We start from the raw sequence: 60,639 nt of genomic DNA on the forward strand, positions 1-60,639 counted from the left end.
TCTTGTTTGGCCCAGGTAGGAGCGAGACTCCATGGAGCAGAAAGAATCTCAGCAGTAGTAAATATATTCGGGAGGGAGGAAGAAGAATGGGAGAAAAGAAGCTAAACTCCTCATTTGCTGCTGTAAATGAGAACAAATGTCCCTCTGAAGGAATCTGGACAAGAGTAATGATTTTAACCCTCTGTGTGGAGGATAACAGTAACTAGTGATGCCTGTCTTCCACAAAACCAGAGCCCATGTAACTGTCTCAAGAGAACTTAACATAGAGTAGAACATTCCAAAAATGGTAGCTTGTTTAAAACTATGTTCTGCTGTGACAGTTCTGTTTACAGGCACGCACCGTCTTCATCACCACCCTCAGGCTCACATGGGTAAGTGATGACGGCGAGCACTTTCCCGGAGCCGATCCCCGGCCCTAGCTGTGATTCTCAATGTTAACTAAGCACACGACACATGTTTTCTTCCTCCTTAGAAAATTGTTAAGACTTGTTCCTACCAATGTTGATCAGCAGATATGAGAAACCAGGCCTGTCTGTGTCTATAGCTAAAGGAACAGACAAATGAACAGAAAAAAGATTACTTGTGTTCTTACCAATAACTTTTTATTTTTATGAGACAGGGTCAGATGTAATTAAGTGGCTCTGAACTTAGTGCTGTAGCCAAGCATGGCCCTGAAGGCCTCTTTTGACTCCACGCACACCAGGTAGGCGGTGTCAGTTGAGATGAGCCCCAGCTCACACATCACTTTGTTAGATGCTGACTGCAGTCACTACCGACACAGACACCCCACCTGCCTTCCCTCCACTTCACTACTCACTTTGTCCACAGGAAAAACTACACACAAGATCCCAAGACCTAAATTTATCAATCACAATTAGTTAGCTTTATCACAATTGCTTAATGGCATGAAATGAAAACTTTAAAAGGTGAAATCTTCATTATAAAAATAAGATTTATTTACATACAGAAACATGCAGAATAAAGACGCATTCACTAACTCCTTAAAATTCCGCTTTCCAGCGGGAAAGCTGAAAACACAGTGTAGAGTAGGAAGAGCGGCTAAAGTCGCCACTGTATTTTGACCCTCAGTCTCACGTGGCTTCCCTCTACAGCGGGGTCAGTCTTAGAATCATTCATACATTACAGCGTTTATTTTTATTATTATTTTCCAAGAAACAGTCCATCTAGCAGTTTTTTTTTTTCTTTCAATCTGAGATTCAGGAACACTTAACAAAGTACCTTTAAACTCTGTCAACACTTTATCCCATATATCCGACTTCCCCGGTCTTTCGTACTCTGGTAGTGAGTGACCTGGAACTGGAAACAAGACACACAACTACTGTAAGAATCCAACTTCCTTTGCTGGATATTTGAACACTGCCCTATGGGATAGCAGTAGCTATGAGAAAAGGTGCCACATATAAATGGAATCAATATTTCTTTCAAAGAAATACATGTTCACACTTTATATTTAAGAACTGTGTGACTCCTAGCACTTGGGAGGCAGAGGCAGGCCTGAGGGGCAAGGCCAGTCTGGTCTAGAGTAAGTACCAGGGTAGTCAAGACTACAAAGAGAAACCCTATCTCAACAAACAAAACTGTGCAGGCCGAGATGCAGCTCTGGGGTATGCACCTGCTTAGCATCGCAGTACGAGGCTCTGGTTTCAATGCACAGCACAGAGAATAAATACATCAATAACTGTCCTCAGAGGTGATGTCTCAGTAGTGTGCTCTGGATGCCTGAAGGACAGACCACACTGTCTGCTCCAACAGTACCAGCCCCTGTCAACACACCTGGTACACAGCAGTTTAGTAGTTATTAAGTAGAACAATAGTAATGTTCAGTCACAACTGACTTAAGCCAATATTGTCCATTTCAGCGTTGGGAGTCATTTTATTGTAGATATATACATTCTCACAGAAATAGTAACTCTGCACATATTCCAGAGATCGAAGATGTGTTTCGATTTTTCAAAAGCTTGAATCTGGGGCCTTGTACATATGAGGCAAGCAGGTGGAGCTACACCCCCTGCTTCAGAGCAGTTGTGATAACAAGAACAACGAGGTCTCCACAGAAGACACTATCCACACATCGGCTTATAAGTCACAGGGCTTATATGACACAGTAGGTATACAAAAGCTTTTGAGCCATTGCAGTGTTCCCACTGCTCTGATAAATAAGAGACATGTTGTAGGCTATATCTCTTCGTAAATCTAACTGGTCAGCTTCCATGCCCTAGAAGGAAACAAAAACAAAACAACAACAACAACAAAACAAAAAAAAAAACAGATTTTATTTCCATTAGTCAACCATGTCAATATTATGACAAACTTCTATAATTTCCCAAAATGATTTCAATTCATGTACTACTAAAAACATACCTTGGACCTAATTATTATAATCGGAACTTCATCAAATGTCTAACCAAGAGGTTATAGAAAAGTCTCATCAGCCAGAGCAGAACAGACTTAATTCTGGCTCTTTGTGCAGCACTGGAAAGCAGTTGGTGACCTCCAGTGAAGGCTCAACTTGACAACTGTTCCTTAGGAGGACTCTCAGCACTTGGGAGTTCTCTTGTGATACTCACTTTTACAGATGGGGCAAAACAGATGCTGTTACTCAGAGTTGGCTTCAGAAATTAAAGTGCCAATCAAATGTTAGAAATTACATTAATACTGTCCCCTGTCTATATAAGGAACCTGGGAAGATAGCTGAATGTGTACAGTACTTGCTGGATCTCCAGGACTCAAGTATAAGCTGGACAACAGCACATCACGTCTGCACATCCAACAGTGGGATGGGATGTGAGTCGAGCCCCAGCAGTGATCAAGAAAGCCTGTCTCAAGGTGAAAGGCAAGGACCAACACTGAAGTTGTCCTAGGAACTACACATGTAGTGTGTGATATACACTTAAAATCACATGAACAACGCCCCCACAAACATTCAAAGTTTGGTTTTTGTCTTTTGATAAAACATGTTATTGTTGAATTGGGAAATAAACAGTATGCATTACTAGGGAAGCCCAGGACCTCCCTTTGTATAACTAAAAGAAGGTGAAAGCCACATGTGCACAGATTCAAATGGTTTTACTACAATATCTATATATTTGAGACAAGATCTTTCTGTAGCTTGAGCTCCTCCTAGGAGTCCCATGAGATTATTGACGTGTCACTACACCAGGACCCAGAAAATTTTAAGTTATATTTACTTCACTGACTATACCATAATACACAGCAGACCATACTTATCTACAGCTAAAAGGAAATGACATCTAAGTTTCTAAAGTTACCTCTACCACAAGCGGAGGAAGCGCCAGAGCCTTCTGGTAATAGTGGATCGCAAGGTGCGTCAGCCCCAGCTGATGAAGGCCACGGCCCAGATTGTAGAAAGATTCCTGGCAAGGACCACGGATGCTGAGGTATCGATTAAGGAAGGAAAAACCCTACCGAGGAGAAAAGAATGGTTGAGTATCTCACTGACTCTAAAATGCTCCCCAACCACCAAAGACAGCACACTGGAGAAGGTGGCCACACACGTTATAAATCTGGCTACATCTGTGTTGAATGTAGTAAATCACACTGACAAGATTTATAATCTGCTTTTTGACCTCTTAAGAATGTATAAGAAATCAGTGTCAGATGCCTTGAGCATCTCTCGCCATCCTGAATAGTACACTTCTGGCTGAGTTTATATCATATCAGGATAAACTATTTTTTTAAAACATAGTTTTGCATTTTTATAAGAACTAACAAAGTTTCTCTCCTGCTTGCTTCTCACACACACACACTCTCTCTCTGTCAGTTAGAGATATTCATGAAACTAATGTTCTTGCAAAAAACTAATTTTAAATGAATCAAAGACCTAAATCTGAAACTTCTAGGAAAACCTAGGCAGTGCCCATACAGTACAGGTGAAAGGGCTTCCAGAGTAGGACCCTGTCTGCGTAAGAATTAAGGACAACACTTGACATGTGGGTCTTAATAAAACTGAAAAGCTTCTTCACAGTTAAACTGAGTGAAGAGAACATTTACCAGCTATCCAATGACAGGATTAACTCCAGACTGCACAGAGATTCAAAAAACATCACCCATTTGAAAAAAAAAAAATGGGTCTTGGGACTTTAAAGAAAAAGCCAAGAAATATCTCAAAAAAATATTTACTATCCCTAGAAATTATGGAAATGCAACAACATTGAGATTTTCATCTTACTCGTGTCAAAATGGCAAAGATCAATAAAAACAACTGACTAAAAATTAAGGGTACAGGAAGAGAGAGAGAACCCTCCCTCACTATTGGTGGTGTGGTAGGATTGCTCACTGGTCCAGCCACTATGGGAATCAATATGGAGACTTCTCAATCTAAAAATAAATCTACCGTATTCAGGCACTAGGATAGCTCCTACCCCCAGCGATGGCACCACCCACAGGTGACAGGGACGTGGTAAATCCATTGCCATGGAAACAGCCAAGCATTCCCAGGGTACACCAGTTCACACACACACCCACCCCTAGGAGCAAGTGAGGTCACTACGCCCATAAAAGACCAAACCTCCTCCCCTTTTCTCTCTCAGCCCCAACCCCTGTTCGTTCTATTAAACCTCTTTACGTGGAACCATGTTGGTTTGGCATGGTTTGTCCAGACTCAAGTGGAGAAATTTATCCCCAACACTGGTGATAGATTTCCTAGAGACTGGCCCGGCACTGTGCACCCTGCCTGGGCACCATGTGCTGGCAGTGACCACCCGACAGCTGTTGCCACCTCCAGCTTCCCTTCACCACCGCTACCACTGAGTCTTCCTGGAACCTTAGAGACCACATTTCTGCAATGTCTTCCAGGCAACCCATCACAGCCGCTTACGACCCTAAGGCCACCTGCCGGCAGCTGCGGGACTCACAGACGTCCACCACGTGCCAACAGCTCCTGCTACGTGGGGTCACTTAGGCTTTCATCATCCTCACGGTTTCACTTTTCCTGATAGCAGACCACAGCTAAAATTCTCACACAAACACTGGCAGATTGGTAGGTTTATCATTCCAGTTGGCAAGGAGGACCCCCAATTTCCCAGATAAGGTTTGGCCAGCCTTTATGGGGTAGGAGGGTTAGTCCTCCGCAGCCAAGGTCCAAAATAAGACTTTGACCATTGGGCGAAAGGTTCCTCGAAAGCCATTCCTCACTCCCCCACTCAGGGTTCGTACAGCCGAGCTCCTGCAGCAGATTGGAAATTCCCAGGCCTGGGTAGGAAAGCTTTCCTTCAGGTCAGGGGACCATCGAGTGATGACTCAGACCTCTGGGCTTTGGCAGACTTTCGCTATTGAATTACCCACTGGGACTGGATAAATCAATAGCTCCCCCATGGGTAATTTGATGTCTATGAGCAGACCACCAGGCTCCCCACTGGGATGTCTCCTGGAAATTTTCAAATCTCTAAAATTAACACCTCACCAGAGGACATCAAAACTGATACACCTTTGCAATACTGTTTGGACTCCGTATCCATTAGACAATGACTCAAGATGGCCACAAGATGGCCCCCTGGACTCGTTAATTACGAGCTCTGGTAATGGAAAGAGGTTTCCTATGTTCAAGCATTTATCTGTCTTCACTCTAACCCCTCTCTGTGCTCCTCTTAGCCATGGGACATACAGCAGGTGACACTATAACCCTTGACCCAGCTAAAAAATCGCCTCCTCTTCGTTGAAAAACCCAGACCACTGCCTCAATTTCTCCTTCCCACCAGGCTACTCTGAACTTTCCTGACCCCTCCCCTCCTCCACCACCAGACTCACACATGGGCGTGGGCACACCACCGGCCCTCATGCTGCTGGTGCCTGTCCCCGCTCCTCTCTCACCTCCACACACACCCCTGTGCCAGCTACAGGCCGCTCTACTTTTACCTCCCATCACCCACACCAAAGCTAAACCCCTGATCCTTCATTACCAGAGACGCCTGACCCAGCACTGGTCCTTCGAGAGGTGTGGATGGGCTGGTCCGTGTTCACGTTCCTTTTTCACTAAATGAACTCTCTTAAACAGAACAGACTGGGTTCCTACACCTCTAACTCATATGCCTCATTAAGGAGTTCTAATACATTACCCAGTCTGACAGTCTGACTTTCCATGACACACACCTGTCCTTACTAACCATTTACTTCCTGAGGGACGCCGTGAGTTTGGGAATAGGCAAGAATATGTGCAGAGAGACCCACCAAACCGATGGATCTGAGGCAGTACCTGACCGAGATCCCGATGAGACTAATTCCACAGGTAGCATTTTAGCCAGAAATAGATTCATAACCTGCTTTCTGGCCAGTCTTTGCAGAGCAGCCTTAAAACTGGTAAATTTTGAAAAACTCCAAGAGGTCATCCAGGATAGTTGGGAAAAACCCATCTCAATTTTTAGAGCACCTCACGAAGGCTTTATTACAATACACTAATTTGGACCCTGAAAACCCAGAAGGTAAACAACTTCTGATGACCTATTTCTTTTCCCAGAGCTACCCTCACTGGGTCCACCTGTCCCACCTCAAACCTTTTACCCTCCACCTAAACATTCTTCATACACGTCGACCCTAACAGGACCGTGCTCTGTTAAGCGCCAGAAGATGTCAAGACCACCTACCTTGTCCCCAGTTCCAGAAAATGAGACTCCACACAGTCAGCGGCGTTCAACACCACTGGACTAGACATGGGCTTCTCACCCTCCCCTTGCTGTTTGTTTCTATCTCGGTAGCCCTTATATCTGGAGATGAGGTTCAAGAAACATCCAGAGATAACAAGCAGTCTTTCCAAATAGGATCAGGAAACTGCTCCATGCTGGATGCCAGGAGCCCATCCAGATGGCCGTCACTCCCGTGTCGGTTCTCCCATCTAAACACTGATCTCTGACCAGTGCCCAGCAATCCAAAATACATCACTCTTGTGGCACACAGGCACACCAGCGTCTACCTGACAGCTGGTCGGGAGTTTGCACATTGGTTCTCCTCTTTCCTGAACTAGGGGTAATCCAGGGAAACGTGTCCCTGCCAATCCCAGCTGTAAATATGATGGCTCCCCAACATAAGAGGGCAGTTCAGGTCGTGCCGCTCCTGGTCACTGCAGGAATAGCCGTAGGTGCTGGCACTGGGATAACTACTTCCACACTCAACAACAGGTTTCAAAGAGTGTCTGAAACTTTGCTCACTATCCAGAAACAGATCGATTCCTTGGCAACCGAGGGGGGCTGGACATCCTGACAGCTAAAGAAGGTGGTCTTTGCCTGTCCCTCCAAGAAGGATGCTGTTTCCACATCAACCAATCCAGGACAGTGAGAAATAAAATCCAGAAGCTACAATCAGACTTACAGAATTCCAAGGAACGTGAGACCTCCAGTTCCTGGACTTCCGAAAGCCCTATATGGAGGTGGATACTCCCTTCGGAACCCCTCTTCTAGTCATCTTTCTGGCATCCGCTCCCTATAGATGAGGATCAATCTTGTCTCTACATTTCTTTAATGACAGATACAAAAAATGTCTAACCAAACTATTAATCAGTTCCTGTTACAGGATTACCAGCCACAGAGGAACCTGATGATGAAAGCCACCTACACGCCAAAATTGACAATGCCCCAAGACAGCAGGAAGTAGCCTAAGAGACACAGCGCCCCTATTTCCCTTTCACCAACGACCTCCCCCTTCCCTTTCCTTCTTTTTATGATAAGAAAGATGGAGGAATGCTGGCACTTGGACGGCTCCTATACCAGCAATGGCACAACCCACAAGTGACAGGGACCTGGTGCATCCATTGCCATGGAAACAACCAAGCATTCCCAGGGTACACCAGTACACACACACCTGGAAGCAAGTGACGTCACTACCCCCATAAAAGACTAAACCCCCTCCCGTTCTCTCCTCTCTCAACCCCAACCTCTGTCTCGTCTTTCTATTAAACCTCTCCACGTGGAACCATGTTGGTTTGGTGTGGTTTGTCCGGATGAGAGCAGAGAAATCTATCCCAACACCGTATGGGATACTTACAGGACATCCCCCTCCACAGATACTTGCTCAGATCACAAAAGCTAGGAAATGGAAACAACCTAACTGTCCTACAACTGACATATGGAGAGTGAAACTGATCTGCACTTACACAGTGCAGTCAGCTGTGAAGGAAAATGAAATTTGCAGTTAAATGTTTGGAGCTAGAGAAGCTTATGACCCAAAGACAAACATGGCCTGTTCTCCCTTACTAGAGGCTCCTGACTCCAAGTCTTAGATCTGAGTACACATGGCCTGTAGTAACTACAGAAAAAAGGGGACCACTGCCAGACCGAGAGATGGTGGTGAGACCCGGAGAAGGGGGACCAAGAAACTGGATCAGAGGAATGGGAAAAGAGATTCATATGCGAGGAGGGGGACATGGGACAAGGACTCTGCAGAGCTGAAAGGGAGGAAGGTAAATAACAAGCCTGTCTGGAAACGCCACAAGAAACATACTATTAACTATAGTTAATCTGCCTTTAAAAAATACAACACATGGAATTCTCTGTCCATCTCTAGTCTCTACATATACAGGCCAACGTGTATAGATGCACTTATACAGAAATGTGAACAGGTACACACAAAATTAATTAAATAAACCTTTAGACCTAAGACAGTTAGTTGGAGACACCCCAACCCCCAGCGTACACAAGGACCTAACGCAGACTCTGCAGACTCCACCTGTCTACCAGCTACGCTCTGACCACAGGCTTATGCTGCAATCAGCCGCAGTCTAACAACAGGAATGAGTACTGAATATTCTCAACATGTTTATCAGGCAGACGTTGCTTTTGAAACCAGCTTTTAAAAAGACATAACATATATTCACTCACTTCGTGAACACAACAAAGTTGGTAGAACCAAATGCATTACCTGCACAGTCAGAGCATGTCTCTTCAGCACATACTTCTGAGATGCCATGTGAATAAAGGTGAGGCCTATGCAGAGATTGTAGAGTGGCTCACTGGGATAGGCACGGAAGGCTTGGACATACTGTCCTGGAAGGTAAACAAGGCCAGACGATGTGGTAAGAATACCCTTCTTTCTTTCCTCACTGGCTTTAATATATAAAGCCCCTAGTATCAGGGCAGGAGAGATGGCTCTGATTAAGAGCACTGACTGACTGCTCTTCCAGGGGTCCCGAGTTCAATTCCCAGAAACCACATGGTGGCTCTCAACCATCTGTGCTGAGATCAGAAGCCCTCTTCTGGTGTGTCTGAAGATAACAGTGTACTCACACAGGTAGAGATAGACATTTCTGTATAGAATAATACTCTAAAATAATTCAGCAGTGTGATCATAATTTATTTTATGACCTTAAGTCTGCTTTCAAAGAGAAGGGAGGATGTCTGTGTGGTATATGTTGGTGTCCACGTGCACATGCAGTTCTAACCCTAAGCAGAAATAACTGCTGACCTTAACCCTCCTCAACCTCTAACACCACGTGACAAATGAAGCACTATTCTCACCATTGTCACTAGTACTTAGAACACTTACACACGGGCTGTTTTAAATACTGCTCCAGATTAACTCGTGCAATGTCAAAACAGCCTATGCTATAGGTCCCGATATCACCGCTGACGACGTGAAGCCCGGGCAGCTGTGCTCCGGAGCAGAAGCCAGCCCTGACCACTGCAGCAGTCAGGTGCCAGCACACTTACCAAGTGCATGTTTGAAACTGCCAGACACAAATGCATTGTGTCCATTTAAAACGCACAGAGCATGGTTTTCGGGGTTTTTCAGCATCAGACGGAGACAGAAGCGATGATGTCTTACATCTTGGGAGTGCATGGTTACTTGGTTGAAAATATTCCACAGCTGGGGCTTATTGACATTTTCCATTACCATCACCCTAAAACAGCAGAAAGTGTATGCAGGGAAATAAACTTCCTGATTTGTAACAATGAAACTCTTCGGTGCTATCTCCCATCAGAGGAAAAGCAAAACCTATTATACAATGAAAGATCTTTCCTAGAATATGCTGTTTAAGTTAGTATTTATTCTATGTTCTTGATTTTGAAAAACCAACACTTTAAACTAAAAAAAAGTATCAAAGCTGTTTTCCTGTCCCTCAGCTTACTACAGCTACAGAACCATAAACAATAAACAACGTATACAGTGTGCCAGGCACTGTTAAAAGGCTTCATATATAATAACATCATTTAACCCCAAGTATAAAAGTATGATGCCCTTTACAAATTCGATACTGAGAAAAAGGAGGTTAAGTAACTAGCCTGATGTCACAGAACCAGGCAGTGTCAGGTGAGGACCTGAGAGATGTAGCTGTAGAGTTTACCCCGTGAGACACTAAGACTCACGAGTGAGCCCATCAGCCAGAAGGGCAGTGAGAACAGCACAGCTCACTAACCCTCGACAGCGAGAGCCTAAGTCCAGTAAGTGTGCCACCAAAGAAAGTAATGAAGTTGACTGGGGGCTGGGGCAGCATTTGCAGATCCATTCCCTGCACCCACACGGTGGCTTACACCATGTGTAAGTCCAGTTCCAGAGGATGAGATGGGCTCCTCTGACCTACAGGGGCTCCTGTACAGCACACACATACATACACTCGGGCACAGATACACACACATATATATTTCCAAAATATGACTTCCTATTGAAAAGTCACCTGATATAGTCATATGCCTTTCTGAAATTTTTGTCCAGAATTGCAGCAGAAAGACCAAAGTATTCTAGTTCTTTGCGTTTTTGTCTGTCGTCATAAAATGAATAATATTCCAGGGACGAATCTACCAGCAATTCAGCTTCTTGAAATCGGGACAAATCACTCAAGGTATATATGGCCTTTAAGAGAAGGTTCCACCAATCATCTTTTGGCAAGACACTTGTGAGTACAGCAAATATCGCTAAAATGAGAAAATAAAACAGGACATTGTTGGTTCCAGATACAGCAATCTGGAAAAGTAAATGCACAGGATGCAGACACACGTGCAGTCAGCCTTTACGGTCTCTGCCCTAAGCTCTTGTTGACAACCTGACAAGGAGAGAATCTACAGTCTGTGTAGACTCCTTCAATCCTGTCTTCCCACTCTGGCATTCCAGCTAACCCGCACCCTGACTTGTCCCTACAAAGCCAAACAGATCCCACTGGCCTTTGCTGGTCTGCGCTCAGACACGTGCTGCTCTAACCAGCGTCCTCACACGGGTGAGCTCATGAACTTCTGCATGCATGCAGCCTTCTGACTTCCATGCTTTACAGATTTGGGGTTGTTTAGTCTTTTTCTAATCTCACTTTTCCTCTAACATCCTTTTCGTTTTTCCATAAGAAACCTCCTTTAAAAACTACATGAGAAGGTCGGGCACGGCAGTGAACACCTATAAATCTCAGTTCTCTGCATAAAGAAGTGGGAGTGTGCGAAGAGTTTAAGGCCAGGCTGGGCTACGTGGCCAGGTAGAGACAGGCCGAAGCAATTTAGAGGAAAAGGGAGAGAGGAGGAACGAGCAGGAAAGAGGGAAGGTAGACAGGAAAAGAAAACGAGGGAGGGAAGAGGAGGGGAGGAGAGTGGGGAAGAAGAGAGGGATAAACACTTGGGCTGCTGAGGGCTTTCTGTGGAGAGCAGCGGAGTGTGTGCCTACTGTGCGAGTTCCTCGGTTCAGTCTAACACTGAGAGAGAAATGGAGGGAGGGAGATAAAATGGAAGATAAGGAGAGAAAAAAAAGAAAGACAGAAAGATTTGTATTGTGTAAGCCACCAATTACTCTTCTGGTAATCTACTTTAAACAATCAGAACATGAACAGAGCTACAGTATGAATGATACGTACTCACAATGCTTACATTACTATTCACACACCAAAATATATAAAATAAAAAATATAAGGAAATAATAAATTATAATTGCTATGCAATGGAATATACATTCTTCAAATATAGCTATGAATAGAGAGACATAAAATGTTATGTGAAACTATCACAGTACAGAGGTCCATGTGGAATAGAGATCTACCTCCAGTTGGAAGACGGGTTTACACGTGCAAGGCCCTAGGGTTGAACCCAGCCCTACAAAGTTGCATGTAACATAAAGAAGCTTAGCTCATGCATCTAATCTGATACCATCTCCACTAAGATGAAATCAATAACTTTACCAACCTAAGAAAAACCAATAGACACCTAAAATGAGGAAGGGCGAGGGAAGGTTTTCTATGGAGAAAAATAATTTAGGGAAACATGGTGCAAACTGATGGCATAGAGGAGAAGCTGCTAGAATAAGTCCAGAATCCATGGGGAGCCAGGCTCGGAAGCCATGGGCAGCACACCACAGGCAGCTCAACTTTCCTGACTCAGTCTTCCTTGGACTCCAGGTCCTATCCTAACAATTTAATGAACGTTGTTCAATGAACAATAAAGTCATTTTGCCAGACTGATAGATATCTCTGGTCTCATTTCCAAAGGTCTTTCTCTGAGTAACAACCTCCTCAAATATCCCCAATGCCTTTTTAGCCCAAACTTGATGCCTTTTGAAGTCCTATGACTTTAGACTGGGTCACAGCAATTTCTTTTCAGAGAGTTTCTATAACTGCTATATTTGTCAAAGGGGGGGGGGAGAATTCTACAGAACAAAATCTATGCAATTGAAGTAACTGCACATACAATCTATAGTCATCTAATCTTCACAAATTAATTTTCTTCTTAAAAGGTCAAAATTGTTTTACTTTATACTTTTCAGAAAAAGATTCAATGAGTATTTCCGTCTTAATTTTTTAAAGAATTTACAGTTGAGCCTTTTAGGATTAAATGAGTCAGTTATACCTGACAGATTTAGATTGCAATTTTCATTTAATTTAGATTATTACCAGGTATTACTACATTAATTCTTTTCAATTCAGTTCATAAAGCAAATGAAGCAATTACCTTTTGCATCATAATTTGATGTTTCTTGCTCATTATTGTCTGATATTTTATCCCTTGACACTTTAATAAGGTAGAGATGCCTTTCTCCAGATTTGGAACTGGATATCAAACAAACTTGGGCTCTATTCATCGCAACCTGAATAAGAGACGGTAAGAAGCTTTAGCCCCTAACGTTTACAGTATGGCCTGTTGAGTAGCATGACCCAGACTGAGGACTCTTCAGCAGAGTTATCTATACTCTCAATGCCTACAAGTGCAATAACTGATTTACTTTTCTCATCAAAGGACGTGCAGTCACCACAGACACACAGTGGAACGTCACCCGTGCACATTTGTGTGGCATGCAGAGGACACAGTAAGTGAATCCTCAACATCCCCTTGCAAAACAGACTAGAAATGGATGTCAGACCTTTTTTTGCTCAACACTTCTGCAAAATGAACCATTTTAATATACACTGCTGTCTATATGGCTAATAACTGGTAATACTATTCTCATATTTCAAAATAAGTAGACTTAAGGTTTTCTTTACTTCTAAGTGATCAGGCTTATATCATCATGTAGAATGTCCATCTTAGGGCTGGGATAGAATTCAGTAGCAGAGCACCTGCCTAATGTGTTACACTGGAGTTGATCCTCCAGTGTTACAAAAGAATTCCAGTCATATATTTCTAACTTCTACATCTTCCGCATTTATCTGCCCTTCATTTGAACATATTTGAGTTTACACAGAGGAGCAATTACAAGTCCATTGTGGAGATAAGCAAGGCTAAGAAAGTCAGCACCACCTTTAAAAGCATGGCCAGCATGGTGAGCAAGGTGTCCAGGTAGCCGTACATCTTGCCTTGTGAGAACAACAGAGTGGAGCGATGGAGCAGTAGCTTCAGTTCCTGAAGAACAAGCACATGGCAGAGTAATAAAATGTCTTTGCTATAATGGTTTTATTTGTAGAAATCATTTTTTTTTAGAAACCAGACTCTACAAACATTTGCTTTAAAAGAATTAACACATTATAATAATAATTAAAATCTAACATTTTAAAAGCTAAAATTTGTATCTAATAAAAAGCGATTAAAACTTAAGACTAAATGGCTTTTCAAAGCCCTTCAATTTGGAGGCTCGGGAAATGATCTGCCATGTTAGAATAAAGATCTGAGTCTACAATCCTAGAACCCAGATAAAAGGCAAGGAAAGTGGGCTTATCCCAGGACAGCAGGGTCCCTGAAGCTCACTGCCCAGCCGAATAGATAAGCTTCAGTTTCATGAAAGACTGTCTCAATAAATAAATGTATATGGAAAGAAATCTAAGAAAGATACCCCATGTCTGCTCTGACATACAAACATGAAAACACTCATATTACCCACAGTAAACACATATCAAAAACAACCAAAATGCCACTAAATGTAATAAACTAGATCTAACAGCTCTGGCTGTAGCTGTAGAAACTTGAGGCAGACAGTCAAATGCTGTAGCAGATGAAGAGAAAGTTCTAACACTCTACCCAGAGAAGCTCCCATGCGCTGTGGCCTACCTGCTGCGCTGCATTCGCGTCTTGGGCTAAGGTGTCTGGGTCATACATGGGCTCTAGAGCTTCCAGAGCTTTCTCGGGACGGCCGAGCTGCTGCTGAAGGATGGAAAGTGAGATGCGTGCGTCCAGATGCAGTGGGGCCAGGTCCACCACTTTACTGTAGCTCTCAGCAGCACGCTCCATGTAGCCCAAGGCCTTTAAACATTCTAAGATGGTAAAAGAGGGTTAATTCTCAAGTTGTAAATTGGCCAAAACTATTCCTGTCCTAATTTAATTAGTAACTTATTTTATTTGACTGCATGACCCCCATCTCACTGATTTGCACAGTCTCCCAAGCCTGGGTGACCAGTTTATACGGCTTCGCCTGGCAGTGCGTTTCCCATTTTAAAGAGACATTGGAGCAATATAAGAAAATTAGAACAGCAAAGGAATGAATAGATACTGTTAGCACTTTAAAGCAATTATTCTATTCTCTATTAATTGATCGATCCAATTATCAATCTACTGATCTTTATCCCTAATGGTGCTAGAGATCAAACTCAGAGCCCTAGGCATGCAAGTAAAGCATTCAATGGGGTAAGCTAGATTCCAGTCCCGCCCCATCAGAATTCACCTGCTACAAGGCGATAAATCAGTGTCTATATTCAGTCTGGTGTGTCGCTGTTCACTTAGTACTATGTTTTAAGCATTCCCCATGTCTTCACTGGCATTTTTGAATGTTATATAATAATCAAAATAATCACTTAACCATACCAACACAAGGCCTGTTTCCAAATGTACACTCTGGTCATGCCACAGGAACCAACTTAATTTATCCAAAGTTTATGACTGGGAGACCCAACTTAATCCATAGACATGATTATTAAGGCACAGTGGTTATTCAAAGTATTAACTGTCTATGTTATTTTTAAATTAGTATTTTATAAAAGCTGGGGTACTGGCTTCTTCTGGTGTGGCAAGAGGGAACTAGTTCCCTCCTCCCATATGGCATCCTGAGCTCAGAGATTGACTCTTCAGTTTACCCTTCTCACTTTCACACATCTACTTCACTCACTGCTACTGGGCTCCCCAGTTTTCTATCTCCCCAATATCAAGTCACTCCCATTATCCCACTCCATGCCTCAAAATGAGCCTCAGAAATAAAATTGCTCCATTCCTCCATCAAGCAATGGTTTCTTCTTTGCATTCTAGTGGCCCCAACACCGACCTAGCTCTTCCCACATAGTCCTTTTCACTGCAATGAATACTTTCCCTCAGATTGTTTCCTCTCCTGTCTCCTGCATGTGTGGCTCAAACAGCACTGAAAAGCACATGAACCATTTTCTCCCAAAATAACATAAAACATGTATTCATAAAAGTGCTTTAAAAATAATTGTGCCCTATCTGATAATACAGTTCCATACTGATTGGCAGGACACATGAAAGACTGGCATTTAAGGGCATGGGCATTATCACCCCAGTTGTTTGCACAGGTCCACATCACTAGGTAAACACACTGCCCTCTAGAGAGCACTGTGGCTTTGATCTTTTTAATGTCACTGCGTCAGGAGAAGATCCGGGCACTCCTTAAGGGCCAGCACTCAGCAGTCTGGCAGGACAACGTAAGTATCAATCTTACACCAACACCAGAAGTACCTGCACCAATATTCTGATATGCTATAATGGCTACTGTGTCGGGAACATAAACTCTTGCCTGATTATATGATTAAAACTGTTTCTCTTCCACAACAAAAGTATTACCTGCGTGCCGAAGCCAAACTACCGCAAGGTTGTATCTTTCAGAGCAAACCAGGGCGCTGAGCAGGGGAAGGGCAGAGTTATATTCACCAACATCCAGAAAAGCTTCAGCAACATCAAGATAGAGGTCACCCATATCTTCAGGATTCTGTTCCACCAGCGTTGTCAAGAGAGGCTAAACTCCAAATAAAATCCAGAGGCCAAACATTCGTTACAAAGAATCACATCTGTTTATCAGCTACATGACATAAGCTGGGAGCAGCAGCTCAGATGGTTTTCTGCTCCTTTCTGTATTTCTGTTAAGATCCACACTTGCACCATGTGCATTCCACACATGCACTCACTCCTTCATCCACCACTGTGTGGGATCAAAAGGCCAGCAGCCACTCTGAGTGCCTTCCCTAACAGCCAGCCTGTACCTCTGGCGCCTTATGTTGACTGATGTCCTGAAAAGCTCATTTCTTACCCACGTGTCACATCCTCATGTGACTACCCTCCTAAAAACTTAGAGCTTTCTCCCTTCCCACATTATCTATTCCTTGTTTTTCATCAGAACACTTTTCACCAACCAATAACTTACATATTTTATGAATGTATTTAATCTCCCAGAGCCAAGGATCCATGAAAGGAGGGATTTATTTTACTCAATACCTTACACTAAGGTCAACAAAATAGATTCCCAATGTATTTTTTTTTTTTTTATTCAATAAAATACTTGTTCCAAAGTCAGGAAAAAAAGAGAGTAGCTATAGGAATTTTCATAGACGGCCTAAAGGCAAATTACAAATTCTCATGTTTGAATGGTTCTCATTCTAAAGGAAATCTCAAGTCCAATTCCAAACCATTTTGTTTTTATGAGCCGTTCCTATAAAAATAATGTGATGCTTACTGTGTCCTCCCCGTCACTAAGCCGTGTGGACTCTGAGGTCGGGTTATCATGTGCAGTCATGGGAAGGAGAGCGTGCACGTGCAGCTCCCCGTACTACTCACATTGAGAGGCTCAAGGATGTTGAGATGGACCAGGCAGACCATCAGCTTCACCGTGATATCTATTGGCACGCTATCAGGTATAGAGCAGGTAACAGTCTCCGCAGCTGGGGAAACAGCAGACAAGGTATTCGTATGCGTGAGCTCAGAATGGAAAGCAAGCTACAGCAACTCCAGCCTGTTCGCAAGGTCCCAGTCAGTGCTCACTCTGGTCAGGTCTATAGCAACTTCTCACCCCTCAGTCTGTCTTCTGTTTGAACATACGCTGCTTCTTCTCCTAAGATCAACATACACACAACTCTCTTACACAGGATTTAAATGATAAGCCTGAGCAGACATACAAAAGCTCTGTTTAAGTTCTTGCATTCCAAAGCTCCATTTTAGAGTTTACTATAGAGATTCTTCTAAAAGGGGTAAATATTTTTCTGCTTTCTACCCCTAAAACTTCATTACAGCAACATGACTCACATTAAATTACAAAACAGTTTGTTTCCATTTCATAAAACTGTATAGGATATTAGTGATGTGCCTTTGGCAATAGAATTAAATTTAAGTTACTTAAAATAATATTTAAAATAATATATTATGTAATGACAACACATGATATTATGCTTTACAGAATCTGCCATTGACAGTGTAAGTTTACCAAGCCACAGGAATATGGCTCGATTAGGAGACTGTTCAGTGAACTCCACAACAGGAACTGATAACACAATTCTCCTACCACGAAGTTTTGCTCACTCAAGACCTAAGCTCCCTGAAGACACACACTACTAAGTCTACCCGACTCAATATGTGCCTACAGCATATTCCTTCTGTGGGGTGTCTACAGTCACTCACCTACAAAGAACTAGCCAAGATGGTCATCGTAATGAGCTCTGTGACTTCTAAAGTGGGATTCTACTTAGATACGAGTTCTATATTCCAAATGCTAGCATTTTGATCTATTGTTTAACATGGTCTGAATGTTTATATTCATGTCCTTAGAAAGAGGCCTAAGGGAGCTCTGTGTCCTCACAGCAAAACAGTACCATATCAAATCTCTCATGCCTTAACTTTAGACTTACAAGCCTCGATATTTTCTCTTTGTAGATCATGAAGTCGAAAGTACTTTGATATAGCAGCCCAAATAACTATTTAACAAAACACACTTACTAAAGATATACTCGGTATAGATGTATAAACTAACAATCTTGGTTTCTACATCAAATTGCAAAGTAAAAGTCAACTTTCTGTTGACTATTAAGATGTTTGTCTCAAATCAAGAAACTCTAGACACGTGCAAATCATAGCTCTGCAGAGCCACAATCTTAATACTGGATAAGGCAGAATTTGGATCAGGTATATCTAAACGGTCAGCAGGAACTCAGGAAACCATGGGAACTTGTCAGTAGTAAAGTCACTAGATAACACCAAACTTAACATACGGCTTGTCTTGGCAGATATGGAGCTTATCCATTTTGGCCCAGCACTTCAGAGATAGAGGCAAAAACAGGATTTCTAATTCTAGTCTAGTCCGCGCTCCCAAACAGCGTACGTACCCTTAACAAACAAAAAACCCCTGGTATGGAATCGCATGCCTGTGGTCTCAGCACAGAGTGAGAGACAAGGTCAGGAGTTCCAGTTCATACTTGGCTGCCTTGGGTGTTTAAGGCCAGTATAGGCTACAAGAGACTGCACTTAGGGAAAACTACAGACACACTCACAGAAGGATGAGAGTGTAACTTAGTTGGCAGAGTGCTTGCCTAGCATGTAGAGCTGGGTTTGATCCCCAGCACCAAATAAAACCAGTAGTAGTGACAAAAGCCTGTAAAGCCAGGGACAAGAGTTATCCCTGTTCACACTATGGCCACGAAAATGATAAATTTTGTGATAACTCAGAAGTCACATGTGTTAACATTTTCACAGAATAGGTTAATGGGTGTGATGAAAAGATCATAGAAGAGCTGGAAGAGACCCTGCCAAGGCACAAACTTGCAGCTCTGTGATTTTGCATCCTGAGCTTTCAAAAGAGCAGGACAATCATACCAGTTTCTACCTTTGAAAACTCCTATGTTTAAAGCAGAATTTTCAGTAGTAGACCACTTAAATAAAGCCCTTGTAGGAACAGCTCAAGTTCTGATCTCTTCAGCAACTCACTGTCTTTCTTCTAAGAATAAGGAGCTGAGGACAAGGGATGCACACCTACAGTCCCAGCATTTGAAGGCTGAGGCAGGAAGACTGCCATGAGTTTCAAGCCAGCCTGGGTTTATACAGTAAGTTCCAGGTTACACTACAGAGTGAGATCTTGTCCCAAAAAGAAAGAAACAAAACAGAATAAAACAAACTAAGTGAATCAAACAGGGACCAAAGAGAAACAGGCATATCAAAACAAAAAACTCAAAACTATTTTCTATGATTGCTTATAAAACAAGGGCTAGTAATCTATCTCTGTGTAGAATGCTTGTCCTTCAGGCACAAGCTCCTGAATTTCAGTCCTAACAACACAAAAACAAAAGAAAAATTACTTAAAAGACAATATAAGAAGACTAGAATTCCACTGCAGACAATGCTCTGGGAACTTTACCAACTCAAGACCCCACAACATCTAACAAAAGAGGGTTATGCAGATGTTTCTGCATGAAGTTAACTACAACCTTTATTCTCCTCTGAGGTGCCTTCTTCCAAAGTTTCCTTTTCTAGGATAATTCCAGAAAAATCTGTAATTACCTAAAAAAAAAAAGAAAGAAAGAAAAAGAAAAGTTATATATAAAAAAACCTTTTTGTGAATATTTATTTCAAATAGTTTTTACAACATAAAATACTATTTAAAAATATAGTGTTCTGAAATAAGGAACTGTACCTGTGAAACGTTACCATTCTATTTTACTGACTAACAGGAATAGCTCGTGGGCCCTGCCGCCCTTGGGCTCTGCAGTGGCAACATCATTTATATTTATATTGCACACAGACTCTATTACCTCCTCAGAGAGTCTGATATAATTTAGTTTACAATTTAAATGATAAGACACTAATTTCTGAGCATTTAAACCTAAGACACACGAGCATTCCTACCTCCAAAGCTTTGTCATACTGCTTGTTGGAAATATATAGCTCAGCTGCTATGTTAACATCTTCCATGGAGACTAAGCCTTGATGCTTTGAGAAAGCTTCTTCAATTATGTTTATAGCTGAAGTGCTGTCATTGGCTTCATAGTAACTCCTAAGAAAAGGGAGTCGAAAATGAATGCATAGTTAATGCTGATTATAAAACTCTGTGTCTTGTTTAGGCCTTCTAACAATTCTAAATTCTCTGTATTCTAAAACATACAACATACTATACTTGTAATTTTCAAAACTGTCTGTGATAGGCTGGCACCAGGTGCGACCAAGAGAAAGAGGGAGGTTAATGCCAGTGGAGGAAAAAGATCCCTACAGTAAACATGGCAACAGTAAGGTCTTCACCTGAGTTCACTCAAAGCACAGTAATACTAATCCTCAAATTCAGAAATACACACCAACAACAACTAGGAAGAAGACTCACCTTGTGTTGTTACAAGGGTATTTGAGGAAAAGAAGTTAGCCCAAAGAACAGACTTGCATTCTTTTAGCAAGCTGTGTAGTGTTTAGTCAACACCAGAAAGTAAATCAGCATGTGTGTATATCCTCCATCAAATAACTCTAACCCTGACCCTGTCACCCCAGTAAACAGAGGGAAAGGTCTTCAGGATGACCTGACCCATCTACCTGCTCACTTCACCACCTCTAGGATGAGTCCTTGGTGTTGGTAAAAGAATCAACTAAGAAGTATGAATGGTCACTGGTTACAGATGATGAGTTCTCATTCTTTGCAGCAGGAAAGATGTACAGACTGTTAAACTGTCTGGATGTGACAAGCCAGCCTTCCACATGTATCAGAGTTTAAAAAGGCTTGGAAACCAGATTGTTCCTCAGTATTCACAATAACCTTTATGAACAAGGAAAACACTCAACCAAGGGTTGTGAATGGCTTAGGTCCAGGTCCTCCCTGAACAGATTTGCCTTCTGTGTTCAACTGGGCACATGTGCAGTAAGGCAAGTGTCCCTAAGGACATTTTAGGGAGAGTCCTAGATTTGCCATCTTAGCCTTATGTGTAATTGGGTGTGCATATGATTAAAGTCAGATACATTATGGGAAGGGATTATATATTATGCACAGTAAGAAAGTGAACAGATGACCTAATTACCAGTCAAAAATAGAGAACTGCCTTTAGCAACCAAACTCCTTCCCTCGACTCCCAAAAGGAATGACGGGCACTTGAACACTTTCTCACCCGTGTGGGCTGCAGGAATGACGGGCACTTGAACACTTTCTCACCCGTGTGGGCTGCAGGAATGACGGGCACTTGAACACTTTCTCACCCGTGTGGGCTGCAGGAATGATGGGCACTTGAACACTTTCTCACCCGTGTGGGCTGCAGGAATGACGGGCACTTGAACACTTTCTCACCCGTGTGGACTGCAGCTTCTTTCTGAAATGTGCTATTATGTACTGTTACTATCACTTTTCACTTTTGAATCACGTTCCCTTGCTACTGTGTAGACCGCTATTTTGAATTCTCTGGATCAGGAACTAAGAAGCTCCTGACCTTGCCCACCATTGCTAACATTACCATCTGGCTAAAGATGTCCAGGTAGCTAACCCTCATCACCAAGTGTCAACGCTGGTGCCATGACACCGGTCTACAATGATCCAGTGGATGACTAACTGTCTCACTGAAGTGCCTTCTTCAGGACATCTTGAATATCATCTCATCCTCGCACTGGACATTTCCAACTCCTGGCTGTCTCCTCTCTTTTCCCTCAGGTCTAAATGCTGGTATACCTTAGGAGTCAGCCCTTCCTTATAGCATCTTTCACCATCTTCTCTTCCTTTCCTCGCACATATTTGAGCATATATACAACCTGTACACACACATGTGCATGCATACATCAGTAGATCTTTAGATGAACTTTTAAGTTACACTGAGAATGATTACTTTTTACTACCTCCGATTTCTTCCCTGATCAAGCTATCATTTTTCCCTCCCAACTGTCATTTCAGTAATTTTCTAACTAGTCTTCCTGTCTCTGGCCTTTTCACTCTTCAATTTTTGTTCAAAAGAACAACCAAAATTGAGGCACTTAAATTTTAAGTTAAATCATGTCACTTTTCTACTGAAAACCTTCAAAAAGTATTGAGTAAAGGCCAAAGTCCTTCCCATCCCCCACGAAGGCTGTGGCTGTGCTCCTCTGAAAGCCTTCAGCCAGGACCATCAGGAGACAGGGACTCCGGCCCTTCAGTAACCTGTTTATGAAATAACACACTCCACACGTCTATAACATATCTGGCTCAGGGACTCCGGCCCTTCAGTAAGCTGTTTATGAAATAACACACTCCACACGTCTATAACATATCTGGCTGATATTTTTTTGCTGCCTACCCCTTCATAGGACTATAACCTCCATGAGTGCCGAATCATTAACAGTTTCTTGGTACTGGATGGACACCCTGGTTCCTTGTATTGTGCTTATGTGTAAGATACCCTCAATAAATACTTCTGGAGGGCAAGGGACCAAAGCAAAACCTAATCAGTCAGCTGGCCACTGCCACTCCACACACAGTAATCAATATATGTGAAAACAAACTGATCTTCAGGGCATGTCCTGATCCTTCAGCTCTACTGACTCATCACTGCAGCTGCTACAATGAACTGCGGATAACCCGGGAAGACCCTCAGTGCCTGTCAGCCACTGACTTAGAGCTGCGCCCCCACTTGTAAAACTGCGTCCACTGCTCCTCATGACTGTCCTGAGAGGGTCGTTGGATTAATGGGCTGATCCGAGTATGCCAAAGTCAAGACGGTTAGCCCAGGGAAAATGCTGCACTGTGTTCCTCAAACAGACAGAACAGTGGGAAGCACCTCTTAACCAAACACGTCCCTTTGCTCCGCAGCACAGCAGAGCAGAGAAGGAAATGCTGTGCAGGATTCTAAAAACCTGTGACAGTAACATGTCACTTAGCATACTGTTCTGGTACTGACTCAGATAAAACGATTACAGAATATTCCACATTACAAACATTTCACTGACACATCAGCAATAAAAGAAATGGAAAACATCACAAATATATACACTTCCTGTAGGTTACAGAAGCCTGGCGTTGTGATGTCCGTGTGGAGCACACCTCACTTCTCAGCTTCTGAGCACCGCAGTACAAGTTCATGGCCAGAAGTTCCTAAACAACCATGCAGCTGACACACAGCGAACCAAAAGCACGAAAACAAAATGACGACAAACCCACCATAACTGGGCAAATAGAAAACATAGTAGACAAAAATTTTCCTTGGCCCTTAATGCAAAGTACCTTCGATTTCCAACAGCCTTGATTAGCAGAACGCCCAGTAAGAGCACACCTACATGTGTTTCACTTCAAACTTACTTTGCCATGTCTCTAGCCAACTGCATAAAACGCTCTCCGTCAGATGGAGACAAGAGATTTAAAATACGCCTATAGCCATCCATGGCCATTTTATGGTCACCCATCTGTTCGTAAAGGCTTGATCTCTCCCACAGGTAGCGGACATTAGTAGGTTCATATTTAAGAGCTAGAAAGAAAAAGAAGAGATAAAAAAATTACACATTTATCAAAAGAGGTGTGACTTACCTCAAAAGTGTAATAAACACAAAAATTCCTGACTTGGCTTGACCTAAAACCAGACTTTAGTTTCTACACTAATTCTTATTGGTCACTGAAGTCACAGAAAGTTAACAGCCTGAAAGCAGCACTGAGCTCAGTAGGACATCTAAAGCACTGTTCAGCCACCTACTTTTGTGCTACGTTCAACACAATATAAAGTAAGTCACAAGCAAACACGAGAACAAAGGACTCCAGATCTACGCCATAACAGACTATAAGAAACAAGTGTTTGGACTAGCAGAATAACTCAACAACCTATTATGTACCTAATGATTCCACAACACTGCTCTATACCTCAGGGGAAATCACAAGAGATGAGGTGGAAAGACTGCAGAGCTAGAGGGGGCCTGGTGCCTGCCTTGAAACAGTCCACCCTAGACATGCCACGGGAGACGCAACCTTCACAAGATGGTTGCCTAGCCAAGACCAGCAGAATGGCAATACTGGGTGATGAGCCAAAATGGGTAAGAAAAATTCTGCATGGTTCCACCCATAGAAGATCTACGGATACTGGAAAAGGAAAATCAGTCTCCTCCAGAAAAGAGGGAGGTACTGTCCTCTCCCAAGTGGTTACCCATGGACACATGTACATATAAGTCAGACTAAGTGGAGTTAGCAGGTTCCGTGCACACATGAATGCACGCTAATAAGCAGGGAGGATGAACTGAGAGGACAGAGCAGCTGGAGAGGGAGAGAAGGCAAGAGAGATAGAGATACAGCTCTCAAAAAAAGGTTAGTCAAAAGAGAAACAAATCACTTGGAGTAACAACATAACCCAAAAAAATAAATATACTAATGACCCACTGTATAACACCTAATAAAACAAGAAAAATATTTATTCCCATTTACATAAGAAAAATGTCATTACCTTTTGTATAGCAAAAAATAGCCTGCTTAATATTATCTTGTTCCAGAGACATTTCTGCCAGCCTAACCCATTCTTCTGTGTCACTGGGATTTAAATGCGCAGCGATCAACTCAAATTGCAATGACTTCTCCATGTCACCTTGATCCTCGTATATCATGGCAAGTGTAGAAAATGGCTCATAAGCCAAAGGAGCTATAATAATAAAAATGACATAGGTTTCATTGGATAAAAGAATAGGCGTAAGCTGGTATTGATACTACAGTTCAAACTACAGATATTCTACCTAATAACTAAATTCTAAATCATTCCAGAATTATAAAAATACAGCAATCTTTGAATAATACAAAACACTATTATACTTGCAAACATTCTTACCCATTTATTATTTATTTATTTTGGAATGGACTTTTGCTGCCTAGCTCAGGCTGATCTCAAGTTTCTTTGTAGACCAGGTTGGTCACAAACCTGAGCTCTCCCCTAGCCTCCCTAGTCATTTTTAAAGCATTATTTCTATTAACAAAATACAATTTCATAAAACCTTACATTTAACCACACCTTCTATATGAAATTCTCATTAGTAAAACCAAATACAGATTTAAAAGTTGGAATTTCACCCCAGGAAGCATCAGTCACACAGTGGGGTTGAATTCTCACCACTTCAAGCTTCTGCATAGAGAGGATGGGTGCACACAGAGCACCCGAACAGCACCTCAGCCAAGGTGTCAACTGTCATGGTTAATCTTATTTCTGTGGGTTTGGGAAACATGTAGGACATGTAGGGGTCACAAGTTACCCTAATGAATAATTCTGGAAATTACAGTAAGACTTTGAAAAGGGTCAGATCTAACTAATATTAGTTGTATAACAACTACCATGGCACTCAGTGGGGCAACTGACAGGAACCAGAAAAGGAATGTGGTAGAAGCAGTTAGTCACAATCAGTGCTGAAGGTGTCCTTCAACATGTCTAGGAGATAAAATGACAGACGCAGATGTATGTTCGCAAAGGACAGATTAAAATAATTAGCACCACCTATTCCAGAAAATGGAACAAATAGCAATAAAAATATCAAAAATCTGAAATTTATCAGAATGTTCTTCAATGTGATTTTAACATAATACAGTCACCATTTTAAGAAAAATAAACAGGGCTCAAGACATAAGTGAGCTGGCAGAGCACTTGCCCCGAATGTACAAAGTCGTAGATTCAATCACAGATGGGAGATGGATGGACTGGCTGCAATGTCTAAACTCCTCAAATGAGAAAGTGAGAGCGGAAGGAACTGATTCTCACCGAGTCGCGCCCATGTCTAGAGTGCCAGGTTACTAGGACCACAGTTACCTCTCACTTCTGAGTGTATTTATAAATGGCACAAGAAAATGTGTCCCATTTTTTAAAATGTCAACCATTTAATATCACATCATCAATAAACCCCCCTCAGAAAACACCTTGTCTTATGATTTCCATGCACATCAATATGGCTTCTTCGTGCTCTCCTCGAGCAAAGCGAATATTGGCTTCACCCATGAGACCTCTCAGGGCTCTGGGCAGTTTGCTCCGAGGCCTCTTCTCCTGTCAGGAAAAAAAGGAAAACAACATGGAGACTAAGAATAAAGCTCAGATTTCAACTCCACAAACACTCATATACAGTATAACAGAGACTTCTCTCTAAAACTTCTTAATCTTCTAGACTCAGAACCAGGCACTGAGTAGTTACAGTTCTGATGCCTTAATAGTTAAGTCTAATTACACAAAACAAGCTAAAATTCGAGTTCAAGAAATAAGAACATTATTTAATGGTACTCTCCAAGCCAGGCGTGGTGGTGCACACCTTTAATCCCAGCACTCCAGAGGCAAGTAGGTAGATCTCAGTGAGCTCAAGGACAGCTTAGTCTACAGAGTGAGTCCAAGATCAGGAAAAAGGAATAAAAGTAAAAACAAAAATCTTCCTCCAATTGAAAGTTCATTGGTTAGGAATCCGTAAACAGGTAATCAGCATAACCATATCATGCAACAAGACGGGTTACATTACATTACATGCCAGGACACTTACTAGAAAGTCCTTCTTTGAAATTGATCAGAATAAATGTGGTTAAAAAACAACAAAATCCTCTTGAGTTCCACGATGGATCTTTTAATAGCAAAGCTACAGAACATTTTGGCACATGAGCAATTAAGTCTTAAATAAAATTTTTCAAAATGAAGCATAAGAAATGAATGATAATTCACAACAGCCTCAAAGAGAAGAAAATGTCTAGAAATACACCTAACTAAGGTAGTAAAGCCCTCCACAATGAAGCTTGACATCTCTGAAGAAACTCAGGAAGACACTAGAAGACAGAAAGCCCTCTAACTCATGGACTGAAAGAAGGTTGTACAATATGACCGTTCTACCAAAAGACTTAACAGATTTAATACAACTGCAATCAAAATAGCTAAAGCAGTCTTCACAGAAAAACACTATAAAACTCATATGACAGCACAAAATACCCCAGATAGCCAAAGCAATCCTGAGCAAAAAGAACAATGCTGGAGGGCTTTACCATTCCAAGTTTCAAGATACATTACAGAGTTATAACAACATAAAACACACACGTGGACCAACTCAACAAAACAGAAAACCCAAGCAGGAGTAAAGAGAACCATAGCTGCTGATACTTAACAAAAATGCCAAAAACATACACTGGAGAAAAGACATCTTTAACAAAAGATGCTGAGAAAAATGGATGTCTACATATAGAAGAAAAAAAAAAAAAACCCTAAATCTACTACTCTATCCAAAAATTAACTCCAAATGGATGGAAGACCTCAGTGTGACCTAACACTGAAAAGACTATAAAACACGGGCAGTGCCTACATGGCATAAGGGACCGGAAGGACTTCCTGAACAGGTCTCAGTTTTCCAAGAAATTAAGGCCAACAATTGATAAGTGGGACCTCAGAAAACTAAAAAGCTTTTGTTCAGGGAAACAATCAATCAAAAGAAAAGGAATCCAGCAGAGTGGAAGAGATTCTTTGACAACTACGAATCTGACAGGATGAATATCCAGAATATATAAAAGTTTTGCTCAAAAACAGTCAAAAAACAAATGACTCAATTTAAAAAGTGGGTTTCCAATCTGAAAATAGAGTACTCCAAACAGAACACCAATGGCTTATGTTCTAAGATCAAGAATCAACAAATGGGACCTCATGAAATTGCAAAAATTCTGTAAGGAAAGGACACTGTCAAGATGAAAATTAGGACAAAATGGACATCAACAGATGGGGAAAAGATCTCTACCAATTCTACATCTGATAGAGAGCTAATATCCAATACATACAAAGAACTCAAGGAGTTAAGAGTTCAGAGAATCAAATAAGCCTATTATAAAATGGGGTACAAAGCTAAGCAAAGATTCTCAACTGAGGAATACCAAATGGCTGAGAAGCACGTAAAGAAATGTTCAACATCCCTAGTAATCAGGGAAATGCAAATCAAAACAACCCTGAGATTCCACCTCACACCAGTCAGAATGGCTAAGATCAATAACTCAGGTGACAGCAGAGGCAAGGATGTGGAGAAAGAGGAACACTCCTCCTTTGTTGGTGGGACTGCAAGCTGGTACAACCACTCTGGAAATCAGTCTGTAGGTTCCTCAGAAAACTGGACATAGTACTATCTGGAGACCCAGCTATACCACTCCTGGGCATACATCCAAAAGATGCTCCAACATATAACAAGGACACATGCTCCACTATGTTCATAGCAGCCTTGTTTATAATAGCCAGAAGCTGGAAAGAACCCCAATGGCCTTCAACAGAGAAATGGATAGAGAAAATGTGGTACATTTACACAATGGAGTACTACTCAGCTATTAAAAACAATGACTTCATGAAATTCTTAGGCAAATGAATGGAACTAGAAAATATCATCCTCAGTGAGGTAACCCAATCACACAAAAACACATATGGTATGCGCTCACTGATAAGTGAATATAGCTCCAAAGCATGAATTACTTAAGATATAATTCATAGACCACATGAAGCTCAAGAAGAAGGAAAACCAAAGTGGAGATGCTTCAGTCCTTCTCATATGGGGGAACAAAAATATTGGCAGGAGGAAATACTAAGACAAAGTTTGAAGCAGAGACTGAAGCAAAGGCCATCCAGAGACTTCCCCACCTGTAGCTCCAGCCCATATGCAGCCACCAAACTCAGACAATATTGCTGATGCCAAGAAGTGCATGGTAACAGGAACCTGATATAGCCATCTCCTGAGAGGCTCTACCAGATCATGACAAATACAGATGCTCACAGCCAACCATTGAACTGAGAACAGGGTCTCCAATGGAAGAGTTAGAGAAAGAACTGAAGAAGCTGAAGGGAATTTCAACCCCATAAGAACAACAATACCAGCCAACCAGAGCTCCCAGGGACTAAACCACTATCCAAAGAGTAGAAATGGACAAACCCATGGCTGTAACTGCACATGTAACAGAGGATGGCCTTGTTGGGCATTGTCTTAGTCAGGGTTTCTATTCCTGCACAAAATATCATGACCAAGAAGCAAGTTGGGGAGGAAAGGGTTTGTTCAGCTTACACTTCCATATTGCTGTTCATCACCAGAGGAAGTCAGGACTGGAACTCGAGCAGGTCAGGAAGCAAGAGCTGATGCAGAGGCCATGGAGGGATGTCACTTACTGGCTTGCTTCCCCTGGCTTGCTCAGCCTGCTTTCTTAGAGAACCCAGGTCTACCAGCCTAGGGATGGCTCCACCCACAATGGGCTGGGCCAGGGATGACTCCACCCACAGTGGGCTGGGCCCTCCCCGCTTGATCACTAGTTGAGAAACTTGTGTCAGCTTGTGTCAAGTTGACACAAAACCAGCCAGTACAGGCATCAATGGGAAGAAAAGCCCTTGGTCCTGCCAAGGCTTGATGCCCCAGTGTAGGGGAATGTCAAAGCTGGGAGCCAGGAGGGGTTGTGGGGGGGCACCCTCATAGAAACAGAGAGAGGATGGGATGGGGGTTTATGGAGGGGAAACTGAGAAAGGGGATAACATTTGAAATGTAAATAAAAATATATCCAATAAAAGTAAAATGAAAGAAAAAAAGGAGAGAAGAGGAGTAGAGGCAAGACCTCTCTCTGTTGTTAGGATTGCAAACTGGTCTAGTCGCTCTGGAAATCAGTGTGGAGAATCCTCAAAATACTAAAAACAACTCTAGCACATAATTCAGCTACATCATTCCTTGGCATATGCCCAAAGAGCATCCTACTCCACAGATAACTCCTCAGCCTTGTTAACTGTTCTATTCACAGTAGGTAGAAAACAATATAAATATCCTTGAATGGATGAATTAATAATGAAGGTGGCATCTATGTACCATGGAATACTATTCAACTGTAAAGAAAAGTAAAACTGTGATATATGCAGGCAAATGAATAAAACTAGGAAATACTGTATTGAGTGAGGTCGCGTATTCCTTCTTATTTATGGATCCTAGCTCCAAATCGATCAGATGTTGAGTATATAGCCTGGTGTGACTTCAGGAACAGGACAAGTTCACCTAGCAGAAGAGGGTGATGTGTGAGACAGGGGTGACAGGACAAAGAGCTATGAACGGGGACACAGAAGGAAATACTTCCTGGGTAAGTAGTACAAACAGCATTTGAAGAAACCATGAGAACCAGAGCAGTTGTTTTCTCAAAACGTACATATGAGGGGGGAGTGTGTGTGTGTGTGTGTGTGTGTGTGTGTGTGTGTGTGTGTGTGTATTTAATGATGTTATATCACTAGGGTTGATAATGTTTCCCCCCGAGACTGAGACTGACAGCCTATCTAACAAAAACTCCAATGTCAGGCATAGGAAGCTTCCTTTCAACTTGTTGGTCAGGGGAATAAAAAAGACTCCCCAAACCCCACAAAACAATATAGGCTATTGCCATGACCCCTGGATGCCTACTAAAAATTAAAGGTAAGACTCTTGCTGAAGACAAAACACACTTCAGACAGAGGATGGAGGAATAGAGATAGCACTGATCTGGAAGACTCCTCCATTATTATGAGAGGACTCTCTGGGAGGACTAGCTCTCACAGTATCTAAAGGTTTTCTCCTTTGTCAAAGGAGAAAAGTAGTCAATAGTCTTATCAGCTATAAGGCCTTGAAATCACAACCATGACCAAAACAGCAAGACACTCTTAAAAATGCAAAAATGGCACCTATATATACTGGGTACAACCAATAGCCACTGCATTGGCCTTCTTCCATTCACAAGTGGGAATGCATGCCTGGTACCTTAAACTTGGGCAACTGCTCACAGCTGCTAAGACCATGGAACCTAGAGAAGCACTTATTTTCCTAAAGCAGGGTAACATCTATGCTTTAAATGCTCATCCTCACGTCCACAGCTAAGCACAGCTCTCGACCCTCACCAAACATATGTCTTCTGGCAGCAGAGGGAACAATTACAGAAAGTCAAAATGCAGAGACGAGCTGATAGTCGACAATACAACTCCTGTATCTAAGGCTCAAAGAACACTGCAGAAACGGAGTGGAGACTGAGAGCCAGGACATCTCTGACAGTGTCTTCTATATACCAAAGTAAAAACGTACCCATGAAATCTCAACAGTATAGTTGCCTAAGTAATGCCTAAAGACTGACAGTACCAACTGACATGTCAATGTTGGTGGAGGGCTCTCACAGGGTCAGCCCTAGATGAAGATCTACAGCAACCAAAGTTGCTGAGAGAGAATCAGATTAGTAACCCCAGTAAGTTACCAATCCCAAGCAATCAGCCCTAAAAACAAATACATATGAAAAACATATGAACTCAGCTTGTTGTACTTATATATTGTTCCCCCTCCTCTTCCCTCTCTCATATGCACACACGTAATAATAGTTAAGAGACCATGATTTTAGTGTGGAGCAAACCGATGATGCAGGAGGGGTTGGAAGGAGAAGACAGGGCGGGAAATACAATGCTCATGTATGTTATGTTTTATAAAAAGATAAGGGAGAAAGATTATGTTTGATGGATGTGTAGTCAGGTGTGGGATAAGGGGGTGCCTCTGTGGGCCCATGCTGAGGCATTCCTTCCCTCTGAGGGACCAGCCACATGATGGTATAATATAGAATAGAGTTTATTCAGGACATGGGGAGGGGAGTTAAGGGAATAGAAACAGAGAAATAAAACTCTAATTTAAAAAGGAAAAATGAATGACGGCAGTTGCCTCTTAGTTTTTGTTCTTACTATTGAACTATTTCCCAATTACAACTGAAAGCTCCCTTTACAATGACTGTATCAGTTTCTTACATTTTTATGAGTGGTAAAGTATCAACAGCTTACTTTCATCATTTTCTTGGTCTCACGGTTGAGAACCATCTCCAACACAAACACATCGCCTGCGGTGGGTTGCTCTGGTGTTTCTTCCTCCTCCTCCTCTTCTTCCTCCTCCTCTTCGTCATCTTCAGTCTCTCCAAGCATGGAAGCAAAGACCTTGTGAACTGACTTACTCACCCCATCTGACGTTTCTCCTAAGGAAAGATACATTGAGGTTGGGGGGAGGGAGAGGAATCAGTAAAACAACTTTAAAAAAACGCTATTTCATAGAATACAAATTCCTTACCACAGCAACAGACTTGAAAGTAAATTTCAAATGCCCACCCAAAATAAAAAAGCAGAAAAGAAAGCTGTTGCAAAGCTATATCTTGTCTTCTGCAGGAATGGCTGATTCACCCTCTGCACCTCATCCAGATAGGCAAGCAAAATGAGGAAAACCAAAAGCAGATACAGTAATGGGTAAAAGCAGAAAGGAAAAACATTCCGTTGTTTTTTAGTTAGTGGTATGGTGACCTCTAACTGAAGCCCAGGAGATGTGAGGCTAAAGAGAGGAGGATCCTGGGAGCTTGCTGACCAACTGATACAGCCAATTGGTGGACTCTAGGATCAGTGAGTATGGTAGCTCAAATAAGAAAAGCCTCTGCATTTGCCACCAGGAAGTGGCACTATTAGAGAAGGATTAACAAGTATCCTTGTTGGAGGAAAAATCACCTGGGGTAGGCTTAAAGTTTCAAACGTCTTCCCAGGCTCAGTTTCAGTCTGTCTGTCTCTGTCTCTGCCCACCTCCACCCCTGCCTAAGGGTCAGGATGTAGTTCTCAGATACTTCTCCAGCACCACACCACAAAAGGCACACTTGGGTTAAAGATTACAGTCCTTTAGCCAGGAAAGCCAGGGCAGGAGCTCAAGGCAGGAAGCTGGAGGTAGGAACTGGAGCAGAGACTTTGGAGGAAGACTGCTCACTGGCTCTTGGCTTCCAAAGCTTGCTACCACTGCTTTATTAGACAACCAAGGACCAGGGGTGGCAACTGGACCCTCCCACAGCAATCACTAACCAAGAAAATATCCCAGACATGCCTACTGACCAAAAGGTCCCTCTTCCTAAGTGCCTCAAGTGTGTGTCAACTTGACTAAAAGCATCAGTCTTCTGCTAGAGTAAGGTAGTACACCCAGAGACCTATGACGAGTGTGAAGTCCCATCCACCCAGCTAAGTTTATAGAGCAGTACAGCTTGGTACTGCTCTGAAGAAGAATCCCACTGGGAAGGCCAATTTACAAAATGACAATAAAGAGGCCCTAAACAAATGCAGACATCGATGTTAAACATCACAATACTAGAGCTATACCAAAACAACGTCATGCTGCCCAGTAAGTTCTTTTTTAATAAATATTAAGCTACTATGTAGCAAGCACCAATAAACCAGGTAATAAAAACAATATCATTACAATAAAATACAAACGATTAAACTTAAAAGCAATAAAAATAGAAAGCAAATGTTTTTATCAAATCATTTTGCTTGAATGATCTTGACATTCAACGCTGGCAGCAACACACCTTCATTGGCATCTTTGTCCTGGGATTTGGCAGGGTCAATTCCTGAAGATGATGGAACTTCGGAATCACCTACGTTTTCTTTGGGTGTTGGTTTTCCTTTTTCCTGAACGCTCTGTGATTGCAAATTAGTTAAACAGTTTCAAAAGCTAATTAGGACTTAATTCTCTCAGTCCTAGATAGGCTATTTGCCTTATCTTTATAAAAATTGAACCTCCCCTCATGATATGTGGAATCTAAATTGGAATAGTTTCAAAGTACTTAAGTCTTTAGTTATGTAAGTCATCTGCAAATACGTATAGAATAATTTTAAATACTTTAATGTCATCAATCTAACACTTTAAATAAACCACGGGGTGCACAGAAGTCCATGAGACAAGTAAGAAACCACTAGCTAACATCGAAAGGGTCAACAGTTTTACATTCCCCTGGCCTCCAAACAAGTGAGAAAGTATTTAAAGCTTAGATCTTTATTAAAATTTTAAAACAGTTAAAAGATATCCAGTTATCAGGCAAGTAAGTTCACTTTTATGTCTAAGAAAAAAAATTACCCCAAGACTCCTCAAAAATAGGCGCACCAGAGGTATTTGTAGCTTAGTGATGGGGCTCTTTGTCCAGTAAGCTGGAGGCCCCAAGGTTTGATCCCCAAGACCACTGTACAGACGACAAAAACAAAAGGCCTGGTTACTAGAGTGGTGCTCCACCATTTTAATAATAAGGTCACAAACTAATTGCAAGAACAAGTTTAGAACAAGTCAGACACCCTGGGTGGCTGCAGCTTAGCTGGAGAGCATTGGGCTATCATCAACTTAACAGTCAGGGGAGGTTAGTGCCCACCGAGGCAAGCTTTCGGGTGAGAAGATGTCTTTAGTGGTACTGAGTACCGGGGTGCAAGTGAAAATCGGAGTTTCTGGGGAGAGGTAGAAGCTGCCGGGATCCCCGTCCCACCCTGGGCAAACCGTGCCGCTGTTACGGGGAAAACAAGACCAGGGAGCACCGGGGCCCAACGGCTTACTTTCTTTTCTCGGGTTTTTCTCTCTTCTCTCCGCCTTTCGAACTCTTCAAAGGAGATTTTCCCTTCCAGGTAGTCTATAAGTTCCGGGCTGAACCCCGACATGTCTGCGGGTCCGACGCGGCGCAGCGGACCGGAAAAAGTGCAGCACTCTCACGCACTGCAGGGCTCCTCGGAGAGACGCGACCGGCGTCCGCCCTAGAAACTTCCCCGGCCCGCGCCGCGGCCGCGCACTCGGGTTCCGCCGGCCTCTCTAGGCTGGGGCCTCTCTCTGCAGGCTTGGGAGTATCTTTCAGATGCCAACTTCCCTTGGGCTACCCGCTAGAGGATCTAGGGATGCAGCCCAGTGGCAGAGCGTTTGCCTGGGTTTCTATGTCTAATGCCAATCAACGTTTATGTCCCCACATTCAAACTCTTAAAGGGAATCGGACTCTTCATATAGGGCGTCTACTGTATAGCTATTACATACATCTCTCAAAATAATCCTTAGGGACCTATGAGAGAAGAAAAAGAGAGAGGTGTGGGGAGGGTAATAGAATACTTGTGATAGGAAAAAGGGCAACACCTGGGGTTGAGGAAGGAGAGGGGTCAAACTTAGAAAGAGGGAGGGAGGGAAAGAGATTATTTTCAACTCCTAGGAGATCCTGTGATTTACATCTTATCTTGTATTATAACTATTTCTTTGTCCTATTCTAGAGACACTACCTATAAACACTGAAGACTTTAGCTTGTGTCATTATAAACCTGACTAACCTAATAACATGTATTCAAAACACATTTGAGAATAAAGTTGAATGAAACTACAAGAGCCTTTAGAACTTTGGGCAAAGGAGTTGAGCTCAGCATAGTCCAGGCTTCAAAGACGAGAGCCTATCTTTGACCGTCTTTTATGATAATTCAGGTGAAAGGGATCTGTAGCAGGGTTAAAAATCAGAGGTCAAGACCTGCAAGAGCAGGACTACCAGATGGCAGAAAACTATCTCAGTTAGGAGTCAATGTGTTTCTCCTGAGGAAGGATCCAACACAGGCATGAAAACACACACAAGCAGATGGAGTGTGCTGATGTAATCCCCAGAAACAAAGATGAGGATTACTCCCATGGAGTCTACAGGGGGCTGGGGAACAGTATCTGAGTCTCTATGGCTGTTTTCAAACTACTCAAAGGAGGAAAGAGAAAGTGGGGGTGGCTGGTGGCTACCTGGAAAGGAAGATGCTCTCCTGAGACCCAAATGTTTAGGCTAGTTTTTGTTATCGTTGGCTTCCGGGAAAATGAGAATAACAAGTCAACCGATGCAGATACATACTAAAGAGAAAGAGGCTTGTGAAGAGGTGAGAAGACATGTTCTGCGAAGGATCATCTCCCAGACATGGAAGGGGTTTTGTTTGTTGGTTTGTTTGTTTGTTTTTCAGTTTTGGTGGGGTTTTTTGTTTCTCTTTTTTTCTTTTGTCAGAACACAGCAGAATGTCTTAAAATATAAGTGGTTCTTCATTTTCTACTTCCTTGCAGCAATTTGTCCCGTTTTGAGTTAGACAGCCATATTGCCTTGAGATGAAGCCAAATTAATACAGCAATAATGAAAATACTAAGAAGAGACATTTTGATTTTTTTTGAGACTCATAATGGAAAGTCTAAGGAAGCATGTAACATTAAACTTCTGCCATGACAACTGAATTAAAAGAGCACAGAGAGGTGACTCCGTTCTTTCTCTTGTTAGAGAAATGCACAGGAGGAGTTGTGATGTTCCTGGGGTGACCATTTTTCCATGGGCCTCTCACTCTTCTGAAAAAGCTTGTGGGTCTTTTCTCCTGAACTACATCTTTATAAATTAAAAATCATGAAAGTAGATATCTCTTTATAGGACAAGAAAACATGCTTTTTTTTTTTCTTTTTTGAGATAGGGTTTCTGGTTCTGTCTCTCTCTGTCTCTCTCTCACTCTCTCTCTCTTTCTACCACACCCTGACTGTCTTGGAACTTACTATGTAGATCAGGTTGGCCTTGAACTCTCAGATAATCACCTACCTCTTCCTCTTGAGTGCAGGGTTTAATGGGTATGCACCTGGCCCATATTTGTTTTCTAATCACTGTAATAAAGATACTATTTTCCTGAGGCAAAAGTTGGACCTGTTTTTCCTGGCAATTCCATAAGGAGAGAGCGTCCTACACCTACAGGCCCGTGCTCTCATGCCTCTTTCAGTGAATCAGGACTGAAAACCCAGGGAGAGTATGAGTCGTGTTTCCTGCCACACCTGAATCAGTGGGAGGCTGTCTCTGATCTGGAATCTCATTGCCTGCTAGGACTGATGAAAATTTAAAAGGGTATTATTCTGCAACTAGGATAAAAATCTCAGTGCTTTCAGAAACCCTTGGCCACACTAGATCCAGAACATAAGAAGATAGGCCACATCGAGGAGGTTCAAAGTTAGAGTGGAAAGGCTGCCAGAGACCTATATAGAGATGCATCAAGGGACTCTTGACAGTCTATGGCTCTTGAAGTACATTTGCTTCCATTAGAGGAAACACTTCGACTCTAGACCTCCTACATACTTGTTCTCTTCCCCACAGGCTTTATAAATGTGTGTGGAGAGGCTCTGGCTAGCAAAGTGATTGGGTGGAGTTGAAGGAGTTTCTGACTACAGAGTCTGAGGAACAAGTGTGCAAACAATCACACGTGAAAACAATCACACGTGAAAACAAACAGCCTTCCGCAGCTGCCAGCACCATACATTTATGAAACTAAACCAGTGAGACACACAGATGCCCTGGGAAGGAATTTTTAAGCCAGAGGGTACCTACGTCTGCCTGTGACTTAAACGCTTGTAGCTAAGTCTCCTGTGGGAACACATCAGTTTCAAGGGCTCTGAAATGAATAAGCACTCACCTAGATTAGAAATAATCTGAGAAAGGAAAAACAAGCAGTCTCCAGTTCCACTTAGGAACCCCGTGGTAGTTAAGAACCTCTCACCCAGCCATTTGCCTGAATAAGCTCTTATAGATTTCAATTAGGAGTGCCTCGTTAATAATTGTTGTTCTGGAGGACAGCAAATGAATCACATAATGGTTTCTGCTCACAAACCTCCCTCCGGAGACGGGTATCTGTGTCCGACTGCAATGGAACACGCTAAGCCAGACACAGGACTTCTCACACAAATACTTTATTCTTCGGCATCAGCATGATGCCACAAAAACTACAGCTGCTTTGCCTTGGTGTGAATTCCAGTACAATGTTTCTTTTTTTATTTGAGAAACACAGAAAATGTTGCCAATATTCCTAGAAAGTATAAACAGGAAGAGGAGCTATGTCAAAGGAAAATGGGGGAGTTGGAAGGGCTCGATATGAGCTAGACAAAGGGGGTCTTTGTTGGAAGAGTGGGGACCTCACCCTTTGCTAGTTCCTTGTTGGGTGACTTGTATTTAAGGGAAGGTTGGTATAAAGCTGGGATATTCAGCATGGGACGGGTTTCCTGTTGTTGTTTTGTTTTGTTTTGACCTTTGAACAAGCATAAAAGCATCTCCCAGATACCTTGCAGCAACTAGAATCTCTTTGTTTCCTATTTCAGCTCTGCTTGGTTAGCCACTGCCCTCATTCAGTGTGTGTGGGGGGGGGGATTTCAGTAGCACATGCTAAATGTAGGGTTGCATCATCGTTTTAGGAGGAGGAAAGAAAAACAAATCCTAAATCTAATCCCTGTTATGTATAACACTGTAGAGACCAGATCTGAATCCCTATTAATACATACAATACACCACAGAAATGAGCAAGGGTATCTTGTTTAAATGAAGGTGTTACTTGATAATAAGTAATAAATATAAAGGACAATCTTCAATAGAATATCTAATTAAGAAAATTATCATTTTCATCTCACCTGTGGTATTTTTGTAACTCCTTCAAATACATACAACCTCCCACCTAATAGTTACAAAAGAGAAAAATACTGAAATATGTATGTCAGTATCATATGTTCCAAAGGTCCAGCTGTTTACATGTAAAAATCTGGAAATGTAAGCAAAATAAGAATACACTGGCTAATACAAAAAGGAAATCACACACAGGGCTTCAGCAGCAGTTGGAATTTCTACTGGAAAGCTCTTCTGCAGCTTTAGCATGGTCACCTGAAAAAAAGCAAGAGAGAGAGAGAGCTGTAGTGCAGGACAATAAAAAGCATTTGAGAACACAAGACACATGCGCGCGCACACACACACACACACACACACACACACACACACACACCAGAATAGAGTAATTCCTGAATGCTTCCTCTCCTGCCCTTAGACTCTTCCTTGTGCAACTGTTTATCTTGTTTCTCTGAGGTTTCCTTTGCAAAAACCCGTGGTGGTGCAGAGATGCAGCTGCAGCCCAGTGCGCATGCGTTACAATCAGCTCTTTGTCTTCAGTCTCACCCTAGAGTCCCTGCATGAAAAAGTCAGGGGAAGCTCCTTGGTGTCCCTGTCCTATTTTATTTTCTCACTTTAGAGCAGCATTCAAGCACATACCCCCACGTGACGAATTCCAGCTTTTGAGAAGGATCATCACTTTCTGTCCTCACATTTAAGAAAATTAATAACGGAAAGCCCCTCACAAATGCGGTAAAGAACAATGGTTGCTAATTCGCAGGAAATCCATGCCTTTTTGAAAGAATGGGGAAATGAACGACTTTGATTATGATCCCATTGCCTTTGCTGTTCAGCTAAACAAGCCAGAAACATGTTTTGAATGTAACATACCTGCGGCTTCTAAAACTATACCTATTTATTTCATAAGAATGCAAAAAAAAAAAAGAAATTTAAATCTTAACTGTAAATTCATTTTAAATGTTTCCCTATATGGAAAATGCCATCTTTGCTAATATTGTAACGTGTGGCATGCACACCCCTTTCCCCCCAGAAGAACTAGTAGTCATTTAACTTTCCCATCTATTCTAAATGATCACTTTAACATATTTCTCTACATATAATTTTCCATATAACTTACCTATATAACCAGGTCTGAAAAAAAATAAATAAGAGTATGTGGTATTTCACTAATTTAAAAATCCTCCTAAGACTAACGATTTTATTATTTAAATGTACTTCTCTCTAGAAAACGATTCTTCAATATCATTACTATTATTTCTTTTTAAAACCAGACTACAAAATGCCTGAGCCACGTCTAAATATGTAATAGTGACAAGTATAATCAAAACTGAGGACTTAATTCTAAGAAATACTTTCAAAATCTCTACCGCAGGAGCTGTGTGTTTGGCCAGATCCTGGGACTGAAGGGACAGCATTTACCTGGGCTTTCAGCCTTTGTGGGAATGAGGGAGAGCGTTTTTCTGTTCTTCATAGTCTGCAAATGCAGAAGCAATATGCTCCAACTCAGAGGGACGAGGTCTGGGGTCCTCATTCATGAAGAGGGTATCTGGAAGATTCCCAAGATCAACTCCTCTTCCCTTAAAGTAGGCCTGTAGGCTTCTGAAAAACTAGAAAATGTGAGAATGTTCAGTGCCTCATGGAAACAAAGAACTCAAAGGCTCCAAGGCCACCCTGCATTTCCCTTCCTTTCTTCCTCCTGAGACTCCAGCGCTAATTGAGAACCAGAAAGTTGACAGTCCAGCCTGGCCCATTTCTTCCCGCCCCCGCCTGCTTTCGGACATTTTGGTTCTCACCACATAATTCAGCCCTTTGGGTGGCAACCCAGGGAAGGTATACAGTATTATGAGGTATTTCAGGCAGAGACCCACAGCAAACCATCCCTGAGCACCACAGTCACGCCAGAGCAAGCAGCTCCATCTGCCCTCTGCTTGAGGAGACTCCAGTTACTGTTCTGCCTCAGTTTCCACATAGCCTTTAGCAGATGACCAGGTGCAAGCTGTGCACAGTGCCAAAGACTTGATTGCTTCAAGCCATATTGGTTTGGCTCACATTTTCTTTAGAAAAACTGTGCTTGAATAGGCATGTCAACATGCTTGCTGATCTAGGCATACTTTTAAAAGAGTAGTACACTTATCTTTTGAGTTCTATTGCCTAGGTATCTGCTTGAAACTGATAACTGTGCAGGGTTAACTTCCAGCTTCTGCAAGCAAATATTGCGAATGTTCTTGTGGTATAATCTGTTTTAGCATCTGTTTAATATATGGCTTATAAAAGGTGGTTCTCCCTTTCCCTTCTCTCCATCTCTTCCTCTCCTCCTCCCTTTTTTCTGGGGATCCAAACCCAGGTCCCTCTGCATGTTAGGCAAGATCTCTATAACCCAGCTAAGTTCCAATGCCATCTTCATGTTGTATGTGCTCTAACATTGGTATAGATATAAACTCATTTACAAATGTAATCTGCTACGTACATATAAACTCATTTCTGACATAAACTTATAGAAACAACTATAAGTTGGCTAGAGAAATATTAGGATGCCAGCTACCAGGAGAGCAAAATCTAGTCCTGTCCTGATAGGAATCTTGCCAGCACTTGGTTTCTTCCTTATAATTGGTGATCAGCTCCGGCTGCGCCCCTCAGCCAGAGCTCACCGGTGTGTTCTTACCAGTTCTCGGTTTCTGGGGTTGCTCAGTGGCTTCCAGGTGTCTTCATTTCTCAGTGTGGCTCCGTGTGCATGGCTGGTCAGTACCAGGGCGGCCAAGAGCAGCAGGTATGCTTTAGACATGGTGCTGTATAAAAAAGGGAATAATGACCACCAAGACAGAGAGAAGAGAAAGAAACATGTGGCTAAGAAGATAATAAAAAAGAAATAGTATATTGACTCACCTAAATTTTATAATCATTTATTTATGTTTGTGTGCAAACAGGGTTCTCTGAATCTAGTTGATTAGTTTAAAGCCCTTCACAATGATGGAAACCCTATATCATGCTGAGCAAAACAATTGTGACTATAACTAGAAAAATTTGGTGTGCTATTTTCATCTTTGAAAAGACATACACCTTGTAATCTACAAAATAATGCAAGCTTTAAAAGTAAAAACAAAATCTTAAATGACTTATGTCTTAAGTCATCATACTTTTTTAATAAAAATGAAATGGTAGAGAAATACTTCAGCTGGTAGATTGGCTGTTTAATATTCACAAAGCCCTGGGTTCAATCTTTGGTACTACAGAAAGGGAGAGAAAAAAACAGACACAGAAAGAGGGGAAAAGAAGAGGGGAAGAGGGGGATGGACGGAGGAAGAAGAAGAGGAAGAGAATGAGGAGAAAGAGGAGGAGGAAGAGGAGGAGAAAAGGAAGACAAGGAATTTAAAACAACAAAAAGAATACTTAAAGTACCCTAAACTGAGAAATGTTCCCAACACATACATATAGACAGACAGACAGACAGCAGACAGACACACAGACACACAGACACACACACACACACACACACACACACACATCTCACAACAGCATAAGTACAGATTATTTTACAACTCCAGATGTGGCATGGAAGCTGGAACACAGAAAAGGCAATAAAGCTTACCAGGAGTTTGGCTTCGCCTGGCCCTGCCTTCGTTCTGCCAAAGACTCTCGGGCTCTTATAACCAGTGGACAGGCTGCTAGGGGGAGTCACTGACGTGAGCAGAGGCAGTTCAGAAATAATGATTCCGTTTTCATCCATGGCACAAAGACCCTTGAGAAGCAGATCTCCCAGCATCTTCAAGGAGAACCTATTTATTTCTTAAGTGCATCAGCTGCTTCATGAACCACTGGCCATATTATGTGAGTTTTAAAAACACACGAGCCACTTCCATACAGAAAAGTCGCTCTCCCTTTTCATGTTTAGGCTGAGAACATGAGGATGATGATCTCACCTAATAAGATGTACTTTGAGAGATATTAGTTTTCAAATTAACAGCATTTTTTTAAACAAGAATCTCTATTGCAAAAAAAATAAAATTGCTCTTTTTGACCTACACATGGTATCTCTTCTTAGAAATAGTGGCATGGTTTACCACAATAGCCCATTCGAAAATGAAGCTACCAGATAGCACAGACTTCATAGGAAAACGGAAAATGACTATACCTACAGCATCCTCTCGATAAGTACGTGCCACCTGAAGACTATGGTAAGGTGGGGAAACTGGACTCGGTGACTTGTGAACTTGCTTTGGTTCAGAATGAAATTCAGGGTAACCTCACTGTGTCCTGAGCTGTAAGGTAGAACTAGTGGTTGTCACAGTAGTGCATGCCTGTAACCTTAAACTCTTTGCTTTGTTCTGGTGGGTGCAGTAACTACAGTGTGCCGCCTGGATCAATCTTCCTGTGTTCTTACTAAGTGTGAGACATTGCACTAAGCTTTGAGGGTAAAATCGTTAAGTCCCTGTCCCCAAAGATCAAAGCTAGACAGAAGGCTACATTTATCCCTCTATTCGGGTGGATGTTAAGGTGATACATGATTGGACAGTGGAGAGGTAGGAGGGGGAAGACTAGGAAAATGGAAGAGGGGAGAGAGATCCTAGGAAGAATCAAGATGGAGCTGGAGAAAGAGGATCTAGATCCAGGTGGTTTTAATTGGCAATAGGTAGATATGAATATTTTAAGGGATTCTATAGGTCTTTTTATCTCATATAGAAGGGCAATTTGTATCTTTGTCATTGAATGTAATCTTTTTTTAAAAGATTCATTTATTTATTTTATGTATGAGTACACTGTAGCTATCTTCAGACACACCAGAAGAGGGCATCGGATCTCATTACAGATGGTTGAGAACCACCATGTGGTTGCTGGGAATTGAACTCTGGACCTTGGAAAGAGCAGTCAGTGCTCTTAACCACTGAGGCAACACTCCAGCCCCACTGGATGTCATCTTATTGTGTAGAGTTTGTGGACTGAGAATTTAATATATAAACCTGCTTGAAAAGCTACCAAGCTGTGGAGTCATGTTTGTGCTGGGCACAGGAACATGCTGGGGCGGTCATATCAACCTGGGACAGAAACAACAGGGGCGGTGGGGTGAACCACGCCTGAGTTGTTAGAGGCGGCCTGGAGTGCCAACTGGTGTGAGGAGCGAATGTGTGTGCTTGGCTCCACACCGGCGTCCGTGGAGGCTGATCAAAGGTTAAGTCATCCTTTTAATATTTACCAAAACATCACTTATTCTGCACACTATTTAGTGGTGACTGTTTTTCATGATGCTGTCGGTTGAGTCCAGGACCTATATACATAGCAGAAGCAAACACCCCACCACTGAGCTACATGCCTAGCCCTTGGTATTTTTGAGACAAAGTCAGGCTCAAATAGGGGACCCTATTGCCTCAGCCTCTAAAGTCCCGGGATTGCAGATTTATAGCACCACACCCAGCTGATGATGAGAATTTCCACAGAGAGAAAGTGTAGAACTGGGGATGTGATTCGTTCTCAGGGTTTGGAGAAGGCTTGTGTGAGAAAGTGACTTTACATCTAGTCAATTGATTATGGGTTACCTAGGCAACTTCAGGGAGGCAGAGGAAGCAGTTGCCAAGCAAGCTGAGGCACTGTGCTGAGGGGACCATAACAAGCAGCTGAAAATAACTTAGCGGGCCAGAGAGAGATGGAAGCGGGTGGGGGAGTGCAAGCACTGCAGTTACTACTGTGAGAAATGTTAAGTGACTGAGAGTTTTAAACTTCCAAACAGCTTAATCAGACTGATGTTTTTTAAAGGTCAGTCTTCAGCGGGAAGAGGGTTGTGAATTTAAGTGGGTACAGTAGTTCACGCAGAAATCGGTGGGTGGGGGTAGATGAGCGGACTCAGGGACCGTGGGTCTGAGAGGTATTTGAGAGGTGACCGTGTGAGGGAACGGGGCTAATGGAAAGGGGGTTTCCAAAGCAATCCCGGAGTCTGCGGATTGTGCAGCTGTGTGCTTCCGGTGCCATGAACTTGCATGCAGGAGTCAAGTCAAGCAGGAGTCCGGAGTGGAGGAGATCTAGAGATCTAACCGCAAGGAACAGCGAGGGAATGAACGGGTGTGCATGTCTGCAGCCCAGACGGGTGTGATCAGTCACAAAAGGAAATGAATATCCCCAAATTTTTTCATGTTGTTCTTGAGCATTATGTGGTCTGTGGATTGTATCTTGAGTAATCTGAGTTTTGGGGCTAATATTCACTTATCAGTGAGCACATACCATATGTGTATTTGTGTGATTGGTTACCTCACTCAGGATGATAGTCTCTAGTTCCATCCATTTGCCTAAGAATTTCATGAAGTCATTGTTTTTAATAGCTGAGTAGTACTCTATTGTGTAAATGTACCACAATTTCTGTATTCATTCCTCTGCTGAAGGACATCTGGGTTCTTTCCAGATTCTGGCTATTAAAATAAGGATGATATGAACATAGTGGAGCATGTGTCCTTGTTATATGTTGGAGCATCTTTTGGGTATATGCCCAGGAGTGGTATAGCTGGGTCTTCAGGTAGTACTATATACACTTTTCTGAGGAACCTACAGACTGATTTCCAGAGTGGTTGTACCAGCTTGCAATCCCACCAACAATGGAAGACTGTTCCTCTTTCTCCACTTCCTCGACAGCATCTGCTGTCACCTGAGTTATTGATCTTAGCCATTCTGACTGGTGTGAGGTGGAATCTCAGGGTTGTTTTGATTTGTATTTCCCTGATGACTAGGGATGTTGAACATTTCTTTAGGTGCTTCTCAGCCATTTGGTATTCCTCAGTTGAGAATCTTTGCTTAGCTTTGTACCCCATTTTATAATAGGCTTATTTGATTCTCTGAACTCTTAACTCCTTGAGTTCTTTGTATGTATTGGATATTAGCTCTCTATCAGATGTAGGATTGGTAAAGATCTTTTCCCAATTTGTTGATTTCCATTTTGTCCTAATTTTCATTCTGACAGTATCCTTAGCCTTACAGAAGCTTTGCAATTTCATGAGGTTTCATGTGTCAATTCTTGTTCTTAGGACATAAACCATTTGTGTTCTGTTCAGGAAAATTTCCCCAGTGCCCTTGTGTTCTAAGCTCTTCCCCCTTTCTCTTCTATTAGTTTGAGTGTATCTGGTTTTATGTGGAAGTCCTTATGCACTTGGACTTGAGCTTTATACAGAGTGATAAGAATGGATCGGTTTGCACTCTTCTGCATGCTGACCACAAGGCAGACCAGCACCTTTTGTTGAAAATGCTGTCTGTTTTCCACTGGATGGTTTTAGCTCCTTTGTCAAAGATCAAATGACCATAGTTGTGTAGGTTCATTTTGGGGCTTTCAATTCTATTCCATTGATCTACCTTCCTGTCTCTCTACCAATACCATACAATTTTCATCACTATTGCTCTGTAATACAGCTTGAGGTCAGGGATGGTGATTCCCGCTGATGTTTTCTTGTTGAGGATGGATTTTAATATTCTAGGTTTTTTGTTATTCCAGATGAATTTGCAAATTGTTTTTTCCAACTCTATAAAGAATTGAGTTGAAATTTTGATAGGGATTGCATTGAATATATAGATTGCTTTTGGTAATATGGCCATTTTTACAATGTTGATTCTTCCAATCCATGAGCATGGGAGATCTTTCCATTTTCTGAGATCTTCTTCAATTTCCTTCTTCAGAGATTTGAAGTTCTTGTCTTACAGGTCCTTCACTTGCTTAGTTAGAGTCACACCAAGGTATTTCATATTGTTTGTGACTATTGTGAAGAGTATCTTTTCTCTAATTTCTTTCTCAGCATGTTTATCCTTTGAGTAGAGGAAGGCTACTGATTTGTTTTAGTTAATTTTATATCCAGCCACTTTGCTGAAGTTGTTTATCAGCTGTAAAAGTTCTCTGGTGGAATGTTTGGGGTCACTTAAATATACTATCATATCATCTGTAAGTAGTGATATTTTTACTTCTTCCTTTTTAATTTGTATCCTTTTGATTTCCTTTGTTGTATATTGATTTACTATGTTTAAGGATGGGCCTTGGATTCCTGATCTTTCTAAGACTTTTTAACATGAATGGGTGTTGAATTTTATCAAATTCTTTCTCAGCATTTAATGAGATGATCATGTGGTTATTTTCTTTTAGTTTTTTCATATAGTGGATTATGTTGATAGATTTTTGTATATTGAACCATTACTGCATCCCTGGGATGAAGCCTAATTGATCATGATGGATGATTGTTTTGATATGTTCTTGGATTTTACTGAGGATTTTATTGAGTATTTTTTGCATCAATATCCATTACGGAAATTGGTTTGAAGTCTTTTTTGTTGGGTCTTTGTGTGGTTTAGGTTTAGGTGTCATTGTGGCTTCCAAGAAGGAATTGGATAGTGTTCTTTCTATTTCTATTTTGTGGAAGAGCTTAGAGAGTATTGGTATTAGATTTTCTGTGAAGGTCTGTTAGAATTCTGAACTAAACCGATCTGGTCCTGAGCTTTTCTTTTTTCTTTTCTTTTTTTTTTTTTTTTTGGTTTGAAGGCTTTTGATGACTGCTTCTATTTTTTAGGACTGTTTAGATGGTTTATCTGATCCTAATTTAACTTTGGTATCTGGTATCTGTCTAGAAATTGTTCATTCATCCATATTTTCCAGTTTTGTTGATATAAGCTTTTGTGGTAGGATCTGATGTCTTCTTAAATTTCCTCAGTTTCTGTTGTTATGACTCCCTTTTCTATTCTGGTTTTGTTAATTTGGATATTCTGTGTCCTCTCTGGTTAGTCAGGCTAAGGGTTCATCTATCTTGTTGATTTTCTCAAGAACCAGCTCCTGGTTTGTTGATTCTTTGTATAGTTATTTTTGTTTCTACTTGGTTGATTTCAGCCCTGAGTTTGATTATTTCTTGCTGTCTACTCCTCTTGGGTGTATTTGCTTCTTTTTTGTTCTAGAGCTTTTAGGTGTGCTGTCAAGCTTCTAGTGTATGCTCTCTCCAGTTTCTTTTGGGACACACTCAAAGATATGAGTTTTCTTCGTACCACTGCTTTCAATGTGTCCCATACATTTGGGTATCTTGTGCACTCATTTTTATTACTTTCTAAAAAGTCTTTTGTTTCATTTTTTCTTTTTCTTTCTTTCTTTCTTTCTCTTTCTTTTTTCCTTTTTTCTTTGGCCACATTATCCTTAAGTAGAGTACTGTCCAGCTTCCATGTGCATGTGGGCTTTCTATTGTTTTTGTTGTTATTGAAGACCAGTCTTTGTCCATGTGATCTGAAAGGCAGTATGGGATTATTTCAATCTTCTTGTATCTGTTGAGGCTTGTTTTGTATTGGATTATATGGTAAATTTTAGAGAAGGTACCATGAGGTGCTGTGAAGAAGTTATACTTTTTTATTTTTTTGTGATAAAGTTTTATAGATATCTTTTAAATCCATTTGGTTTATAACTTCTGTTAGTTTCACTGTGTCTCTGTTTAGTTTCTGTTTCCATGATCTGTCCATTCCTGGAGTGGGATGTTGAAGTCTCCAACCATTATTGTGTGAGGTACAATGTGTGCTTTGAGCTTTAGTAAAATTTCTTTTATAAATATAGATGCCCTTGCATTTAGAGCATACATATTCAAAATTGAGATTCCATCTTGGTGGATTTTTCCTTTGACGAGTATGAAGTGTCCTTATCTTTTTAAAATAAATTCTGGTTGAAAGTTGATTTTATTCAATATTGGAATGGCTACTCCAGCTCGTTTCTTTGGACCATTTGTTTGGAAAATTATTTTCCAGCCTTTTACTCTGAGGTAGTGTCTGTCTTTGTCACCAAGGTGTGTTTCCTGTATGCTGCAAAAGGTTGGGTCCTCCTTATGTATCTAGTCTGTTAGTCTATGTCTTTTTTGAGAAATTGAGTTCATTGATGTTGAGAGATATTAGCAAACAATGTTGTTGTTTACTGTTATTTTTGTTGTTAGAGTTAGAATTATGCATAGTTGTCTTCTTTTCGATTAGTTAAAAGATTACTTTCTTTCTTTTTCTAGGATGTAGTTTCCCTCCTCATGTTGGAGTTTTCCATGTATTAGCCTTTGCAGGGCTGGATTTGTGGGCAGATATTGTGTAAATTTGATTTTTTTTCATGGAATATCTAGGTTTCTCCATCTATGTCAATTGATACTTTTGCTGAATATAGTCACCTGGGCTGGCATTTGTGTTCTCTTAGGATCTGTATGACATCTGCCCAGGATCTTCTAGGTTTCATAGTCTCTATTGAGAAGTCTGGTGTGATTCTGATTGGTCTGCCTTTATAAGTTACTTGACATTTTTTCTCTACTGCTTTTAATATTCTTTGTTTTGTATATTTGGTGTTTTGACTATTATGTGATAGGAGGAATTTTTTTTTTTTTTCTGGCCCAGTCTATTTGGAATTCTGTAGGCTTCTTGTATGTTCATGGTAATTTCTTTCTTTAGGTTAGGAAAGTTTTCTTCTATAATTTTGTTGAAGATATTTACTGGGCCTTTATGTTGGGAATCTTTGCTTTCTCCTATACATATTATCCTTAGGTTCGATCTTCTCATTGTGTCCTAGATTTCCTGGATGCTTTGGGTTAGGAGCTTGTTGCATTTTCTCTGACTGTTGTGTCAATGTTTTCTATAACATCTTCTGCCCCTGAGATGTTCTCTTCTGTCTCTTTTATTCTTTTGGTGATGCTTGTGTCTATGACTCCTGATCTTTCCCCTAGGTTTTTCATCTCCAGGGTTGTCTCTTTTTGTGATTTCTTTATTGTTGTTATTTCCATTTTTAGATCCTGGATGGCTTTGTTCAATTCCTTCACCTGTTTGGTTGCATTTTTTTTTTTTTTTTTTTTTTTTTTTTGTAATTCCCTAAGGGACTTTTGTGTTTCCTCTTTAAGGGCTTCTACCTATTTATCTGTGTTGTCCTGTATTTCTTTACGGGAATTATTTATGACCTTCTTAAAGTCCTCTAACATCATCATGAGTTATGATTTTAAATCAGAATCTTCCCCCCACCCCGTGTGTTGGGATATCCCACACTTGCTGTGGTGTGGTAACTGTGTTCTGATAATGCCAAATTTCTGTTGCCTAGATTCTTGGACTTGCCTCTTACCATCTGCCTATCTCTTGTGTTAGCTGATCTCGCAGATTCTGACAAGGGTTTGACCCTTCTGAAAGCCTGTGTGTCAGCACTACTGAGGGACTAGTTCTCTTCTAGCAGGGTCTGGGTACAGAAGGCTATGGCACAGGGTCAGCTCAGGGTGCAGGCAGAAACTGGAAGGATCCTGTCCCAAACTGCTTCTTGATTCCAGTGTCCTGAAGGCTCTGGGTGGGTCCCTCAGAGCAGAAGTGTTGGTCTTATGTGTGCTCTCAGATGTGCCAGCACTTCTGAGGGTGCAGCTCTCTCCCAGTGGGGTCTGGGTATAGACAGCTGTAGCACAGGTTCAGCTCCAGGAGCAGGTGGAAAACGGAAGGGGCGAGTGGATATCTTATAATTATTTAGTTGATGAAGGGAGAAAGAGAGACAGAGAAAGATTTTCAACATTTGCCTCTGGTCTAAATGATTCTATCCAATGAACAAAGATATAAACTGTCCTATATGAGATGAAAAGACCTAGAGAATCCCTTAAAATATTCATATCTACCTATTCTTCCTATTGCCAATTACGGCCACCAGGACCTAGGTTTGGTTTCTTCAGCTCCATCTTGATTCTCTCCTCCTTAATCTCCTCCCCCTCCTGTCTTCACTTTCACTCCTTGACCTTTCCCTGCCTATCTCTGTACTATCCAATCATGTATCGACTTAACATAAATCTACAGCACTTGCTATACAAGCATAAGGTCCCAAGTTCAGCTCCCCAAAACCCACATAGAAAGTTGGTTATGATCTCATGTATCTGTAACCATAACACTAGAGAGAGAAATGAGAATTCTGGTGCTCTCTGGCTACCCAATCAGTATGCTCCAGGTTCAGTGACAGACCATGATGTTGGAGTGTGTTTTTGTACTTGCCAAGACCAGGTAGGCAGATCCTTCAATATTTCCTGCTTCACAGAAAGTGTCAGAAATTCTGGCCAGAAGGCCAAAGATGATGCTCCAGTGTGTTGGGAATTTAATTTGTGCTTATGGAATTTGCACATCTGCTGCGGGTCCCTGCCAAAAGTTGGTTGTTTGACTTGTCAATAAAGAGTCAGTGGAGAATGGCTAGGCAGGGGACAGAGGCTGGACTTTGAGGACTCCTGGTGAGAAAAGCCAGGAGAGGGAGAAGGGAGTCTGCCATGAGAGAAGCATAGGATGGACCATGCTATGAAGGAGCAGGAGGGTAAGATGGCTGAAGTGTAGGTGCAATAGGAAAGTAGCTCATTGCCATGGGTTTGACACACAGAAGTCCTTGACAGGGTGAAACATGCCAATAACACACTTGCACTCAGAATTCACGAACTCCTTACACACCCACTACAGGCTTCCTCTGCTTGCCCCAGAAACAAATTACTTTTAAGCCACAACCTTCCACCCACCGTCCCCATAGGACCATGGCCAACTCCTAGTGCAAAATGCATTCAGGTCAAAAGTCATTGCTATTTAACAGTTGCAGAGAGGACTGTCTGCTATGACACAGGAGGGGTATAAAACATGTCAGCCACCTGACTATAACATGAGCCTACCAAAGTCTAAGTTAAGTGACATTATTGCTGCCCAGGATAGCCATTCTTGGCACAGCTTGCCCCCAACCCCCACCCCTTGCAGGTGCAAAGTGGTCCTTTGTGTGTCTTTTCCCAGCATATGGAAGCTGCTGGCGCTGAATGAAGCATCCCACCATAAAATGGCCCTGGAACCTAAAAGGCAACTGAGAATTTTCTCTGGCCTTTTGGGAAGACTAATTTCAGGTTTATCACTAAACTAAAAGGATCACTTGTCCTTCTGATATAAAACAGGGAGCATGGTATCTATGTAACATACACTTTCCATGAGCCACTGGGGGCCTGGGCTGCAGCATGGGCAAACCTGTACTTTTTAAGTAAGATTTTTTTTAAGATACAAAAGGACGAGAAAAGGGTCCACATCAGGCTACCAAACTGCATCTGACCTCATCCATGAGTCAGAATTCTGTAATGGGCCATATATTTTAACCCACTTGTAGAGCTATTTAAGTATGTGAGGGAAAAATAGAATTACCATCTTAAAATTAGAACCCCAAATTTCCAAGTACATATTTTATAAGATAAAGAGAGTCATTTCAGTGAAGGAAAAAAAACGAGGACAAGTTCAGACAGTATTTCTTTGGATGTTCTGGGGGAATAATTGGGCAAATGGGTCTCTTTGTACTATTCCCTAATCCTGACAGAACCAGTCAGCTTTTGTCTGGATCGGAAAAGACAACAAAAGCCAAAGCCAGACCTTTCCAAGTGACACTGAACGAAGAGCACCCTGGGAAGGTTTAGACCACGGAGCACAAGGAGCCAACCTGTGCACCCATCTTTCAAGTCTCTCCAGTCTCCTTGTGGGAGAGTCCATAAGAGATCTCTCACAGATGATGTCATCCTGACCTTACTTTAATATGTGCCTAGATGTTTCTAGAGATGCTCTATGCTTCTGCTAATACTGCCCAATACGTTTCTGCTCTTAAAATTCCACATCTGTTTAATCAAAAGGAAACTCCTAACTGGTTATTAAGATTTTTTGAAATATTTTAAGTATTTTAATTGGCATGGTAATTGTCCATAGTTGGTAGAAGCACTCTGGGATATTTCAATATTATTGGTTTTTAACTCCAGGACAGGGGACTGGGGTGCATATTTTACATATCAAAGGAGACCTGGCCAGCAGGTTCTCCCAGCATCCCCTTACCTGCCCCCAACCCTGAACTTTGCAACCTAGGGCTGGGCTGCCCTTCCTCCACAGGGTCTTCTCTATATAATCCATTTTGCTCTCCCCTGTGTTCCCTCCCAACTGGAGCACTTTCTCTCTCTTTCCCCCTCCTCTCCCCTCTCCCTTCCAGCTTTCTTTGCCTTCCTTGGGGCCAGTGAACTCACCTGCTGGAGAGCAGATTCCTATAAACCTACATTTAATATTGTTTAATCTGGTTTGAACCGGCTCATTTCGCTGTCGGAGATATAACTTAATATGTGTACATATGCTTTACCTCATCTGATTGAGCCCTCCCTCCTGTCTTCCCTCTTCTAACTTTACTTTTTAGTTTCTTTCCTCTTCCTCCTCCTCTTTCTGCTTGTTTGTTTTTGAAGTGGGTTTTCTCAGTGTAGCCCAGGTTGTCCTGGAACTCCCTCTGTAGATCAGGCTGACAAACTCACAGAGATCCATTTTCCTCTGTCTCTTAGTGCTGGGATGAAAGGCCTGTGCCATTACCACTAGGTTAAAAATATTTTTCATTTGTATTTTACTCTGTGAGGGCTTTGTCTGCATGTATACCTGCATGCCAAAGAGGACATCAGACCTTTTTCTAAGTGACTGTGAGATACCATGTGGTTGTGGGAACTGGACTCAGGCCCTCTAGAATGCCTTAACCACTGGGCCCTCTCACCAGCCTCCCACTGGAGAAAGAGTTGGCAGACATGCGGTAAATATCAATGCGGGCGAGTTGCTCCAGTGTGGCACTACACCACACTGCCCCAAGGTACTCTCTGACCCCAGCGGTCTCTCCCACGTTAGTTCCAGCACCAGCGAACCATATAGAACTAACATATTTATCTCAAAGGCGTCTGCCCTCTGGTTAGTCTCTCTCCCAGCAGAGGGCCAGCCAGAAACTCTACCCCCACTCCAACCAGCCTGACAAATTCAAGACTCCAGAAACTTGTAATTTAACAATGATTTTATCTCAGACTTTCTCAGTAAATTCCACAAAACGTCCACACCATAAACTCAGAGCCAAATGATAGATATAATTTTCCCACCTAGACAAATTATTCTATATAAATCCATCCCTTATAAAGTATTCATAGCAACCTGTAGCTATGCAGAGCCATACAGAGAGGCTCCTCTTCCTCCATCTTGTTGCTGCCCCCCCCCCCCACCTCTCTGGCTTCTCCCTCCTTTCCAAAACTCTGTCCCCACCTCGATAAGACAAGCTGTCCTATCACAGGCCGGGTGCCAGCCCTTCCTGCATAAAGACAACAACCTACACTTCACCCTTTCTGTACAATTTAAAAAGGAACTTTTCTCTCAAACACAAAATGAGTACAACTACTACCATTTTGTAATTATAAAGTATAAAGTACACCTAACACCCATTCCAACATTTTTGTCAATTAAATAGAACATTTTGTTATCAACTCCAGCTTAAAGAACAACTTAAAATCTATGTTATGTCCTGGCTAGCTTGTATACTATCTGAACCCCATCTGATCAAATGTGTTCTCTTTTATTTTCAATGAAGACCAATTTACCAACTTTCTTGTGATCTCAGCTTCAGGGCTAATTTAATATTTTAAAATTTCTACTTTAGAAGTGCCCATTATCATTTTAGTTAGCTTCTTTGTATTAATATTTTAGGGTTTGCCTTGAGGATAATAATCTATAATTTCATACAAATGCATAATTATAAGTAGTAATCCTTTGGAATTAGCTAAGAATTCTTTATTATGTGAAATTCAAACATATAAAAAAATAATAACAAAACGTAAGACCCCATATTTTCAACTCAGCTCCAATATTTAATAGCATAGCCCATTTTTGTTAAAGATGTAATGGGGTTTTTAAGAGTCAAGATTTGGAGTATTTTAAGTCATTATGATATTTTATGAAGAAAATCTGACAATTAATTAAGTGGCAGAGAAATGGCTCAGTGGTGAAGGTTCTTGCACAAGCCTGAGTTAGATCCTAGATCCCCTGGTGAAGGTGGATTGAGAGAACCAGGTCCTGAAAGCTGTCTTCTATGTGTGCAAACCACGACACCTCTCTCCCTCTACCCCCCCCCACAGAGAGAGAGAGAGAGAGAGAGAGAGAGAGAGAGAGAGAGAGAGAGAGAGAGAGAGAGAGAGAGAGAGAGAGAGAGAGACATCTTTTAAAATTTCTTTGCCAGGGGCAAAATATTTACAGAAGCTACGTGATGTGGTAGAAAGTTCTAGAACTAAATTTGTCCAGATTTAAAACTGGGCTGTCATGCAGCACTGTTTCTGAGAGTGGAGGGCTGGCAGGAAAAAAAAAAAAAGCTCCAATTTAGAGCCTCTATTGTATCGGATGTATGTAGGAAGCTAAGTTAGATCATCACAGCAGGAGTGTGAGTAGATATTTCTAGCCACGAATGAGCTCTTTATTCAGTGAGCAAGCCTCCTGGCCTGGTGAATCATCTACCAGGAACATAATACCAAAGCCACAGAGTTAGATGTTATCTCTAAAAAAAATGATAGAAAGAGCAAATGGAAATCTTTTGATAGAACATTGGAAACACTTTTCTCCCCCTAAGGCAAAAGGGATAATGAGTGTGGTCAGAAAGGATTTCGGTGGAGAATGTGAAATCAACTAATACTATTACTGCTGAGGACATTTCCTTGATAATCATGGCTAACCTAGTTTGGACCCTGCTACAAGCAAATTGCTTAATTTCCCTGTGCCCACTTCCTTTCTTGTAAGCCCCCCTCCCCATCCCTGGCTTTCTTTCTTCCTTAAAATAAGAAGCCAAATGACTCTGGCATGAACTCTGGTACAAAGGGAACTCAAATGACTATTCAAGGGAAGGGTACAGGAGAAACAGGTCTGTATAGATCTCACCGTAGTCTAGAAGCTTTTATTAAAATAGTTTGCACCCTTTGGTTTTCTTATGATTTACTTCCCTTTCCTCAAAACGGAAGTACGGATGAAGGTTATCGGTAGCATTTGGTACCAAAAGACCTTACTGCATTACAGAGTCTCTGAGAATTAATCTACCTTTCTCCCCTTTTCCTTCTTTTTTGACCAACAAGGTCTCACTGTGTAGCCCAGGGGCCTTAAAATCTTGATGTGTCCACTCCACCTCTGAGATTTCGAGTGTGTGTGTCACTGTCCCCTGAGTTGACTTCTTTTGACAAGTTAACTTAAAGCTGTAAAGTCTAACAGCAAGATGAAGAGACTCCAGATCCCTTTCTTTTATGTAAGGCTTTGGGGAGTCTAGGAAATAAGATGGCATTTTCTGGCTACACCAGCAGAGATACTAACCCTGTTTGTGATCTCTCCACGTCAGAGAACAGGTTCCAGGTCAAAACTAACCCCAACTGGCTTCCATAGAGGCTTCTGGAACTTCAGCATCCCAAGAATGCCCCAAAGGCAGGCCACTCACTTCAGTTCTGGCTCCCCCAGCCAGCAGATGGCAGCTGAGGTCCTGACAGTGTTGTCCTCAGTGAAGACACCAGTCATCTGGTCCTTAGAAACCACTCACAACGCAGGATGCAGAAAGGCAGCATCTCTACTGCGAGACAAGTTCTGGAATGTGATCGAGTTTCCATACGGCTTGGCAGAAGAAACCAATTCCTATAAAGACAGTGTCACACCGCTCTTTCAATGTTTCTCTCTAGAACCATGTTTACATTTGGAAATGAACCCTGGATCCATCTGCTTACATTCCAAAAGACCGTAACATGGAAACACCAGTTCCTCAGGGGGTGGAGGCAGGAGCATCATTTATCTGAACTGGCAGATCCATGACAGTTGGTTCTTTTAATCATGTAGAACAAATAGAAATTTCTCCTTGCATATTCAGGGTCCATCCTCAGAGAAGCCCGAGGACACTGACACCCACGTTGTTTGTAAGTAGTAAGAGTTTCTGATCTAGAATCCTAATTTCTATCTTTACAATAACTAGATCCCTATCTTTCATCCCACATAAAATTCAAAATGGATCAGACCTTAAGACCTGAAACACCAAACCTGCTAGAGAAAAATCATCTCACACAGAGACACCGTTTCAAGATAGTTACTGGTAAAACTTTTCAGAGCAGAAATCCAATAGCAAAGATGAATCCGTTCTTCTTTGAAGGGGGAAATAGAATTCTCACAGAAGGAAATACAGGGACAGAGTGGAGCAGAGACTGAAGGAAAGGCTTTCCAGAGCCTGCCCCACCTGGGATCCTTCCCATATGCCAAGAAGTGCTTCCTGACAGAAGCCTGATATGGATGTCTCCTGAGAGGCTCTGCCAGAGGCTTACTGCTACAGATGAGGGTGCTTGCAGCTAACCATAGGACTGAGCACGGGGACCCCATGGAGGAGTTAGAGAAAGGACTGAAGGAGCTGAAGGGGTTTGCAACCCCTTTGGAAGAATAACGATATCAAACAACCAGACCTTCCCAGAGCTCCCAGGGTACACATGGAGAGACCCATGGCTCTAGCTGCATATGTAGCAGAGGATGGCACTGTCTGGCATCAATAGGAGGAGAAGCCCTTGGTCCTATGAAGGCTTGTTTCCCCAGTGTGGGGGAATGCCAAGGTGGTAAGGTGGGAGAGGGAGCATCCTCATAGAAGCAGGGGGAGGAGGGAAGGGGTTGGGAGAGGGGAACAGAAAAAGGGGATAACATATGAAATGTAAATACATAAAATATCCAATAAAAATTCAAAAAGGAAACCCAGTAGCACAGGCTACAGTCCCAGGGGCTGGCAAATGGGACTCCATGAAATTATAAAGTTTCTCTCTGGCAGAGTAACCATCAGCAGAGTAAACAGACCATGGATAGATTGGGAGAAAATCTGTACTTGAACAGGGAGCTAGTAACTAGAACACTCAAAGAACTGGAAAAAAGTAAATACCAAAAATTGTATCAGTAACAGGCCAATGACCTGAATGGAGTTCTCAAAAGAAGAAATATGGGACTGGAGAGGTGGCTCAGAGGTTTAGAGCACTGACTGTTCCACCAGAGGTCCTGAGTTCAATTCCCAGCAACCACATTGTGGCTCACAACCTTCTGTAACGGGATCTGATGGCCTCTTCCAGCATGTCTGAAGAGACCAACAGTGTACTCACACACATAAAATATACATTAAAAAAAACCTTATAAAAATATGAGTGGTCAATAAATTCTTTTTAAATTGCTCAACATCCTTGGCCAGCGGGAAAAGGCAATTCAAAAACTACTTTGTGGTTCTGTCTCATCCTCTTCAAAATGGTTATCAAGAAACAGACATACAGCAAATTCTGGGAAAGAGATCTAAAACGGATCCTCTTAATACTGTTGGTGAAGTGTAAATCTCAGACACGCACACACATGCGCACATGCACGTGCAGTAACATGAGATGTGACTTGCGTGATCACTTCAGAGTGAACATATCTATCAATCCTGTACATGTCACTTTTTTTTTAGTGCTGGTGATTGTAGCCTGGGTCTTTCGATCTAGCTAGGCAAGTGTTCCAGTGCTGACCCAGACCCCCAGGCCTCCAATAGGATTGTATCTATAACTCAATGAAACCTCAAATTATACCTCATAGAGGAGGGTGTGCTGGTATTAGTGAGAATGGCCCCTACAGACTCATGTTGTACTGTCTGGGCTCTAGTTAGTAAAACTGCTTGGAAAAAGTAAGGGTGGCCTTGTTGGAGTAGGTGTGGTCTTGTTTGGAGTAGGTGTGGCCTTGTTGGAGTAGGTGTGGCCTTGTTCAGAGTAGGTGTGGTCTTGTTTGGAGTGGGTGTGGTCTTGTTCAGAGTGGGTGTGGTCTTATTCAGAGTAGGTGTGGCCTTGTTGGAGTAGGTGTGGTCTTGTTGGAGGTAGTGAACAAGTGGGCTTTGAGGTTTCAAAAGCCCACACCAGACTCAGCTTCTGTCAGCCGCCGCCCCAGACACATTCTATTTCACTTGATTCCTTCTAATTCTGTAACAGTGTCTGAATTTATGTTAAATCACTTAAAATTTAACATAACATTCACCTGGAAACCTAGAATTATAAAAGTCTCTCTCCAGTTGCTTCTAGACGCCCTAAGAAGTTAGGCTTATTGACTAACACAATGTCTACCAAACTTCAGAAAAACCTATTAACTAGAACCTAGGGCCTCTAGTCTCAAAAGTCAACTGATTAGCTGCAGAGTGACTTATACATTTGCATACAATGCCTAAATCCTCCTCTTTCTTTCTCCAGAAGCCGAGCACCTCGGATGACACCCAGCTAGCACATGAAAAACGGGAAAGTGCAGTCTCCGGAAGACTCCTAAACACAGACACGGCCCACAAGGTGTCCAGAGAGGTATGTGAAAAACTACAAAATGCCAAGGTGTAAGCGGTAAGCTTTCCCCACACCGCAAAGGAGACGTGGGTAAAGCTTTCTTCTCCAAGACAGCATCGCAGAGTACGAAAACCAGTAAACAATCTTTGTACCAAATGTGCTTATTCACCAGGTTTATTTTTGAACATTCAGAACACCAGATCATGACAAATTAAAAACAAAGCACCAAAAGTCGCTACACGTTAATACCTGAGTGGGACTGAAGGCAAATATTCACATAACAAGACTACAGAGTAACGCTGAAACACAGGTAGAAAACGTTCACAACGCTCTACAAAGGAGAACAAGTGGCACTTTCACCCAAATCACAGCCCGTTAAATGTTAACAGTGCTAATTACACCATACCCAAAATACACAGATTACACACATATACTTAGTGCCCTGCACGCGGTACACCACACTGGAGAAGAGCATGCATGTTAGGACAGGGAGATCTACGCTGAGACTCTCAGTGCTCGCTTGAGGACAGGTTCCCTGCACGGTACATTGTTACTACACTACTTTATGGGTGAGAACATAACCCGTGTCCAGATAAATGATCACTACAGTCTGTGCACAGTCTCCCTCAGCAGCCTCGAGGTGTGCGCTCTAAACCACCAGGTAGAAACTGATCTTGTTATTCACCCAAGGTCTGTACGTCTTTGTCAATCTGACCAGGCTTTTAAAAAAGACACATTGTCATTTCTACATATTTTCAAGAGACTCTCATTTAAATATATAATTGTAATAGTAATGGAGGTGAACTAGGGGGAAATACATTGAGTTTATGCCCCAAAGTAACATGTAAAACTAAACAGCAGACTGAGTACTCAGAAATGTGGGCATCTTTGGGCACAGAATGTGATTATTCTTGCTAGTTCTCCCTTGATACATAAAAATAATGAGGCAGGAAAAAGAACAAGGGAAGTGAAATAGTAATGCTTAAAAAAAAAAAAAACTTCATTCATTTGACTTTAGTCACTGGGAAATCATTACCATAAATCTAATAACTCTTATTTGAAAATAGAAATGTGTCCCATTTGCCACAACACTGAGCATAAAGTCTCAGAAAGAACTCACATCTTTGATAAAATTATTATCAATAAAAATATACACTTGTGATTAATCTTTCCATATTCAGCAAGCTTAGAAACAGAAGTGCCGTGACTATCCTTAAAATATTTTACCTCAGAATCTTTAGCCAAACCTAACTTCTCACATATATTCAGACTAAGTCAATTTTAAATTAAAATTAAAAAAAACAACAACAAACAGCTCTTGAAATTAAAGGTGGCCTCAGAAACAGCAGCTATGTAAATAGTAAAGTTAAGTGTGGGTCAACTGGTACTTAAAACTTTGATTTCAACAACTTGAAAGGAAGGGGTTTCAGACAACCGCCAGAAGCCCACCAATAGAAAGGTCACAAGATTGCAATGTTATTTTAAGGCACAGTCTGTTTTATCCCAAATAAGTTCAAGGTCACAGTGATGGGGTATATTCAGTTTCGGTTTATCTTGGGCATGTTGCTACATTTATAGTTAGTCCGTAGCTTAAGAAGCCACAGCATCATTTCAAAATGATACACCTGAGTGCCTATTTTCAAAAAATATGGTGCAGTACAACTTCCTAATTTATACACAACAATGAAGATTTTCTCCCAAATGCCTCGATGCACGGAGCCTGGTTATGTCAAGGACAGGCATCTCCCACTTAGACCACTGCACACAGAGGACACGGCACCTGAACCCAGCTCTCATAAACTACCTTTCCGCTAACTGATGCACAGTCCTCAACAGTTACTTAGATCAAGACCAACTATCTCAGTATCTGGCTTTCTGTTCTGTCTCTTCCCTTGTGAAGCTAACTTAGGAAAGATATGCCAACGTTACAGTACTGTAAGGGCAGAGAAGCGGCAGAACATGCTAGGCAAGACTAAAACGAAACAGCAATTTCACCACATTCCTCTGGGGGCGCCAGAGTTCACGTGACTCCACAGTGGCTTCTGCATCTGTTACAGCTCTAGTGTTGTCTTATGTATCAATGCAGGTGTTTTCCATGAACAACTGTGTTTCACGGTATTTG

The 60,639-nt window shown here is 41.9% G+C and overlaps 2 protein-coding genes across 2 annotated transcripts; both read right to left on the reverse strand.

Annotated features, from left to right (window-relative positions):
• Window positions 1-1,874: 1,874 nt before the first annotated feature.
• Window positions 1,875-34,706, reverse strand: GTF3C3 (general transcription factor IIIC subunit 3). Its single transcript, XM_080932777.1, has 18 exons — window positions 34,586-34,706; window positions 33,574-33,685; window positions 32,027-32,214; window positions 26,146-26,269; window positions 24,698-24,889; window positions 23,572-23,737; window positions 20,187-20,334; window positions 19,769-19,841; window positions 17,136-17,239; window positions 16,149-16,320; window positions 14,412-14,614; window positions 13,668-13,769; window positions 12,882-13,017; window positions 10,640-10,877; window positions 9,675-9,865; window positions 8,887-9,011; window positions 3,291-3,443; window positions 1,875-2,236 (listed from the first exon to the last, which is right to left on the reverse strand). The coding sequence occupies exons 1-18, from the start codon at window positions 34,685-34,687 to the stop codon at window positions 2,114-2,116; spliced, it is 2,652 nt and encodes an 883-aa protein (XP_080788903.1). The 5' UTR covers window positions 34,688-34,706; the 3' UTR covers window positions 1,875-2,113.
• A 5,157-nt stretch (window positions 34,707-39,863) lies between these two features.
• On the reverse strand, window positions 39,864-41,218 carry LOC308433443 (uncharacterized protein C2orf66; the record flags this gene model as incomplete). The annotated part of the gene is made up of 2 exons (XM_080933511.1): window positions 39,864-40,043; window positions 41,099-41,218. The coding sequence occupies 2 exons, from the start codon at window positions 41,216-41,218 to the stop codon at window positions 39,864-39,866; spliced, it is 300 nt and encodes a 99-aa protein (XP_080789637.1).
• Between the last annotated feature and the right edge of the window lie 19,421 nt (window positions 41,219-60,639).

The sequence above is a fragment of the Micromys minutus genome (genome assembly GCF_963924665.1).
Source record: "Micromys minutus genome assembly, chromosome: 19".
In the NCBI taxonomy this organism is placed as follows: domain Eukaryota; kingdom Metazoa; phylum Chordata; class Mammalia; order Rodentia; family Muridae; genus Micromys; species Micromys minutus.

What these genes read in the sequence shown, in the direction of transcription:
- GTF3C3 (XM_080932777.1), bottom strand. Translation starts at nt 34,687, where the DNA reads ATGTCGGGGTTCAGCCCGGAACTTATAGACTACCTGGAAGGGAAAATC. An exon ending in AGTATGACAAAGCTTTGGAG is followed by an intron (nt 19,842 to 20,186) that starts GTAGGAATGCTC and finishes TTTTTTTTTTAG; the next exon opens with GTAATTACAGATTTTTCTGG. An exon ending in CAGTTTCAAACATGCACTTG is followed by an intron (nt 9,012 to 9,674) that starts GTAAGTGTGCTG and finishes TTTACCTTCCAG; the next exon opens with GACAGTATGTCCAAGCCTTC.